This window comes from Microtus oregoni, unplaced genomic scaffold (genome assembly GCF_018167655.1).
Source record: "Microtus oregoni isolate MIOR12 unplaced genomic scaffold, Mior012 000013F_ref0000133, whole genome shotgun sequence".
Taxonomy (NCBI): domain Eukaryota; kingdom Metazoa; phylum Chordata; class Mammalia; order Rodentia; family Cricetidae; genus Microtus; species Microtus oregoni.
Genome location: NW_024543072.1, coordinates 42,435,173 through 42,507,261, shown reverse-complemented (window position 1 = coordinate 42,507,261; position 72,089 = coordinate 42,435,173). Strand labels below are relative to the sequence as shown.

Sequence of the window (72,089 nt, the reverse complement as noted above, 5' to 3'; positions counted from 1 at the left end):
TACCAAAGTTAAATCAAGATCAGATAGGCAATGTAAACAGACCTAGAACCACTAGTGAAATAGAAGCAGTCATTAAGTCTCCCAGCCAAGAAAAAAAAAGAGCCCAGATGGTTTTAGTGCAGAATTCTACCAGACTTCCAAAGAAGAGTTAAAAACCAATATTCCTCAATTACTTCACATTATGAGGCCATGGTTACCCTGATACCCATAACCACATAAAGACCCAACAAAGAAAGATAATTACAGACTAATTTCCCTTGTGAACATAGATGCAAAAATACTCAATAAAATACTTGCAAACCAAATCCAGGAACACATCAAAAAGATCATCCACTATGATCAAGTAGGCTTCATCCCAGAGATGCAGGGGTGCTTCAACATATGAAAATCTGTCAATGTAATCCATCATATAAACCAACTGAAAGAAAAAAAAAACGCATGCTTATCTCATTAGATGCAGAAAAAAAATCTTTGACAAAAATCTAAAAGCCCTTCGTGTTTTGGAGGTTTTAGTATACAAGAGACATATCTCAGTATAATAAAGGCAGTTGACAGTAAGCCAATAGCCACTATAAGCTTAAAGTGGAGAGAAACTCAAAATAATTCCACTAAACAGGAAAAAAGAAGACTGTCCACTCTCTCCATATCTATTTAATACAATACTTGAAGTTTTAGATAGAGGAATAAAACAACTGAAGGAGATCAAGAGGATACAGATTGGAAAGGAAGAAGTCAAAGTATCTTTATTTGCAGATGATTTGAGAGTATACATAAATGACCCTACAGATTCCACTGGGAACTCCTACAGCTGATACACACTTTCAGCAAAGTAGTTAGATACAAAATTAAGTCACAAAAATCAGTAGCCCTCCTATATATAAATTTCAAGTGGAATGAAGTGAAAAATTAAATTTGTGCCCTGGCAATGCCGAAGCATGCATGGGCAGCCCATGTATGGCAGATCTGTTGAACTGGTCCATATTGGGTTTCAAGGTCAAAGTTGATGAAGATGACTGACAAGGTCTCCTCCTCAAGAGGGCACCAGATCTCATTACAGATGGTTGTGAATCACCACGTGGTTGCTGGGAATTGAACTCAGGACCTTTGGAAGAGCAGGCAGTGCTCTTAACCACTGAGCCATCTCTCCAGCCCAATTCCAAATGAACTGAGGGTGGGGTGGGCGGGGGAAACAGGGAAACAACACCCTTCTCAATAGCCTTGAGACAGTTAAATTTAAGGTTCAATAATAATAACCAAGCAAGTGAAGGACTTGTATGTTTAAAAACTTCAAGTCATTGAGGAAAGAGCTAAAGATGGTACCAGAGGATGGAAAGAGAGCCTGTGCTCATGGATAAGTAGGATTAACGTAGTAAAATGACCATCCTATCAAAAGCAATCAATGCAATCCCCATCAAAATCCCAACATAATTCTTCACAGATCTTGAAAGAACAATTTTGGTTTCATATGGAAACACAAAAATCTCAGCATAACTAAAACAATGTTCCATAATAAAAGCGCTTCAGCGGGTATACTATCCCAGATTTAAGATTGTACTACAGAACTACAGTAATAAAAAAAAGCATGGTATTGGTACAAAAACAGATATGTTGCTCAATGGACTCTAACTGGGGTCCCAGACATATTTCCAAATACCTATGGACACCTGATTTTGATCCAGCTATATCACTTACTGGGCATATTCCTAAAGGATGCTTCATCCTGCGCCAGAGACACTTGCTCAACCATGCTCATTGCTGCTTTATTCATAATAGCCAGAAGTTGGAAACAACCTAGATGCCCCTCAACAGATGAATGGATAGAGAAAATGTGGTACATCTACCCAATGGAGTGCTACTCAGTCATTAAACAAGAAAATGAAATCCAAAGGTAGATAGAACTAGAAAATCATCCTGAGTGAGGTAACCCATAGAAATAGGGTACGTATTTGCTTATATGTGGATATCAGCCTTAAGTCAATGATAAGCTGCAAGCTCTAGAACCACAGAGGACAGATATAGAGTAAAGGACTAGGTGGGGTGGGGAAACTGATAGATCTCCCTAGGAAAGGGATAGAATAGTTACGGACGGATAAGAGGCTGGGACAGGAGGGTCTAGTATGAAGGAGGAGGAGGAAATGGAGATGAGGGAGGGAATATGGGGAAAGACAGCTAAAATTAAGGACCATTTGAGGGGCAGTATGTAACCCAAATATAGTAGATGCTTCCTAAAATATAGACATATATGAAGGTGACCTAAAAGGGGAAGACAGAGTCCCAGCTAGACATCTCTTGTCACCAAATGAAGCTTCCAGTCCCAGGATTGGGTTACATCTAATTGAGTTGTTAGCCAAGGAATTCCATGGGAATCCCCAAACGACCCAGGCTGTTGCCAAGGTTATACTCCACAAATTGATAATAGGGCCATATTGCTGAAAACAACTTCTACACAACTCACTGAACATGGAGAAAGGAGCTGGTACCTACGCGGAGTGTTCTAGAGTCTTTAGTATGGGAAGGTACTCTGCCTACTACCAAACAGAAACACCAACCTAGCTACAAACCCTTTGCTTAACAATGGTGTCCTAGCTGGGTGGTGGTGGCACAGGCCTTTAATCCCAGCACTGTTAGGGGAGCAGGGTGAGCAAGGGGGAGCTGTGGGGATGGTATCAGAGAAGCAACATGGAGAATTAAATGTAGGAGCTTGTGGTGAAGGTTGGCTGAGCGTCATGGTGGGGAGCGGCTGTGCGCAACTCTTTGAAGGTAGAGCCAGTAGTTAGCAGTGGAAATGAAGTCTCTGGGATGACACCCAGGGTTTGGTGCAGGAGAGAGCTATAGTCTACTGGGCTACAGAAGGCTGCACGGGGCATAGTTTGAGATGCAGATGGGGTGGATCATGAGCCCCGTTCTAGAAATGTAAAGTTTGAAATATTAGGAAATCTGAGTAAAGAGATCAAGAAGGCATTTAAGTAAGTTTGGGAGAGTGATCTTGGCTGGTTTTACAAAGGTGAGAGACCTCAGCTAGAGACCCTGATTAAAGCCACAGCCTGGATGATCTCACTAAGGGAGTGAGTTCTGGTACCCACAGGCATTCAGAACAAAGGGAAAGGAGAACTCTGAAAGATTCCAAGGCTTGGACAAGAGCAGAAGAAATCCTAGAGGTCCTGGAAGAGGGCAGGGGCATCAGGAGGAAGTGTCGTCAAGCAGGTCACATGCTGACAGGCAGGGCCCGGTGACTGGTGGTTTGGGTGATGTGGTAGTCCCCAGAGACCTTGGCAGGCACAGTTTTAGTAGTGTTGAGTGTGGAATTGGAAAGGTTTAAGGGGGCGGGGGGGGGGGGGACCAGAGAGTCATAGAGAAGGAACTTCCAGAAAGTCCACAGAAATCCTACCTCTTTGGGTCCTGCCACTTCTCAGTGTGAGTCCTGGGTAGAGATCTTACCTTTCTGATCTTCAAGTCCCCTATAAAAGTGGAATTGTAGGAGGGTTGGGAAGATCAAATATACAGAAAATATGTCATTGGGATGTTCATTCCTATTGCCAACTTGGCAGGATCTAGAGTCAGCTGAGGCGAGCCAATGGGCACACCTGCAGGGGAATATCTAGCTCAGATCAACACTGGGCATGCCTGCAGGGTTTTCTTGACTACGGTAACTGAAGTTTACCTGAAGTGGGCCTGCTCTGAATGTAGGGGTCACTTTTCAGTGGCAGCCCAGACGCAAGGTCTGATGGGGAAGCTTCCCCCCCCCCCCTTTGCTTCCTTGCCTTCCCTTGCTCCTCTATCCTATCATTTCTGCCAATACTGCTGCCACTGCCCTTCTTGGACACTAGAGTCTAGCTTCTTCAGCTCCTTCCACGTGTTCTGAAGACCAGTGGCTCCCTGGTAATCCAGCCTCCTAGACTGAGCAGTTTCCCCATTCCCAGCCTCTCCGGTGTGAAGACAGCCATTGCTGGACTACCCAGACCAGACAGGGTAAGTCAGCCTAACTTCCCTTTCAGGATATATTCCTTCTATCGGGTCTGTTCCTCTGGAGAGTCCTTACACGGTTATATAGTAAGTAAGTGCGTGGTAAAGAGATAGTAGCCTCACTATGACACAGTATTAACTTCTGCCATGTTCAGGCAACACAGGTAACTCTTCTGTGCCTTTACTGTAATGAACTGTTAACACCTAGTGATTGTCAGAACTGGGGTTTGACTTTCCCTTGCCGCTAGGTGGCGCTCGAGGACAAGCGCTCTGCTGCCAACTGCGTGGCAGCCACGAGCGCAGGCTACAAAGTGCCTGCAGGTGTTCTAGTGGTTCTGAGAAAAACCTTCCCGAGAGACCTGTACAGACACATACCATCGCCATCCCCAAAATAAGAACTCCCCTCCCCCCAATCCCTCGCCCACTCCATCTAGGCAATGTATGTATTCTAAACATAACGGCATCCCCAGCCTGAGAAAATTCTTTTGGAGATTCAAGGGTATGCCGAAATCGTAAGAATTTTATGTTCTTCCTGCACTAGAAGTCTATAACATACCAGCCTGAATCCTAAAGGAAGAAGACAGCAGACACACACACCCCCGCCCCGCCCCGCCCCGCCCCGTCCTGCAACTTTCCGAGGGAGAAATCTTGGATACTGTTTGTAGTTTCCAAATTTAATTAAGGCCTTGTTAGGATTTTCCCACCTCTTCCAAGGAATAAACTCACAATTTTAATGGCAGTTTCTGTAAAGGGGGAATTCTCTGGTCTGGCTATTTCTCGTAGTGTAAAATTAGAAAATAAAGTTGAAACCGTGGGAAGATCACCCTACGAGAATTACCCTAAGGCTCTGTTTCCAAAAGAAAAAACTTTCACCTGAAAGCTGCTTAACTATCTGTTGTTTTTGTTGTTGTTGTTGTTTTCCGAGACAAGGTTTCTCTGTATCTTTGGCTGTCCTGGAACTCACTCTGACCAGGCTGGCCTCAAACTAAGAGATCCACCTGTCTCTGCTAGTGCTGGGATTAAAGGCGTGCGGCACCACGCTCGGCTCGCTTAACTATTTTCCCAGGTTAAAAGCAAATAGCTGGGAAACACGAGCTCAAAGCTGTATGCCTAACTCTACAGTGAGCTGAAACACCAACGGAAGTTCACAACAGGGCTGCGCTGCGGGTTTGGCCACAGAGCGCTTGTCCTCGCGCGCCACCTAGCGGCAAGGGAAGGGTAAACCCCAGTCTCAAAACAGCTCCTAGTGACCCTCAGAGGGAAAAAAGCCATGACTTGGTTAGTCCACTCGCCAAGTCCATTCTCTGGAGTAATTCACTGCTGAAGTCCTGGGCTTACAATCCCCACACTGAAATCCAGTGAGCTCTTCATACTCGATTCCTTCCCCTCTCCCTCATTCGGCAACTGCTCCAGAAGGGGGCAGAGGGGAGAGCACAGGCCGGGCAGTTGCCACCAGGGCTCCCTGGACCTTTGTCAGTCCACCTGATGCTGTACTGACACCTCTCCAATACAACCGGAAGTGCAGTGTGCTGAAGTTCCAACCGACACCCATCTCTCTTGTCCAACCGCTGTCCTGTGAGCAAACATCGAGTGCAGCTCCTGGCTGCTGGGAATGTTGATGCCACACCGTCTCGGGCCGAACATTAGGTCCCTGTTGTGAGTAGGGCTAAAAGCCACTGGATTTCAGGCTCACATCAAATGGACAGCATGCAGTGGGGAAATGCTACCAGGGAAGATAAGAGAATATGAAATTCCAAACCCACGACCCTGTTTCAGCTATTTAAAAAACGAGACTGGCTTCATAGAAGTGTAGTTTTTAGTATATCCTCAGACGGCGGGTCTGAGGGCTAAGTCTTGATCTGTCACAGAAGCTCACTGTGTGTTGTACTTGAGAGGGAAGGGCTCCAGGCACAGGAAGGAGAAAGGATAGTGGCGGGGAGTGGCATGGGACGTTAGAGAAGTCTCTGGTTCAGTTGGTGTGCTTGCTTTTCCTCCCCTGAGATTCACCATTCTTATGCTTGAACGTTTCATGACGAGCTTGTATGTAACTGGGTTCAGCATTCTGCACAGTGGCTGTCAGCCTGCTGCTCTTTAGAACTATATGGAACCGATGAGATCAGGATCTTTGTGGTCCCAGTGGAGATACATAACATAGCGATTTACCCACACAATGTGGAAGTTTCTGAAAGCTTCCAAGTGGCACAAATACAAGGCAAGGCCTGTGAATTGCTGCTGTACCTGCCACTTTGATAAAGTTTTTAAAAACATTTTAATTGAGACATAAAAACATAAAATGCATACATATTAATAGGGTACCTTCCACGTAATGTTCAATATAAGTCTACTTGTGTAATGTTCACCTCAGGCCAAACCTAACTCCTCATACGCTTGCCTAGAAGGCCTTGTTCTGGCTTTAAGAAATGCGCCTCACTCTTATTTATCACTATCCCACAATGCAACAGCAAAGCAGGGTTTCCTGCTCCTGACTGACTCAGTATCCACTGGTCAACCTCCCTTCCTCCCTCCCTCCTTCCTCCCTCCCTCCTTTCCTCCCTCCCTCCCTCCTTCCTCCCTCCCTCCCTTGTCCGTCCATCTCTCCCTCCTTTCCTGGCACCTGGTAATGGTAGTCCACATTCACCTTCTGCAGGTGAGACCATGCAAGTACGTGTCTTCCTGTGCATGTCATTTTAACACCATGAGTTTCTGGTCCATCCATTGCCGAACAGAGACTCCCTTTCCCCCTCCCTCCCTCCCTCCCTCCCTCCCTCCCTCTCTCCTTCCCTCCTTCCCAGGGTGATCTCGAACTTGTGATTTTGGTCCTTGAGTACAGCCACACACCACCACACCCAGCCATCTTCATTCTTTATATATGAATGAATATATAGTCTACTGGATATATATTCCACTGAATATGTGCACACATTTTAAAATCCATCCATTTGCTGCTCGGTACTTTTTTTTTTTAACCATGTCTTGGTTAAGAACCTTCAATGAGCATTGAAGTGCCGAGGGCTCCATATCTGGTTTTATCTCCTTTGGATAAACACACCATATATTGCTAGCTTATAAGGCAGTTCTATTTTTAGCTTCTGAAGACTGTTAGTGCTAGCCCTATGACTATAGTGACTTACATCCCGACAGTGTGTGGTGGTTTGGTTTGTACTGCATCCTCACTGGCATTGATTTTTGGTCTTTTTGGAGTAAGATGGTAACTTTCAGTTTTATTTGAAACTGATGATTTCTCTGATGATTCTTGAAGCTTATGTTTATTCATAAAGAAAATATTATGCATTCTTTTAAGAAGTGTCTATTTAGACCTGCTGCCCAATTTTAAACTGGGTTCTTCTTGTTATTGAATTTTTAAAATTCCTTTGAGAGTTCTGGGTATCAGACGTATAGTTTGCAAACGTTTCCTCCCATCCTTCTAGGGCTCTGCTCTTCCTGCTGATTTTCCATGCAGAATTTCTCATCCATGTGTATTTGCCTTTGTTCCTCATGCTTTGGGAGTTTCACTGGCTGGAACGGCTTTTCCTAAGCATGCTTCTGGTAGTATAGTTCTAGAATTTACATTAAGTCTTTTGTCTGCTTTGAGGCTTTTGTAACCGATGTGCAGTAGGGGTCTGGTTACATTTTGCGGAGTGTGGATCCAGTTTTCCCAACACCATTTGTTGAGAAGGCGCTCCTTCTCCAGTGTGCTCTTCACTCCTTGCTGATGTTGACTGGCTGCGGGTGTGGTTTACCTCCGGACTCTGTCCTGTTGGGCTGTGTATTTTATGCCCAGTCATGCTGTCTTGCTTGCCAAGGATTTGCACTCTCAGATCAAGGGGGTGTGGTGACCCTGCTTTGCCCTTTGTTAGGAAAGTTTTGGCTGTCTAGGTCCCCCATCCTCATGCACACATCTATATAAAATGTAGAATTTTCTTTCTAGTCTGTGAAGGATACTATGGTGTTTTTGATAAGGATTGAACTGAGTCTATTAATCTCTCCATTATGTGGGTTCTGGGGCTAGGAGTCAGGCTGTCAAGTGTCTGTGGCAAAATACTGAGCTATCCCACCAGCTCTCAAGCGTCTGTGGCAGAATACTGAGCTAGCCCACCAGATCTGTTTTTTTGATGAATTTCTGGGGGTGTGAACTAAAGTCCCCCCAAGGCCATGCCTGTGTGAAGGTTTTGTCAGGATGAATAGCTGGTTAGAACTGTGTGATTGTGGAGAGTTAGAATGTTGCAGATCTTGGGCTAGCTTTAGTCCACTTGGCAGTGATTCATTGCTTGCCTCTGTCTGTGTCTCACTGAACACCCTTTATCAGATAACATTTGGAACATAGTCTTAGTGGGTAACTGAGTTACATCTACCTACTTGAGGCCTATAGGTGCATTTTTCACACCTTGGTATCTTAGGGTTTTTATTGCTGCGAAGAGACACCATGACCAAGGCAATTCTTATAAAGGAAAACATTTAATTGGGGCTGGCTTACAGTTTCAGAGGTGTAGTCCATATGGTTATGGGTGGGAACATGGCAGTGTGCAGGCGGACACAGTGCTGGAGAAGGAGCTGAGATCTTGATCTTCAGGCAGCAGAAGCAACTGTGTGTCACGCTGGGCATAGTTCGAGCACATAGGACCACAAAGCCCGCCCCCACAGTGACACACTTCCTCTAGAAGGCCACACCTCTAATAGTACCACTCCCTATGGGACAAGCAGTCAAGCACATGAGTCTATGGGGCCATACCTGTCAAGGCACCACGGTGTATAATGCATCTATGTGTGTTCTACTTCAGTGTATTTGGAAACACCTTGATTCACGCCTGTTTTGTTCTGTGACAAAGCACTTCCATGTTGGAACATGTTACTTGGGGTACACTGAATGTGGGGTCCGGGCCACCAACACACACATTTGGCTCAGAATGAACACTCTATTAGTCTCTCTGAAGTGACCGTGTGTTTCACGTTGATAGTTTTGGTGTCCAAATACAGGGCCCTAACAACGGCTGATTGTAACCAGAGGAATCGCTACCTGGGTTGGTGGCCATATATTAGCATGGGTACTTTGTGTCCGTGGTCTATGTTGCCTCCTTGCAAGAACTTTGGTGAGCGGTTCCAGGCCGGCCCTCTCCTGGTGTGGTCAGCTGTCCTCTGACTTATTCTGAGCCCATTATTGCATCCTCTGCTTTTTCTGGGCACTCAGCCACAACATTTGTTTAGTTGTTCTATTGGCTTCTGAACATTTGCTCGCTAGCATGTGCCCTTGGCCCCGGGCTGTGTCTCCAGCGCCTGTCTATGTTGTTTTGTGTGCCGCCTGTAGCATCTTTGTCCCTCCAGCGCCTGTCTATGTTGTTTTGTGTGCCGCCTGTAACATCCTCGTCCCTCATAGTTTAGAAACCACACGTCACAGGAATACAATGGATGTGAGTTCCCTCCAGTCCTGTAGGATGGAAGCGTCAGAGTGAGCTCCCATGGGTGCTCTGACCTCATACAGAAGACTCCAAACACACCCTATTCTTGGGTTGGAAAGAGCTGTGTCTCAGTCTGGAAGATACACATACGTGGTGACCACTCAGTGACAGCCCCCTCACAGGCGTAGTGGGAGGGACCAAGCTCTGAGGAGGCCTATGGGAGCTACCCCCGTTAGCAGTATATAAACCTCACCCCAAACGCAAAGCCTCCCACCCACAGAAAAGGCTGTAATTTTCCTGTGGTGGTGGGAAAGAGGAGACATTAAAATGGAAGAGAGAAACTCAATAAAGGCCGTTGGTGAGAACTCAGTACTCCAGCTGATTTTGCTTGATTATTGAGGTAATATAACTTACATTTTTTTAATGGGGATACATTTGATGTGTGCCCTAGTTCCATTCACGTTGCTGTGGTAAAATAGCACAACAACGAGCTACTCAGGAGAGAAAGCTTTATTCCAGCCCACATCAGGCCATAGACCATCAAAGGGAAGTCTGGATGGCGGTAGGGCTGGAGAGATGGCACAGTGGTTAAAAGCACAGACTGCTCGTGCAGAGGACCTGAGTTTGGCTCCTGGCACCCTCATAGGAAGTACCACTCGATGCCCCTGGTCTCTGAGCTCACAGGAGCACACACCCATACACAGACGTGCCCAATTAAATCTTCAAAAAGCCACAGGAAGGAGCTGGAGAGAGGGCCCCGGGATGAAAAGCACTGGCTGCTCTTCCAGAGGATTGGGGTTCGAGTCCTAGCAGACACACGGCAGTTCACAACTGCCCCTAACTCCAGTTACCGAATACCAGTGCCCTCTTCCGGCCTCTGCAGGTGTCAGACATGCACACGGTGCACAGACATATTTGGAAAAATACTCCTACACATTTGTTTTTAAAAAGTCACCATACTTGCTAGTTATTCAGCTGGCTTTCTCTATTCTCTATCCTGGTCCCGGTCTGTAGATTGTTGTCCCCTCCATCCAAGGCAGGACTTCCTATCTCAGTTAACAATCAAGGAAGTTCCCAGGCATGCTCACAGACAGCCTCATAGAAACAATTCCCCATTCTAACTCTCTCCCTAGGAAACCAACGCACAAACCAGAAGTCACAGGGATTAGAACCAAAGACGATCGCTGGACAGCTTACTTGATATTTTATTTTTACCTTGGGGGGTGTTTTTAATTTTTTATTAATCACTTTTGTACAATATATATTTTTAATTTTTTGAATTGAAAATAATTTTTAGACCATATTTCTGATCATGGTATTCCCCTCCATGATCTATCTCCTCCTAGACCCCTCTACCTCCCCCACCCACCCACCTCCATGCCTTCTTTTTCTCATTCTTTATTAGAAAACAAATGGGCAAATTAAAAAAAAAACTAAGATAGAAAAAGCAAAGAAAAAGCATAAGAAACATGCACACACAGGTGCACACACACACAACATAAAAACAAAAAAATCAAAAACCATAATATAAAAGTAAAAGACCAGTAACATAAAAAAAAAAGCACAAACAAAGCAACATAAGACAAAGACCCTACAAAATTACCCTCCAGCTCTTTTTGTGTTGGCCAGCTTTTGCAGAGTGTGGTTTGAATATAGTTTACATACCTAGTGAGCCTCATTGGAGAAAACTAACTTTCCCTTTGTAAGCGGTTGTCAGTTGGAGAGAGTGTCTTGGTCAGGGATGGGACCCTGTGTCCACTTCCCCCTCTCAGCACTGGACCTCACTGGCTCGGACCTGTGCAGGCTCTGCGTGCTGCCACTGTCTCTGAGTGTTCACGCGTGCATCATCCTGCTGTGTTTAAAAGGTTTCCCTGGCATCATCCATCCCCTGTGGCTCTCACACTCTTCTGTCCCCTCGTCCATGTGGCTGGTTTCATTAGAATCTGTTAGGACAACTCTCTATTCTAATCTTACCAGTTTTCCAAAGTTTGAGTTAGCTAGGGGCTAGAAAGTAGACTGTTAATTTTTTCATGGAACCAGCTCTTTGATTCTGTATATTGTTCCTTTAAACTTTAATTTGTTTTGATTTTTATCATGTTGGGTCCTGGAATTGCACAAAATATAGGGAGTAGACCACTGAAGTCTATAAACCAGAAGTAACTTTATTTTAAAAAAGAGAAAGGAAGGAAGGAAGGAAGGAAAAAAGAAAGAAAGAAAAGAAAAGAAAAAAGAGAAAAGAAAAACCATATGGGGACATAAGCTTCCAGCTAGCCAGGGCCACAGAAAATTATTTGGTTCTGTGACCCCCAAGAAGGGGCCTTGAACATCCCTTTATAGAGAAGGACCACATGCAGGGGGTACAGGGTTTTCAGCCTCTAGGAAGTATGGCGCCTGGAGCTGGGACTTATGACCTGGGGAAAGAGCAGCTCCCAGGAGAGCGCAGCTTTTTGGATTTATGCCTCCTTGGGGAGCACATTCCAAGAGCTGGAGGCTACAGTCTTTGACTACAGTGTTAATTCTAGATGTTTACATAGTCTTGGGTTCCTTTAAATCGTCTTTCCTTATCTGGGAGAATGCAGGGCAAAGGGACAAAATGACTATCAGTTCTAACACACTCAAATATGCACATAGGTTATAAGCATAAATTTTTCACATTTCTGGGTTCTTCAGTTATTTCTGGCCATCTGTTGCATTTGGGTTTGGTGGCTTCTTGTTTTTCTAGAGACTTGATGCACCATTAGGTTATTTATTTGAGTTTTTTTTTTTTAATATGGGTACTTGTAACTTTCTCTTAGGATGGCCTTGGGAATATCCTAGAATTTAATGTGGGTACTTGTAACTATAACCCTTTCTCTTAGGATGGCCTTGGTAGTGTCCTAGAATTTCTGCCCTCATTTCTACTTGATTCTCTTACCCTGTGGATTCTTAAGTTTGGTCTCTTGAATGTATTCCAGACTTCCTGGTGGCTTTGTGCATTAATGTTCATTGATAGATGCACATTCATAGATATTATTGTCATGGCTTTGTTCTTCACCCTCAATTTCTGGTCTTTTGTTGTTTTTTATTTGATTCTCTCATTTTGAGAATTTCTGATTCTTTCAGTTTTCTTGCTGAATTTCTCTTCCTGTTTACATTTTTTTCCTTCAACTTGTTATCTAGTTGATTTGGTAGCTTTCTTGTCTATGTCCTTGTTGTGAGGGATCTACCATAGAAAACTTCTTGGACCTGGGCTTAAACTGATGGAAGGTTTCTGTTAACTGGCCAGTGACTACATTGGGTGTTCAGGATTCCAGTATAACCCCCAACCTTTCTCAGGGTGAGCCTTTAAGAGCAGAAACCATGTTCTGGGCTGACACACTTCAGTTAATAAGAACAGTTAGCCAGAAGCAGAACTACAGAAGCCAAAAAGCAAGGTTAGTACATTTAGACTTTCCCAGAACCCTGGACTTTGTTTTTGATTTAGCAGGTGATGCTGTCAGTGTGCTGAGTTTTATGGCCGGAATATTATTTCCATCATGAGGTCAGTTGTGTTAAGGTCTGGGTGCCTGTCACTGTCCTGAGTTCACTTAGTAACTTTCAGATCTAGGTCTTGAGTTAATCTCTTGGTTTATATAAGTTTTCTATTTGGCTGCGGATCCTTTTAAAAAGTAGGACTCCAGAATCTCTTTCTGGTGTTCCTATGACTTCATCATCGTTGTTTTCTGGGGCTGAGGAGCTGTCAGTTTGAGGGAGAATCGCAGTGGAACTGTTTCATATTTAATGCTCCTTGGCTGGGGTTTGAATTTCTCCTGGAATGTGTCTTCCAGCTTGTAGTTTTTCACCTTCTCCTGCTGTTTCCGTTTATTTTAATGTAAGTCCTCCTGGTGGGTTGTCTTCATCTGGGTTCAGGTTCAGAGGGAAAGGCGACTGCAGCAACAACTATGCCGGCTGCCAGCGGTCCCAGTGTTGCTTCCAGAGTTGGGACTTGGATCTTCATTTAGTCAAACAATGGCTGTCTGCTGATGGAAAGTCCAAGAATCTGATGGTTGTTTGGTCCACGAGGCTGGCTGCCTCAGCCGGTCTTTGGTATACACTGGAGTTCCAAAGAAGCAGGTTGTAAGGCCAGTGAACCAATGCCCAGAAGTGGGGTGGACAAATGTGACAGTCAGAGTGAGCAGCAAAGAGCAGAAGCTTCCTCTCCCACGGCCTTTGTATCAGCTGCCAAGAGAAGGTGTGGCCCAGAGTTAGGATGGATCTTCCTATCCCAGTGGCCTGGGGTTTTAGTTAATTCCAGATGTAATCAGACTGACAACCAAGACTAGTTCACACACTCTCCCTCCCCAAACTCTTCCTGTATCCACCCCCCTTTCCTGTCCTCCAGCCCCCACCCATTAAGTATAGTTTGTGTTGCCTAGCTACTCTTGGGTCACAGTGCAGTCAACCTACCAAGGGTCATCCCATTAAAAAAGATTTTTCCCCTCCTAGCAGCTATTAAATGGCAAAAAGCTCCTAAACTAGTTATGAGGTTTTGTGCCCCCTGTTCCTCCCCCCCCACACCTACCCCTCACCACAGTGGCCTCGCCAGGACTTTGTCTGTTTTAAGCTTGTCCAGGTCTTGTGCCTGTTGTCACTGCCATGGGCTCATAGGTACAGCTGCTCTGCTGTACTGAGAAAGTGCTATTTCCTTGAAGCTGTGGTCCAGCTCTGTTCTTCCCGATGCTCCATGGTCGAGCTTGCCTTTCTTTGTGTATGGTACTCCTTCAAGCATCTCCTGTAGTACAGATCATGAGTTGCCTTAGCTTTTCCTTGTTTTGAAGCATACTTATTTATCATTTTTAAAAGATTAATTGGTTGGAGAGATGGCTCAATGGCCACAAGCTCATATCGTTCTTCCAGAGGACCGGAGTTCATTTCCCAGCACCTGCATCAGGTGACTGACAACCACCTACAATTCTGGATCCAAGGGGCTACCTCCATGGGTCCCGTCACTAACATGTGCAGACAGATACATTAGAAATATACGTTTTAAAAGATTTATTTATATTGTGTGGACAAGGACCTGCAGGTATGTATCGCATCACTTTCGCTCAGGTTGCCCGTGGAGGCTGGAGGAGAGTGCAGGATCCCTGGAACTGGGTTTATAGGCAGCTGGGAGCTGCCATGTGGGGTAAGAGCAGAAAACACTTACACACCCATCTATCTTCCCAGCCCCTCTCTGTCAGTTTTAAAAGACAGCCTTGCTGGGTCTCACGGGCTTGATAGTTATTGTCGTTATTTTCTTTGAGAGCTTGAACAGTATCATCCTATGTTTCCAAGGTTTTAGGGTTTGCTGATGAGACCTGATACAGTTCTGATGTGTCTTCATTTGTAGATGAGGTGATGTTTTCCCTTACAGCTTTGAACAGTTTTTCCCCCTTGCGCCACAGAGAGGTGTTCTCTGTTCATGTCTGTTTGCTGCTGTAAATGCCTCTGACTTTTGGATGTCCATTTCTTTCTCCGTATTTGATAAGTTCTCTGCTATAATTTTCCTGAGTAGATTCCTACACTTCTAATTTTTACCTCAGTCCCCTTTTCTGTCCCACATTTTTTAGGTGATTTCTTCATCACACCCCAGGGACGTGGATGGTTTGTCATTCTCAACCATATCTTAAACTGATTCTTGAGTGTATTTCCCGGGCCTTGTCCTCCCTGCTATCTTTGCTCTTCTTTTTAAACAGTTTCTGATATTCCATCTTCTGTTTGGTTGAGACTGTTTATGATGCTTTACACGGTATTTTTAATTTGACTCACTGAGGTTTTTCACTTCCAGTATTTTCTACCCCACCCCTAAACTTAACTTCCTTGCTGAGCTTTCATCCGTGCTCTTAGCTTTTGCATCTATATTGCTATTTTCTCATCCAATTTGCTCTCATTTTCATCTATGTTGCTGACTCCACCCTCCCCCAGATCCTGGGTTAAGTTCATCTGCTTGAATGAAGGTTACTAAAGGGATCATCCATCTCTTGATGAGATTGGGGGCATTGAAGTCACCAGTATTCTATCTTGATCTGATTGTACCTTTATGTCCAACAGTGTTTGTTTTATGAAATACATTTATACCTTGTGGGGGATCATTTCCTCTATTAATATGTAGTGATCTTTATTTCTTCTAATTTGGGCTTGTAGGATGCTGTTTTGGCTCCACTAGTTTGGCATACCGTTTTTCCGCCCTTTGCTTTCAGTCCACATGCAGTAAGGGTTTCAATTCACATCAGTTCTGTATTTATCATGGCTTTACCAGGCTGAAACTCACAGCTTGAAATCCTTCTTTTTAAAGTGTATGGTTGGCTGCATTTTTAAAATAAAATGTTTAGAGTTTGCAGCTATCAGAGCAACCCAGTTTTCCGTCATCCTCCAAAGCAACCCGTTGTCTTTCTCCAGTCTCTTCCCCTTCTGCCGTCAGCAACCACTAAACTGCTTATTCCTGTGGATTCCCCTGTTATGGGATAACTGGAAGCACGTGGTGCAGCCTGTGTGCCTGGCTTCTTTAACTTGGCATGTTTTCAAGATTGACGTGTATTGTAGAACACAGCAGTAAGCACTTCATTCTTTTGACTATGATTATGTCAGGGCATCTACAGACCGCACTCCACTTGTCCTATCATCAGCTGTCATTTCACAGAGTTTTTCTAAGTTTGACGGTGCTTATTTTATTGTTTATTGCTATCTGAATGTTAGATATCTTCAATATTGTCTCCAGTCTTGACTTTTCTCTCTCTCCCTTCCTTCCTTCCTTCCTTCCTTTCCTTCCCTTCCTTCCTTCCTTCCTTCCTTCCTTCCTTCCTTCCTCCCTTTCCCTTCCTTCCTCCCTCCCTCCCTCCCTCCCTCCCTCTCTCTCTCTCTCTCTTTCTTTCTTTCTCTTTCTTTCTCTTCTGCAACTGCGCACTGGCCCCCAGGCCTCCCATTCAGCCTTGGGCCACAGTGGCCTATGAGAGCGTTCCACACTACTCTCGACTTCATATATGTACTGGCCTGTTCTCAATACCACCTACCTGATCCGGAGCAACCTCTGATACCTCTTACCTCAGCCCCTTTCCTTCCCACAAGCCTAACATGTTAATGTTCAGTTACTGTTGGTCAATGCTCACCGGACAAGGTTAATACTAATAACCTCAGCTTAGTTATAGGATCTTGGGACATTTTTTCCCCTTCAAATTATTTTTTTTTCATGCCTCATGTTTTAAAAGAGTACCATCTTACACTTCTACATATGAATGGATAATAAAATTCTCTTTAAAAAACAAAAACAACCATGAAACAGGCGTTAGAAGAAGGTGGGGTCCAAAGGATTTGAAGGCACTGACTCCCACTCTGGCTGCTTCCTGCTGAAACTGGATCAAGCCATTCTTCTCCTCATTCCATGCCAGGCAGTCAGCTGAGCCAGCGGCTAGAATATGTGTATCAAGAGTATGTTATTCATGTGAGTCTGGGTGTCACATGGACCGCGGTCTGGATGTATTAACAGATGAACTAGAGATGGGTCTGGTCTCTTTTGAAAAGGAGTGCGAGATCCCCGAACGTCACAGGAGTAGGTGTGGCTCTCCTGGGGCTGCTCCTCCAGGATGGGCTCAGAGAGCAAACAGGTGAGTCTGTGAAACAGCACTGGGAAGAGGGTTGCTGAGAAGTGACAGGTTTATCAGCAATAAGAGAAAGAGAGGCAGAGTAAGGGCAGGACCCCAGGTGTATGGCAGGAGCCCATTCAAGAGTCTGGAGAGGAGACGCTGAATGGCTAGAAAGAGCTGCAGCTGCTACCCCTCAAGCACCGGGGTTTTACACCCTTATGTTTGAAATAATAAGGATTCTTTCTGGCTCAGTAGAGAGAGGATTAAGACAGATTCCAGCAAACATCTTTTAGTAATGCCAGACACTGGTGGGTGGGCGTGAGGGGATGCTGGTGACCCTGAGAGGAGATTCAACAGCAATCACTTTTGTCAGAAGTGATCTCGCTGAGCCCCATGCTTCTGTAACCAATGTACAGTTATAATTAACAGCTAGATAGTGATCACAGAACTCTCTGGAGACCTAGGGAAAACCCACATCGGTGGCTGAAAGGGTTTCTGCAGAGCATAGAATCTGGTCACAGATGCCCCGCTGTCTGATGTACAAAATATAAAGCGATCTTGCCTCTTAACCACAGTCTAACGTTCCACCCTTCTCCTCCAACTCAACCTCTCCACTCGATGTCAATAAACAACACATCTGCATCCCCTCTGCAATGTGAGGGACAGAAAGCAGGGCCCAGCACAGCAGGCACACGGTCCACACTCAGCTACCCGCAGCCCAGCTTCTGCTTTTGACTCTGGACTCTGGCCCATGTTGAATAAAAGCCAGTCTTGGGCTCTTCCTTATGGTCCATTGGGATGGCGGGTGAAGGAAAAGTTCTAGAATTTGAGAACCACCTGGAAACAATCTGCTCTTGGCAGAACTGGATTGCAGGCTCTGTGGAGCAAAGGAGGCCACTGAAGGGTGCTCAGAGATTAGCTTGCTTGTTGGGATGGCATCAAGAGGGAATTTTAAACCCTGGACAGCGACACATTGCCATAAACAAAAGACAGCAGTCAGGGTGCGCCAACAGCAGATGATTTCCAGTTTCATGGAAGAAGATGATGCAACAAAGGCTTGCAAAGGGCAAGTCAAAAATGCGGGCAAACATTTAGTCAATTCTACTTTTCTAACTCAAATTCTGTACTTTACTCAACTAAGTTATCTGGGTCACAGATTCAATATTTCATTTCTACAGAATCAACACAAAAACATAAGAAGCATCTAGACAAAAATCTGACATATTTAAAGAAAATGCTATTACATGCTCAAAAGTTTAAGATAATCTTCCTTTTCTAATTCCATCAACTTTCTTATGTAATCAACATTGAAAGTAGAGATCATTGCTATTCAAATAAACAATTTTACTTATTGTAGAGGCCCTATTTCCACCTTGACCAAAGGGCAGAGAGTTAAGAGGATCCTCAATTTTGATAACAATCAGAACTACATGTACTGAATTGGTTCTTTTGACATTAAGACAGTCCATACAGTTAGTCTTCTCCATCCTGACAGATGGTCAGGATACACAAGCATACTTCTGCTCCTTGTTTTGTAATAGGAGTTCACCTGGGGAGTGGCTACTTTCAGGATACTTGGTCTAGGGTGGCTTCACTGGCTAAACAGAATGCTAATGACTTGAAGTCTCAAAGTGTCAAAGCAATGAATGTTCAAGTTGTCCCTTGTATCATATTAAAGAAGTCTTTTGTTACCTTCCTCCCCCTTTTGTGTTGAGGTATAAACGTGTATGGAAAACCAAACACAGGGATTTCAGTATTCACTGGAACTCCCTCCCAGTACTATTCTGTGTTTTAATTGTTATTATTTTACTTTTTTTTCTAGACAGGGTTTCTTTGTAGCTTTGGAGCCTGTCCTGAAACTAGTTCTTGTAGACCAGGATGGCCTTGAACTCACAGAGATCCACCGGCCTCTGTCTCGTGAGTGCTGCGATTAAAGACATAGGCCACCACTGCCTGCCTGTTTTATTACTTTTAAACCCATCTTCATACTCTTGTATTTCTGATCCACACGCCCCTACCCTGGAAGAGGTGTTTTTGTCCAGCTGATCCCTGACAACTTATATCCATTTTCCATAAATTAAAGGCATTTATTTTAACCAAAAGCAAGATTTATGCCAAACAGAAAAACTTGGTTGCTATTGTAAAACAAAGTCTCCTTAATTAGCCCAGGCTGGCCTTGAACTGTGAACTTCCTGCTTTGGCCTCCCAAAGACAGGTTATAGGCCTGTGCTACCATGCTGGGCTTAGAAAGTTTCTAGGAAGAATTTGGTGTAAGTCCAAGAATCTGATTTCATATGGGAAGAGGAACATACAAAAAAAATTACGTTTTTAAAATTGTTTTTATTGAGTATATATTTTTCTCTGCTCCCTCCCTTCCTCCCTGCTCACCTTCTAACCTCTCCCATGATCCTCATGCTCTCAATTTACTTCTCTCTTAGGGTCCTCTTTGCTGTCTAGGTTCTCTAGGATTGTGGATTGTAGATTGTAGGCTGGTTTTTCTTTGCTTTATGTTTAAAACCCACGTATGAGTTTAAAACCCAAATATGTTGTCTTCTGGGTCTGGGTTATCTTACTCAATATGTTTTCTAGCTTCATCCATTTGCCTGCAAATTTCAAGATGTCATTATTTTTTTTCTGCTGTGTAGTACTCCATTGTGTAAATGTACCACATCTTCTTCATCCATTCTTCAGTCGAGGGGCATTTAGGTTGTTTCCAGGTCCTGGCTATGACAAACAATGCTGCTATGAACATAGTTGAGCACATGTCCTTGTGGTATGATTGAACATCCTTTGGGTATATAGCCAAAAGTGGTATTACTGGTTTTGAGGAAGGTCGTTTCCTAATTTTCTGAGAAATCGTCATACTGACATCCAAAGGGGCTGTACCAACTTGCATTCCCACCAGCAATGCAGAAGTGTTCCCTTTTCCCCACAACCTCTCCAGCATAAGTTGTCATCAGTGTTTTTGATCTTGGCCATTCTTCCAGGTGTAAGATGAAATCTCAGAGGTGTTTTGATTTGCATTTCCCTGATGACTAAGGATGTTGAACATTTTCTTGAGTGTCTTTCAGCCATTTAGATTCCTCTGTTGAGAGTTCTCTGTTTATGTCTATACCTCATTTTTTATTTGTTCTTTTGATGGCCAATTTCTTGAGTTCTTTGTATATTTTGGAGATCAGTCCTCTGTCTGATGTGGGGTTGGTGAAGATATTTTCCCATTCTGTGGGCTGTAATTTTGTTTTGTTGACCATGTCCTTTGCTTTATAGAAGCTTCTCAGTTTCAGGAGGTCCCATTTATTGCTTCTCTCAGTGTCTGTGCTACTGAGGTTATATTTAGAAAGTGGTCTCCTGTGCCAATGTATTCAAGTATACTCCCACTTTCTCTTCTGTGAGGTTCAGTGTGGCTGGCTTTATGTTGAGGTCTTTGATCCATTTGGACTTGAGTTTTATGCATGGTGATACATATGGGTCTATTTTCATTTTTCTACATGTTGATATCCAGTTATGCCAGCACCATTTGTTGAATATGCACACACTACTACTATTTATGACATACTACAGAGGTTCTTAATGGAACAGTTCATACTTTCTGTGTGCATGGTAAAAATGGCAGTGTTTTGAGAATTTCAGATAGGCTAACGGTATCAGGACCTTGTCAGGCAGATTGGTGCGTCAACGAGACAAATGCCACCTGCGAGGAACAGTCCTGAAGTCCAAGGACACGGACAGATTTTCTGAGACAGATATACATATCTGAGAAATGTAAGGGCCTGATGGAGACACAGGAAATGAACTATGCTCAGTGTGTTAGGGATGGTGCCCAATTATGAGTAAGACAGTCAATGCCATTCATGGCACTAGATTTGAGGTTAATTCTAAAATGACACAAAGTGTGAGAAAATACAAATGTATATAAATGCTAACAGACAGTTCTAGAACGATTTCTCTGTGAGAGGTTGGTTTCTCACTCTTTGATCTACTTTTCAGACAGCTTGGCTATTGTTAGATTGGCTCATTGTTAGATTATCCATGCTCAAGAATGCGAGGCCTTTGTAAACTGGTTCCTGTTGCCTATCAATTTCAAAGGTTTTCTTCAGCTATCAAAAGCACACTCCACTGGACTCATCTGTATCTGTACCTTCCAGCACAGATCACTTAGAGTACACAAAAGGGACTTGCAAGTTTTTTGCCACAGAAAGGCACTGAGCTGGAAGCTACATGATACAGGTATTTAAGCTATGATTTTAGAAAAGACAGGCTCCACATTTCCTCACCCAAGGTTCGTCCTGTACCAACATTTTATAATTCTACATCTCTAGGCTAGACGAAGTGAAATTTAGGTAGAAATCTCTACCACTGCCATGCCTTAGGGAGGGCAATGGACATCTCAGATGTGTGATGCTTAGAGAGAGGTGACTGGGGCTGACATAGCCCATCTTAGAACCCCGTGGAGCATCTTTACATGGCAGAAGGGAAGCACTAAAACCTCCTTATGTTCTTACTGGGTTCCTTTTCATACATCTCAGTGTCTACTTCCTAGTCAACTGCTCTTTAAGATCACAAATGTTCACCATATACATGCCCGCCCATTTGTTGACAATCAGATGAACTTTAATGTAAATCGTAGACCACCCCTTACTCTCTTCCCTTTCTCCCCTCTCCTTGTTCACAGAGACAGGGTCTTGCTATGGGTGGCCACCACATCAAACTTCTTTATATTTTCTTAGTTGTTCCTGGCCATATACAGAAACCTATTTGTTCTTTTTCAAATCATCTACCAAGTTTGCTTCTCTATTTAGCTACCTAAAGCCCATGTCTGGGGACAAGGTAGGAGAGTGACATGTGGCTGTTCTAGTCAAAGCTGAGTAGTCCAAAGGCACAAGCCTGTTAAAGCTCCGTTCTTCACTCTAAGTCATACAATGACTAATTTCTCCATGGGATTCTTTCAAAGTGTGTGTCTGTGTTGCTTTTATTGGTTGTGAATAAAGAAACTGCCTTGGCCTGTTGATAAGGCAGAACTTACGTAGGCGTGAAAACTGTACTGAATACTGGGAGAAGGAAAGAGTCAAGGAGAAGCCATGGATCCGCTGCCAGAGAAAGATGTGCTGAAACTTTGCTTCGGTAGGACACAATCTTGTGGTGGTAAAAAAAATTAATGATGGGTTAAATTAATATATAAGAGTTAGTCAAAAAAAAAAAAGAGTTAGTCAATAAGAAGCTAGAGCTAATGGGCCAAGCAGTGATTTAATTAATACAGTTTCTGTGTGATTACTTCAGGTCTAAGCCGGGTGGTTGGAACAAACAAGCAGCCCCTCTTTACAACAGGTGCCCAATGTGGGGCTAAATCCATGTAAAAACCTGAGAAAGTTTAAAAAGGAATCCTAGACACAAAAGAACAGAGTTGAGCATGGTTTGGTAACGGCATTTTCTTGGGTGGGCTGTTGGACAGAGATGGGCAGAGGCATGGCTCCTTTGGGAGAGGACTTCCTGGCTCTGTGCACAGGCCATGGCCGAGGAGGGCTGAGAGAGGATGTATGCCAAGGGGCGCTCCGAGCCCGGTGGCATGCACTCAGAGCAGGCAGTTCTAAAACCAAATGGTTGGGTGCCAGATGATGGCGGAAGTCACAAAAATAATCCCACACTACTAATTCAGAATTATGAATAATAATAAAGGGTTATTTATTTAGGGAAAACTTACAGATCACTGTCCTAGACAGCAGTCCTACTGCTTCCAGCTGCTAGACTCTGTTCCTGTTCCCATCTGCGCAGAGGACTATTGCCTGAGGCCAAAGTGAAGAGTTTTGATTATTGTCGGCAGAGATCTGAAGGCAGCCTAGTGTTGACTGTGTACTGTGATTTTATTAGTGATCATTCTTATGAAGATATATGGTGAAAAAGGAGCAAGAGGGTCAAAGAAGAAAATGTACACTTCAAGCAGAAAAAGCACCAGGAAATGTAATGCAGAAATTCCAGTGTACAAGGAGATAAAATGCTTCAAGAAAAGCCTGCTGCTAAACGGAATAAAGGGAGCCCCACCCAGCTACCCCTGCTACTTGTGATATGAGAAGGCTCTAGGGACTTCCTAAGCTTAACCAGCAACTGAGAGTTTATGCAAATGTAACAAGCAGGAGAAGGTGGTAGCTTCAGCCACGCTGGTCTGGATTTGGAGTCTGGATGTTGCTGCCAGGTTTATGGCAGGAGAATCCCTGCCTGGACAGCTGGCTATTGTGTGATAGGGATGTGAAGATACTGTTGTCTGGTTAAATATAGGCCACAAAAGATTAGTTTTTCAATTTTCATTTATCAGTCATGATATATACAAGAAAAACTCAGAAACATCTACACAAACTCCTGTAAATTACTTCATTAAAACAAAGGTGAACTAAACCATTCGAAATGAAGTAAAACCATGAACAAAAATAAAATTAACACAAAGTATCAATACGACCAATTAGCAAAAAAAAAAAAAGCTAGCCTATGGGTACACAGAAAGATCCAGGGAACCCTACCCAAATGCTACTTCACTTCATCTTTCTCCGCCTCTTGTCCCTCTGGCTTCCATCCTTTCACACTGGGGTACCAGTGCAGGAGGCTCCGGGAGGTGGCTAACCGCGCAGCAGCTCCCAAGACAGCCGTGGCTGTACTTCGAGGGAGGTAGAGCTTCTGAGAGATCTGGTGCTGGGGGGACAAAATGAAAGAGAGCTGGTCTATGGCTCCTTGACTCTTGTCCTTGGCCACCGTGTCAGCATGGCTACTAGAAATATCTTCATTCTTTAGGCTCCCTGGAGAGCTTTCCACTAAAAGAGAAAAAACAAAAGAATCCTTTCAAGAAGTTCTCCAACTCACTGCCTGCATCTCCCAGCGCAGTTCTCCACTAACGGTGTTACAGCCTTTCCTGACTGACAGCAGTCACCTGTCAGAAACAACCGAGGACAGGAAGGAAGGAAATCCTGCATTAGCATAAAATAAACACCAGGCTGAGGGCAAGAGAGGAAGGGATGTGAGTGAGGAAACAAAGATTTCCTCTCAGGAATGAATGGATGAAGCTCAAATCCCTGGGAGAAGCCCAGAGCTCCCTTATTTTTTTTTTCCCAGCACAAAAGAGAAAGATACTCTACAGGCATTCTCTGGGCCAAGCAGAGATTCCAAGTCTATGACAGAGTCAGCGCAAAGCTGTAAATGGCAACTTAGTAATAAGCACCTTTTGTCATTAGAATAACCACATGAGCAAAGTGAAACCGCTGGAGCTTTACCGCTCCACCCAGGGTGTTAATAACCCATGATGGAGATGCTACACATCTTAAAGGGACGTGCTAGACCGTGCTAGCACTTTCCACTGCAGACCTTTTGCCTGAGTGTTTTACAGGGCCCTACTACATAAAATAGGCATATAAATCAAACGTTTACTGATAATAAGTTGATTTGTAAAATATCTTTGGTATACACATAATTTTACTGATTATTAAAGACAAAATTAGATATGAATGTTAATATGATGGATGTACTTACCTTTTACACAAAGGGTTGAGTATTTGATACTACAAGGACATACAACATCTTCAATGTATTACAAAATATCAGGAATGTTTGAGACCATTTCAGAAATTGTTGGAAATCCCTACCCTTACCCTACCCTTACCCTAATCCTAAAGGCAAAATTCATTTGATTTTTTAAAAATAAAACTTGTCAGTTACTCAAACATTCTAATGCAATCCAATCCAAAGAACACACTCTAATTTTATACTTAATGAGGTAACAATGGGAACAGAGTAAATGAAAGCCTTTATTTTCTATAATTAAACCATTATGTTGTATTTGCTTTTTTGTTTGGATACAGGTTATCACATTGTACCTTCTAGCCTCCGGAATTCACTCTGGAGAACTCCTGATCCTCCTGCCCTTGTCTCCTGCGTGCTGAGATTATGGGTTGGTGCAGTTTTCTGGAGTGCCTGAGCTTGAACCCAGGGCTTTGTGCACGCTAGGCAAGCGTACTATTAACTGAGCTACAGCCAACTCCTAGCCCTCACTTTGTTTGGTAAACCATTATGTTTCTGTAAGAGCAGAAAACTCGGCGCAATAAAAACACTGCAATTCCTAACAACCTTATCTCAATTCTGTGTCAAGGTGTTTCAGTAAAGCTTGTTGGCCAGGTCCTATTGCACGATGCATTGGCGTGCACAGTGCCGTGCACAGGAATGAGGGCTGCAGTGAAGCGGTGTGCGGCAGCAGGTGGGAGTGCACCGCACGCCCCTGGATTCACTCAGCGTGTGGACAGAGAGGCTGGAGCACTGGCTGCTCTTCCAGAGGACCTAAGGTCAGTTATTAACTCCCACATGGCAGCTCATACAACCATGTCATACAACCATGGTCCCATGAGATCCTTTTACCCTTTTAGGGTATTGCTGTGGGAGCTGCGGGCCTCTTCTGCTTTTGTGGGGGCATGTTGGGCACGTACCTGTTAATCTCAGCACTAGGGAGAATAAGGAGGTTAGTAAATTCCAGACCAGTCTGAATTACGTGGCAATCAGTTCAGCATGGGCCACAGAGCAAGGAAGAGTGTCTTTAAAACCCTGCTTAAAAAATTCAGGAGTCTGTTCAGCAATGAAGTCAGTTTGACATCCTGCGCAAGCTGCTGTTATGCTTTCTGCAAACAATTGAAAGACTAGCACTGCTCTCTCCAAACACATTTCAGTAGCCTCAGAGAAAGGCAAGCACAATCCAGCCCTCCAATCACTGTGTGCTGAGCACAAACACAACACATCAGTGGTGTGTTTTGTCAATGCCCACTAGAAAGACAAATATGAAAGGAAGGATGTGTGATTCCAGAGAGCTGCAGTGTTGAGCGGGAAGCAGGAAACTAAAACACTGAACAGCGGCTTCTTCTGTGGGACCAAGGTTGAGAAGTCACCACCACCCCAGTCCCTAACAAAGACAGAAGGAAGTAGTCCAGACAAGATCCAAAGAAGCAAATTCTGACTTGGAATCAGGAGAAAATAACAGATACTACAGGACACAGGTGATAAGCTTCAGAAAGAATCACAAGTCAAATGCATTGAAACAGATTCTGGGACACTCAGTATAGTTAAGAAGAAAGAAAAATGTAAGCATGTTGGGAAATAACTGGAAAATAAAGACTCCAAACAAAAATGAGATGAAGAACAGTATCTGAGATCAAATTCACATTGGGACAGTTGGGGCACAGGACAGACGCTACCCACAGAGAGCAAAAGTGAGAATAACGAACCATCAACGAACTGAAAGGACTCCCGGGAAACTACCCTCGGCATTTAAACCTGCCAGCTCTACAACTGTTTTCATACTACAGCATGATCATAAGCCCGCAGCAATGAAATGTGTATATTCAGGGTACCAGGGACAAGAGCCTTGTGAAGGGCATACAAACTACTACTCAGCCACTGTAGAACCCTCATTTAACCCTTGAAATACGGGGCACCAGAAAAGACAAATATGTCAGTAAATAAAGTGCTTTCTTATTTTTTAATTAAAAAAACTTTATATAAAAATAAAGAATTGATTATGGGTACATAATATGAAAAGCAAAATATATAACAGGATAGGATGAGAAATGCATACTGAGATTTTATTAGTATAAATATATCCATTTAAAGATGTAATAACATAAGCACAGAAAAGATGGCTAGTATGGGAAGCAGAATGATCCGAATTGGTTACAACAGCCTTATGCAATTCACTAGCTTGGCAAACTTAAAAAAAAATTCAATAGCATCTGGGGCTAGGATGTGGAGCAATTGCGAATTCCATAGCTTGCTGGGAGGCATGTGAATGATACGTGCACTTTGGAACACATTTTGGTAGTTTAAAAAGCTATGCATGCAGTGAACAGATGCCCTAGAAAAATCACTTCCAAATAAATAGCCAACAGAAGCAAAACTCTGTAATAAAGGAAAGAAGCCAGTTATGCAAACTCCATACTGTGTAGGTCTAGAGATGGCATAGTGACGGACATTGCTGAGGTAGGGACTGGCTGCAAAGGCATAGGCTTTTAGGGACAGGCTAAAGGAAATAGGATTGAACATATTTGCCAAAACTCAAAGAACCATGTCCCTGAAACTTTACAATTATATAAAGTCCCTCCAAAAAGTGTAAGCAAGGAAGAAAGCGGCAAAGTTAAAGAGAACTGAGCTCCAAACTAAGATGAGAACTTGGAGTAACTGCTGGTACTAGTCATCTTTCAAGGTACGTTCTCAAAGAGATGGAGGTTTTAGCAGCACAGCAAACTTTCTACTTGACAGCTGAGCATGCGCAGGATATGCAAACCTACCAGAGCCAGAGTGGGTTCCTGGAGAGTCGAGCCCTGCAGGAGCTGAGCTGGGCACTGTGGAGGACAGCAGACTGTGCTTGGGTTGAGTCTGAATGCTGACAGGTTCAGACTGGCTCCCTTCTACCGACTGCTGTGACTTGATAAGAGAGATGTAGAACTCTTCCAGTTTGGTCAGTGTGGAAGAGTCCAAAGGGCCCTGTGAATCTGCTTGCTGCAAAATAGAAACAAGCAAATGCATGAAAAGTGATTGTCAGTACAAGAAGCAAACCCTTTTATTATTTAGATCACAGTTAGAAAGTAAAACTCTGGAACTTTTACTGATATTTCTATGAACAAATTGGTACTACCACACAGTGGAGTTAGGCCCTCCCTGTGTCCAGTATTGAAGTGCATACAGTGTATGATGAGTCAAGACCATAATCTTCCGTGATGCTGAAGACATCAACATGGCTAATGTGAACACAGGCAAACTAAAGCACTCAAATTGCTGGTAAAAATGCAGAAAGGTGCAGCCACTATGGAAAACAGCCTGCGGTTTCTCAGACGTCAAACAGACTTACTACATATTTATCAGATTATCCACCTAGGAGACATGAAAATGATGTCCAGCCTAGAAATTATGCTAGATTATCAGGAGGAAAAAGGATATCACAAATTTCAAAGAACAATCATGACTCAAAAAGGAATAGGCCATAATGATCAACTGTAGCTGAAACCAGGTAAAATAATGTGCACCAAATTCAGCAGCTAAGCCTATGAAAGGAACGTGGGCCTGTCTATCTGATAACAAGGAAGCACACCTGGATACTTTCTTGTGTACAGTTTGGACCTTTTTCCAGAACCTGCAACGTGCATGTCCCAGAGCAGGAAGTTGCAGGGTTCCGGGCAGGTGGACTTCCATGCTCCTGATTCAACCTGCACTGGCAGTTTTAGAAGAGAAAAGAACAACATGTTTCGACTTCACGCTGAGTTTACTGTTTTCTGAAACCCTGGGTCAACTGTGTATGCGCTGTGGTTCCTTCTATTAGAGTAGCTTTTCTTCCAGTGTACCCGAGTGTAAGACCTCCCTCCATTAACAAACTAGAGGACAACACACTAAAGCAGTAAGATAAAGTTGATCAAACTGTAGTGTAATATATAATGTATAAAATGTATATATTGTGTATATTTGTATTATATATATATATATATATATGTTACACCTACAATATGAGAGTAGTGTCCCCAGTGACCTAATTACACCATACTAAGCCCCAACATCTCAACACTGCCATACCAGGGACCACACCCTTGATGCTTACTTTGAAGGAAACCAACACATGCACCTCACAGCAGCAGAGCACTGCTCCTTCTCGTGCAAGCAGCCCTAAATTGATGCTGATGCAGGAGTCACTCCTGCACCTACTTTTCTCACAAGAGTGACTGCACATTCTTCTAACACATTACTGACATTTATTCTCAGTGAATACCCTCCAATGTTAGAGACTACAGTCCCGATTTTCCTTGTCGAGTTTTGTAAATGGCCTCTCTAGGTAGTCTAAGTTACAGGCCTGAGTTGTTATCTCCTACTTCAGAAACACTTCAGAGCTGCCTATCTTTAATGCACAAATTTTAATGCACAAATTTTTACAATTTCTTTAAAAACAAATTAAAATTAAGACCTTCCCCAGATATAGCTCACAGCCCATATTAGGCTTATTAATAACATTGCCATTGCTACTGTAATAGTTACTATTTTATAAAATTAATGTGTGCTTACTATATGCCAAACACAACCTTGTAGAATAGCTTCACTACTGTGGTGGCTCGAATAAGGCAGGCCCCAGAGGCTTATGCAGACAGACAGAAAGACAGACAGACAGACAGACAGACACACACACACACACACACACACACATACACACTTGGTCCCCAGCTGGTGAGCTGTCAGGGAAGAATTAGTAGGTATGGCATCGTTGGATGTAGGCTTGTTGGATGAGCTATGTCACTGGGATTGAACTCTGAAGTTTCAAAAGCCCATGCCAGACCTAGTATGTGTGTCTCTGCCTGCAAATGAGGATGTGACCCTCTCTGCCACTTTTCCAGTGCCTACTTGTGTGCTGCTCTGCTCCCTGCCGTGACAATAGTGTACCAATCTTCTGAAACTGTAAGCAAGCCCCCAGTTAAATGCTTTCTTATAAGAGCTACCTTAGCCGTGGTATTTCATGGACTAAGACAGCTACTTAGTATAAACCTTAGGCAACTTAATCTATGTCTCTATTTCCTCATTTAAAATGGTGCTAACAATACTTCTTAAGAAAAATTAAATGACCAGGGAGGTGCATAAAATGCTCACAACAGCGGCTGTACATAGTAAGCTCTTAAGCCCTGTGAGCAGAGTTATCTTTACTAGTGAGAAGGATCAGAGTTAAGAGCCAAACCCAGATATTAGACTCTAGGCCAGAACTCTGAATTACTATGAAGTTCACAACTCCTTATAGATGGGGAAATTGACTGTCATTAATTGAAACAGCCCAGAGTATGGTTACTCAAAGTCCCAGGAGATTCAGATATAGCTGGTTTACAAATCCTGGTTTCTTGGTGTGAAGGTATAAACTATAAACATGTTAGTGAGACTTCCAGCTCTAATCATGGTAGCTTCAACCTCACTGCATTGTAAACATTGGACAAATTGGATTTTATATTTCAAAGTCCTAGGGAACAAGCAGTCAGGGAACTGTCAGAAAATGAAATGGGAGGGAGAGATGGCTCAATGGTTAAGAGCAGTGGCTGTTCTTCCAGAGGTCCTGAGTTCAATTCCCAGCAACCACATGGTGGCTCACAACCATCTGTAATGAGATCTGGCGCCCTCCCCTGGCGTGCGGGCATACATGGAGGCAGAATGTTGTATACATAATAAATAAATCTTTAAAAAAAAAAAAGAAAGAAAATGAAGTGGGTTCCATAGACACCACAACCTTTTTAACTAACGCATTCTCCAGTCAGGGACAGGGTTGCGGTCCAAACAGAAGTTGCTGTCTTAAGAACAAGAGCCTGAGTCAAGGCATCTTGATGTGTCTACCAGACCTTGGTAGACACATCCCAGAGAAAAGGATAGGAGAACAATCGAACATTCTGCTCACAACTCTCAATCTGCCAAGCCCACAAAGTTGCAAATCATCAAGCGAGAGTTGATATAAACTCGCAGAGATGCGCAGCTGGCAGGCTAGAAGACAGAAAGGAGTCAGAGCCTCACCCAGGTGGACAGCAAACTGACCAGACTTTCAGCTGGCGTTGCTAAAGGTCTCAGGAGTCAAAGCCAAAGGGGAACGTGGAGCAAGAATAAATGTGAGCTCACACTGTCCCAGTCAGCTTTGTCAACTGACACAGCCTGGAGCAGTGGTTCTCAACCTGTGGGTCAAAAGACCCATTCACAGGGGTTGCCTAAGACCATCGGAAAACAGATATTCACATTATGATTCATAGCTGGAGCAAAATTACATTTATAAAATAGCAATGAAATAATTTCATGGTTGGGGCCACCACACCATGAGAACTGTATTAAAGGGCTGCAAGCGTTAGGGAGATGGAGAACCACTACTCTATCACCATCCAAGAGGAAAGCCTCGCCCAAAGACCTGTTTCACCAGATGAGCTATGGGATGTCTGTGGGTGCCCGTCTTTATTAACTGATGCAGAAGGCAGAAGGGCATGCATTAGCCACAGTTTCTAAGAATGAAAGTGATTGATTATGCACTGGTCACAATAATGCTAGTTAGACTTACCTTTTGAATTCTGGTTGTGCCAGTACTTTTGTCTTGAGCAATGGGGCCTTCTGGTGTTTGGGTTCCTCCTTTCATGTCATTTGCAAGGCCTCCGGACTGCCACGAGTCATTCCATTTATCTTTAGATGCAGAAAAATACCAGTCCTATAAAGAAGAAAATGCAACAATAAATCAAGATACAGTGGAACAAGACCTCAAGGTGACGGCAAGGAAGTGACATGTTTTAAATGACAGAAAGAGTGTACGGTTGAAATCTGTCAGTGTGACTTCTTCCCTTGACATCAGTACTAAATCTTCAACACGGGTTTCATGAATTACATACAACCCTGTGCCACTCTCCTCGCTAGGTTTCCTGAGCACCTACTGTTACCTACTTCAAAACAACCCACGTGTTCTTTTGAGCCAAATCCTTCGGAATCCCTGCATGTAAGACTTTCTAGAAGCCTGTCTACTGGATTTAAATTTCCTTTGTCAACAGTGATTTGCTGTCCTGCCCCCCCCCCCCAAATCTAACCTTTTGTGACATTTCTCCATGTGACTGATACTGTTTCTTCCCAAGACTTGAAGTGAAGAGATGGGAGGCCTGTAGAGGGAGCCAGTTCTCATCCCAAATGTCGTCACCTATGGTCACTGACTCCAGGCATGGCATTCCAGTAGGAATCTCATCCTGGAATTATCAGAAGACAAATACTATTTTTTGTATTTCCCCACATAAACACATTTTAACACTTAAGCGCATATTTTTTCCTGGCTCCCAGTTAAGACAGAAGTTTAAATACACAAGAACATGTGCATGGTAAAGAGGCACGAAGAGAAGACCCACCTACACTCCGGGTGTAGGAAAGCAGACTTCACAACTGATTACGGGATTCTAACTGATCACAGACTTCTGAGTGTATAGTGAGAAAAACAGACACAACCAAATATATAAACATAACAGTTCAGGAGTTTTAAAGTAAAGACTAAAACTTCAGGGTGAGAGGGAAAGGGGATAAAAACGTGTGCTGGAGACCAGAGCATCTTCTGAAAGGATTTTTGAAAAGTGAAACTCAACATGGATTAAAATGGAGAAATGAAGGCTTTTATATGTGACAGCTTTCCTTCATCCAGAGAAAACTGCCAAGAAAAACAATTCAAAAGAAAAGTTTATTCTGACCCATTGTTTCAGAGTTTCGGTCCATGGTCACCAGGTCATCTGCCTTTATAGATGTGGACCGAGTTTATTCTGATCCATGGTTTCAGAGTTTCAGTCCATGGTCACCATGGTCACCAGGTCATCTGCCTCTATAGATGTGGACCGAGTTTATTCTGATCCATGGTTTCAGAGTTTCAGTCCATGGTCACCATGGTCACCAGGTTATCTGCCTCTATAGATGTGGACCGAGGAAAGCAGATGCTCACGACAGCGAGTGCATGTGACAGAGGGGGCTGTTCACTCATGGTGGAAGGAAACAGAAGAGAAGGAAAGCAAAGAGCCCACCTCCTGAGGTTTCTACTACCACAGACACACCACACCACACCACACCACCATATGTGAGCTACCAAACCTTTAGCTCATAGCCTTTGGGGGACATTTCAGATCCAAATTCCCTAAGTTTTATTTCTATACTGTGCAAAAACACATCTTGTCTACATTCAATGGCCTTCAAAGCCTTAACCATTCTAGTGTTGCTCAAAAGTCTCCTCAAAAAAATCAAGGCAAACTCTTAGCTGTGAACCCTGTTAACTTTTTTTTAAGTTAGGGGATCAGAAGCAGGTGGATCTCAGTGAGTCTTAGGCCAGCCAGAGGGATACAGTGAGATCCTGTCTCAAAATCAAAAACCAAACAAAACAATTATACACTTTATAAAGAAGTAAGTACTACTCCAAATAAGGAATAGAAAAATACCAAGAAAGGCCTGTACCAAAACTCAGTGGGGAAAACGGTGACCTCGGTGGCTCCATGTCCAGTGTGCAGGGTACACGGTGATAGGAACAGGCTTTGATAACCAAATCCCACTCCCTGACTAGCTGCAACCCATGTGGTAGCTCGTTGGCACGTTGCTTTGGTGCCTATAGTTTTTCTCTGCTGATATTCCATGTTCCTGCCACCTCTAACTTCCTGAGGGTTCCGCAGTGACCTTGGCTACACTCAGATTAATGCACTGCATTTTGGGGAGCTTCCCACGGGGACTCTGCCACACTGCCCACTTCCCACGGGGACTCTGCCACGCTGCCCACTTCCCACGGGGACTCTGCCACGCTGCCCACTTCCCACGGGGACTCTGCCACGCTGCCCACTTCCCACGGGGACTCTGCCACGATGCCCACTTCCCACGGGGACTCTGCCACGCTGCCCACTTCCCACGGGGACTCTGCCACACTGCTCACTTTCCTCTGACATCAGTGAAAGTCCCCATGACTCTGACTCTTACATTTTGTATTCCATGTGAATGATGTTAGAATCTGATGTCCAAATCTGTCAACAGTGGAGCAGTGGCCAGAGCCATTGAATACCTGGATGGCTAAACACTGGGAACCCCAAACTCAGAGGTTGGGTCTTTTTTTCCAAAGTGAAGTCTTCCATATGCCCTCAAAGCATCTCCTGATGCAAAGTACTCAACTGCTTAAAAAGGTTATGCTTAGAAGTGTTTTGCCTGCATGTACATATGCGTGTCCAGAGGCCAGAAGAAGGCATCAAACACCCTGGAACTGGTGTCATGGCTGGTTGTGAGATACCATGTGGGTGCTGGGAAACAAGCTCAGCTCCTCTAAAAGAACAACCAGCACTCTTACCCACTGAGCATCTCCCCAGACCCAAACTACATTTTTTTAATATCCAAATTTTTATTTACTCCACCATACACAATATTTATTCCACTATGCACACACACAAAAAATGGTATCACAGCAAATATAAAGGAGAACATTAGAACACCACCCGGGGTCTAACTGGCATCCACAGTGATCAATACTGACTAATAAGACAACAGTGCTGCAGATGAGCTGACCAGAACCACCCGGGGTCTAACTGGCATCCACAGAACTTTCCACTACAAACAGGGAAATATACATTCTTTTCAAATTAGCCAGTAGAGACTCAACTTGTGCTGACAAAACGAATCTTAACAAATGTCAAGACCTGAAATTATACAAAGTATGCTCTCAGATCATGATACATTACACAGAAAATAACAAGAAAATCTCAAAATGCCTATATATTAAACAATTCTAAATAATCCCATAGATCAAGTATTATATTTCAAAAGAAATTTAAAAATATACTAACTGAAAATAACATTCAAATTTGTGTGGCATGGGTAAACTTCTCTTAGGGCAAAGGTCTCAAATCAACAGCTAAACCTCCACCTGAACAACCAGAAAACCAAATGGAGAAGGCAAAATAATTACAAAATAAACAAACTTGAACACAGAATGACAATAGACAAGATGAAGACGCAGATAAACTGATTCTAAAGTTTAAAAGAATATTAATACTTAAAAATGATCAAATATGAGGATTCATACTCCCCAATTCTCTCTCACCCTGCATGTGAGAGCAGCCTACATGCACTATGTTCACCACACTCATGCCTGTGAAGGTCAGGGAGGCTGTCAGATTCCTGGCACCAGAGGTCCCGAATGCTGTGCGCCACCAGATGCTGGGAATTGAACCTGGATCCTCTGCAAGAGCAAGTGCTCTTAATGGTTGAGCTACCGCCCAGGACCCACACTAGATTTAAAGAGGTTCTACAAACTCAAGCAATTAACCAAGAGAGTGTGATACTGAGAGAACAGACTACTGGGGCAGAACACAGAGGATTCACTGACTCATACAAACCGACTGACTTTTATTAGTAAAAGGCAATTCAGTAGAAATAGGATGGCTTTCTTAACATGATGCTCAAACAACTGTGTGCCCAGGTATAACAAAATGTTTCTCATCCTCACACCTGTGCTAATTAACTCAAAATTAATAGAAAAAGTTGCCATATTGGACTTCTAAAAATTAAAACTTTTGTCATAAGAAACACTGTTACAAGAATGAAAAAGACAAGCTACAAATGAGAGAATCTAGTGAAAAGTCGAGCACCTAGAAGATATAAAAAATAAAGTCTCCCAAAACGGTAAGAAAACAAACGATGGAGTAAAGAAATGGGCAAAAGATTAACAGACATGTTATCAAGCACACACATGACAACGTTGTTAGTCAGTAGGGAAATAAAAGCTAAAAGCATTCTGTGATATTACTATATTCTTATCAGAATAGCTAAAACAAAAATCACTGGCGAGGACTTGAAACAACCAGCACGCATACACTGCTGCTGGGAATACAAAATGGCATGGCCTCTCTGGAGAGCAGTTTGCCGAACGCTGCCACAAAACCCACCAGTCCTGCTTCTGGACATGTTCTTTGTTCTCACAAAACTTGTTTTGAATGTTTGTAGTAGTTCTTGGAACTGAAACAATTCAGATGAACCTTGGTCAGAGTGGATACTGAGTGGAGTATAGTCAATATAGGAGAATAGCACTCGGCACTCAAAGGCTCTCAGCTGTCAACAGCTTGGATGCATGTAGAGTGCTCACAGGTAGCACACTAAATGAAAAGTGTCACTGAGAAACTACTAAATGCTAGTTCTCAAAGGACCAATTAAGAGTAACAGAACAAATGGCAGTTGCTACAGTCAGGACCGTGAGAAGTCGGAGGAAACAGAAGCACAGGTGCTGGAACTATTCTGAATTCTGCATGTTGTGCTGAATACATCAAAATGGACCCGAAAGCATACCGGAATAAAGTCTGCATTACTGCAGGTAATTTAAAAAGAATGAAATATCAACATAAAATACAAAACAGCATGCATAAGACCCACACACATTCAAACCAGACAAAAACCCATCACAAGGGAGGGAAAGTGGGCACAAAGTCCCACCTGTACCCAAGAAGCTAGCCTCAGGTGACAGCTGATGGCAAGGGAAAGTCAGCTTTCTTCACTGAAATAGCAACACACCCCCAGGCAACACAAACTGAACTCTATTTTCTTTTAAGAGCAAAAAAGAGCATGAAGTTACCTGGGTAGGGAGGCGGGGGAGGATCTGGGAGGAGTTAGGGGAGAAGAAAGAATACACAATAGGCCATGTCCTAGCATACTCTTTGGCTCAGCAGAAATAGCATTTCCATTCAAAAACACTGGGAAGTCAACACCAGTTTGATATACTGGACTAAGACAGATGGTGGGGAAGGGAATGAAAACTAAGTGTATGCGTGGTGGGGTGAAGGGATGAAAAAGGACTCAACCCCTATTTTCATGTCAAGAAATCTAAAGACACTTAAAGCTGGAAAATCAGGAAATAAATATGACTATTTAATAAAATTAAAGGTAAATCTCAAAACAGCTCAAAGAAATGAAAATTAATACTTTAAAAATAGAAAAATGTAGGTGTCATGAAGGACTCCAGGCTATGTGCATATAAACACTTGGTTAAAAACTGTGTTCTCCCAAAACTGCAAACATTCCATGAAGAGCTTTCTTAATATTACTTCTCAAGGTTTCAAACACTGCCATGCTTGACTAGATCGTGGGCAGTAACCTACCGCCCAGCCCAGCCCGAGCTTTCCTCTGCCCTGACGGGGTTACATCCCATACTGTGGTCTTGGTGACTAAGGAGATCACATGTAATTCAGTGTCACAGAGTGGTCCTCACAGGAGGACTCATTTCCAGTTGTCGTCATTTATGAATTAATTAGTGAATTTAAAAGCCATCCCTCGTCTTACCTCATTTTCTTCCTTTGCATCCGTGGGCTGCAGCATGGACCACTGTGGGTCTTCTTCACAGCTCTTACGTGTTTTTAATGAACTGAGTTTAGAATCCTCAGATTTAAGGTGACTTAGAGACTTTTCATCATTAATATCTTGCTAGTAGATATAAAAGAGAAATCACTCTTTCATTAATGCTGTTTCTAAAAGTCTGCATTTCTATAAATTTTGGTGGAAATTTTACATTATAGTTCATAGATGCACATAATAGTTCATAGATGCACATAATAGTTCATAGATGCACATAAGTGTTCCTCTATTATTATTTTTTTTAATTTTACCCATTGCCCTGGGCCTTCCCATTCTGTTCAACTACCAGGAAACTACACTGGAAGGCATAGGTGGTCAAGTGTCTACGCGACAGGCTGTATTACAAAAAACCCAAAGTCCCAGACCTAAAGAACTAAAACTGCGGGGAAACACACAATCATGTAATCACCATGCGCTCCTCCTGTGCAGCCGCCATAGAGATGAGTCACACATTACAGGAGGATTCCCAGAAGACGCGATGGAGATGAACTGTTGGGACACCTAAAACCACTAGGGATAAGCAAGAGTCTGAGTGTACAGTGGGTGTGCATGTGTAGTGATATTTTGTTTGTGATCAGAGTGCATAGCTAGCCACTAGCTAGCCATACAAGCCAGGCATTGCTGGCATACACCTTTAATTCCAGCACTCTGGATCTCTGTGAGCTCAAGGCCACCCTGGGCTACAATGAGATTGAGGATCTGTCTAAAAGAGAAACAGACCTCACACAAAGGTGATCCAGCACTAGGGAGGTGGAGACAGGAGTGATATGGCTGGGTAGAGAGAGGAATATAAGGCGGGAGGAGACAGTAACTCAGATGCAGCCTGAGGATTCAGTCTGAGGTCTTGAAGAAACAGCAGCAGCCTGAGGCAGCATAGAGACAGGGTCATCCCTTTGGTCTGAGGTTAAGAACTCTCTAGTGGCTGGTTGCTCTGATTCTCTGATATTTCAGCATTAATCCCTGTATCTGACTCCGGGTTTTTATTATTAAGACCAATTAGAATTCGTGCTACATGAGTGTGCAGTGGGTCTGCAGTGAATGTGCATGCAGGTGTGCAGTGGGTGTGTATGTAGGTGTGATGTAGGTGTGCTGTGGGTGTGCAGTGTGCATGCAGGTGTGCAGTGGATGTGTATGTAGGTGTGATGTAGGTGTGCAGTGGGTGTGCAGTATGCATGCAGGTGTGCAGTGGGTGTGTATGTAGGTGTGATGTAGGTGTGCAGTGGGTGTGCAGTGTGCATGCAGGTGTGCAGTGGGTGTGTATGTAGGTGTGATGTAGGTGTGCTGTGGGTGTGCAATGTGCATGCAGGTGTGCAGTGGGTGTGTATGTAGGTGTGCTGTGGGTGTGGAGTGGGTGTGCAGTGTGCATGCAGGTGTGCAGTGGGTGTGTATGTAGGTGTGATGTAGGTGTGCTGTGGGTGTGCAGTGTGCATGCAGGTGTGCAGTGGGTGTGTATGTAGGTGTGATGTAGGTGTGCAGTGGGTGTGCAGTGTGCATGCAGGTGTGCAGTGGGTGTGTATGTAGGTGTGATGTAGGTGTGCTGTGGGTGTGCAATGTGCATGCAGGTGTGCAGTGGGTGTGTATGTAGGTGTGATGTAGGTGTGCTGTGGGTGTGCATGTAGGTGGGCAGTGGGTATGCATGTGGTGTGCAGTGTGCATGTAGGTGGGCAGTGGGTTACAGTGGGTGTGCTGTAGGTGTGCAGTGGGTGTGAAGTAGGTAGCCCACAGAAGCTTTGCTGCATCAAAACATAAACTAAATCAGCAGAGTTTACATTTTCTCTTTTGCACAAAAGATGGTGTTTCATTTATAGAACCAAACTATAATTATTTGAAGATACCAACAGATACATATTCTAAAAAATGTTAAGCAATTAATTAAATTCATTATTCAAGAATAACAAACTATAATTCTTCCAATGCAGTAATAACAATTAAATATTCAGGGTTGTTATAGGCCAAACAAAGCAAATTAATTAAAAACAATTTTCCAGGAGCTGGAGAGATGGATCAGTGGTTAGAAGCACTTGCTATTCTTGCAGAGGACCCAAGTTTGGTTCCCAACATCTACATGGTGGCTCCAGATCCAGGGACTCCAATGCTCTCTTTTTGATCTCCATGGGCACTGCATGCACTACTTACATGTAGGCAAAACATTCATTAGGTAAGTGTGTCATTTTAAAAAATGTAATGATTTTTATTTTATGTGTATGAATGTTTGACTGTGCATCACCAAATTGGTGCCACACCTTTCACTGCGGAGCCAGAAGAGGGACTGGCTCCCTGGACCTCAAGTCACAGGCAGTTCTGAGCTCTCCTGTGGGAGCTGGAAACCAAACCCAGGGGACTAGCTCTCTGGACCTAAAGTCACAGGCAGTTCTGAGCTCTCATGTGGGAACTGGAAACCAAACCCAGGTCCTCTGCAAGAACCACAGTAGTCTTAACCAGTGAGCTGTCTCTCCAGCCCCAGGCCAGACAACCCTAACATTAACCAGAAAGCTATTTTTTTTCTACTTCTTTTGAAATGCAGCAGGAGAGTCACTTTTTTTTTCTTGGATTTTCGAGACAGGGTTTCTCTGTAGCTTTGGTTCCTGTCCTGGAACTAGCTCTGTAGACCAGGCTGGTCTCGAACTCAGAGATCCGCCTGCCTCTGCCTCCCGAGTGCTGGGATCAAAGCGCCACCACCAGCTAGAGTGACATTTTTGTTGCTTGTTTCAGACAAATTCTTGTTATGTTGCCTAGGCAGTCTCAAAACTGTGGTCTCCTTGTTCAGGCTCCTGAGTGTGGCATTATAGTTCTTATGTATTTTTCGTGACAAGCTAAAATCACAGTCATCAAAGTGGCCTTGCCTTTGAACCTTTTCAATAATCAATAAATACTTTAAAAAAAAGACTTTGCCATCTCTAAAATACATAAATATACCCATTAAAGAAGGATATTTTTTTATTTAATTTCACACAAAGACCTTGTGAGAGCAAGGTGTGAGACCCTTAAAAATATCAAATATTCTTAGCCCAGTATCCACTGTCACAGAATGTCAGACTCAGGGGACATGTCTGTGACTTTGTTCAAGCATTAAATTCTTCCTACGGGCTTCAGCCCACTCCACCCTCAATGGATCACAGCACCAACTGAGACTGTTCTGGTGATTAAGCCACCTGCAGGGTCCGTACAATGGTGTCTGTGATACACTGCTACTTCAAGAACTGGTTCCATTCTTATTTGGGCTGGAGTAACATACTAATGGAAAAGATATTATAATGTTGTCTTCACTGTGGTGTGGAGTGCTGGTGGTTTTTATAGAGTATGAAATAAGAAGACTCAGAATACCCTGAGTAATGCAGGAGCAGTAAGACAGGCACTGGTGTCTTCAAGATGCGCAGGGGTAAAAGTACTTGTTACTAAGCCTGGGTTGTGAACCACATGGTAGAAAGAACGAACCAACTTCCACAAGTTTTCTTCTGACTTCCAATGTGCATTGAGGCACAGATGGGCCTACACACATACACACAATAAATAAATGCAATAAAAATATTTTTAAGAGCTGGAAAGTGGTGGTGCTCGACTTTAATCCCAGCACTCAGGAGGCAGAGGTGGGCAGATATCTGAGTTCAAGGCCAGCCTGGTCTACAGAGTGAGTTCCAGGACAGACACAGCTGTTATACAGAGAAACCCTGTCTCAAAAAAACAATTATTCATATATATAATATATAGAATATATTATATGTAAGAATATATAAGAAATATATAAGAATAGCTTTGGCATCAGTGTAGGAGAACCACAGCCACACAAAGGGAGCAAGAGAATTTGGTGTGTAAGAGGAACTGTTGAAGAGGAACCAGAACTAATGCAGAGTGTTAAACTGGGAAAGAGACAAGGTCAGTCACTACCATTGTGCAAGATTCCCAGTCTTCTGTCTGGGAAGCATCATCGCATTCATCTACAAAATGAGGACACAACTATAGTTCCTCAGAATCACATTTGCAAAAGTTTTTATGTGGCCGGCTGGGCAGTGCACTCACCTTGGATTGCTCCCTGTCTTCATGAGAAGGACACCCCAGCTCTGCTGGGACCGTGTCACCGGCCACTCCGCTGGAGTTAGTGTAGAGTGCTAACGGGTTTAAGTCTCGGAAGCCCTAGGACAAAGCATTTAGTTGTATAGTAAGCTACACACAGGGAACAGGCCAGCACGCCACGGCACGGAAGCACATTTTCTAACATAGGTGACAACTTCCAAGGCCGCTCCTCTAGTTACAAAAGCAGCAGATAAGAAATTACGTGACAGAACTGCAGGTAATTTCAAAATAAGAGAACGTTGTTCTTCTCGGAAAAACATTAACTACTTCAGACTGGGGGGATTAAATAGTTTATTCTAAATAAAAATAGTTTTCACTGGGGAATTAAAGAACAATTAGAAAAATATGAGTTATTTCTTGATGGTGACAGCCTGGAACAGTCACCTGAAAACGAGGAGGGTGCCCTGCAGTAAGAAGTCAGGAATCTAAAGGACATCTCTAAGACTGAAGAGTAAATCAGTAACCTGCCCATAATACACTGTTTTATATCCTAAAGTGTGGCATTTAAACAATATGTGCTCTACCTTGGATGGGGCATTTTCTCGGCACACAATAGCATAGCCTTCTGTCCTCAAGACATGATGAAAGTAGATATCTTCATTTGAGGATGTATCACAAAGAAAAATGTGAAGGATTCCATCTATATATTCATCTACCACCCCTACTAATGGCTTCAAACCACACAGCTTCTGGAAGTGCAAAACAGCTCTGGATGTCCAGTGTTCCTAAAATACAGCGGAGATATATTTATGTGGTAGATTTACATGAGTTACAGCAATCACAAACAAATGAATTGCTAATGAACTAGAGTTTTAAGTGAAAAAAAATCCTAAAAAAATTAGAACACATAAAATAGGTATAATTTTAGGGTGAGAGAAATTAAAAGGAAAAAATGGTTAAATAAACATAACTAAAAAAATCATCTGGTGAAGAACTCTCATTTTCAGAACTATTTATCACAAATAAAAAGACCAACCATCAAGGAAATGCAAATCAAAACCACACAGAGATTCCACCTAACCTCAGTCAACACAGCTACCACCAGAAAACCACAGTAAATGCTGGAGAAGGCACAGAAAAAAGGGGGCCCTTGTAACAGCTGCTAGGGGTGTTGCTAGTCCAGTCACCATGGAAACCAGTACAGAGACTCCTCAGAAGGTAAAAAGAAGAATTCTGTATGACCCAACCTCACTGCTCCTAGGTGCACACCCAGAATCCATGTCTGTTCACTGCACACTCGTGCGCACCGTGGGCCGTTACAGCAGGGCCTGCTGATGAAGGAAGGTGAAGGGGTAAAGCAACATGCTGTGCGCACGCAATAGTTTTATTCAGAATCAAGAGGGATTGAATTATTTAGTTTGCAGGGAAATGGGTGGACGCAGAAGTCATCATACTAAGTGAATTAGGACAACCTCACCAAACATTCCATGTTTCTCTAGCGTATGGAATTCAGGAGTGGGTGTAGGAGTAAAAGGGATTATAGAGCTACAGAAGATAACATGGAGAAGAACATAAATAAATTATATAAATACAAGAAAATCTCATAATAGAAACAAAGTAATGGGCAAATATGATCAAAATACATTATATGTGTCCATTAGAATGTCATAATTAAAAACCTTATTTTATATACCACATGCTAATTTAAAAAGAAAATAGTGAAAAGGTTTGGAAAAATTTAAATAATTATCCACTGAGCATCTCTCATTTTTTTTTTAAAAAAAAGTCAGTTAAAGATTATTAGGCTAACCCTCCCAGAGGAAAAAAATTTTACACTCTGGGTAAAATATTATTTTAGTAATCACAAAAGACCAAAGATCTTATAAGATAGCAACAAATTATCATGCCAAAATGGAAGGGAAAGTGAGATCTACTTCTGCCATCAGAGCACCTGCTCATCTGAGCAAACCTGAACTACAGTTTTGACGGTCAAGGAGACAGGGATCAAAGCCAGGGTCTAGAGAACTTCCCTCCTTAAGCTAATGTCTGTGGGATACACTCCCTGGCACGGGAAACAAAGCAGATACTAAGCTTCCCGTGGTTTTGTGACTCCATTTTCACACCCCCAGCGTAGTCTAGCAGTCTTCAAGTTGTTAATTTCCGTCAGCACAGCACAGAGTAGCAGGCATTCTGGGCACTTGGAGGATGCAAATATAAACCTCTCTGGAGATAGGCACCACCCAACCCTCCTCACACACAATTTCCAAGACAACAGCGGTACACAGGCAAAGTACAAACACAGTGACAATGTCTGCGATGGAGCCACAGGTGAAACCACTGCCCACAAGCCTGACGACCCGGAGGTTGATTCCCTGCTACTGAGTTAACCCACGAAGGTTTTAGGTTTTGTTAATTTTTACTTTCTGAAATCAGTTCAATCGTATCGAGTTTTCAAAAAGTGTGTGTCTATATGTGTGTCTGTGTGTTTGTATGTAGATGTTTGTGTGTAGAAGCAGGGGTGAGGGCAAGACAGTTCCCCAGTCACCTGGGGTGGTCAGGTCCATGCACATGCCTCTACCCATGGAGACAACTTGCTGGCTTACCTGTACCAGTCTTTGTGGTTTGCTGATTTCTACAAAAAGCATCAAACTAATTTTGTTGTTAATACTGCTTTAAGCATAAGGTTAGTTTTATTTTAGGAATAAAAATGTTTTAAGGTTTTGGGAGCTTCTTTTGTGTGGTTTCTACTTGTTTGCATATATAGTTTATTATTTGTTTAGGCTTTATTTTAGAGAGCATTTTTACATTTTCATTTGAGTGTGTGTTGGTGTGTCTGTGTATATGCCTGCCATACACTGATGTCAGAGGACGGCCTGTGTGTCGTGGGCTAACTCAGGAGTAGATGAGACGGGGTTAAGAAAGAGGAAATAGTGCAGCAGAAGATAACTTAGAAACAAACGTCTACTGCAGAAAGACATGGACATAAAAACAGAGAAGACAGCTAAAAGGTCTGGAAGACTTACCTTTAACACTTTTAATTTTTGTTCCAGAAAGAGAGAGAGACAGAGAATAAAATTATGAATATGGGTCACAGGCAATAATCAAAGAACAACTTCAAATTCACAAGGTCTAATGAAAACTACTAAGCCATAGACTTGTAAAGCGTAAGTCAAAGCAGCATAAATAACAAACTCACACACAAGAGTAAATGTATCGCTCTCTATACAAACCTACCCTGAAGCTGGAGTAAGGGCAAATGGAAAATCTTTAAAACAGCTAAAGACAAAGAGGACAAAACAATGGTTAAGGATTTCCACAGGAAAAGCCACCAGATCGACAAGGGACTTCTCCAAAGCTAAGAAGACAGAAGCTAGCGACGCCTCTTCAGTGACGCCAACCTGGAGCAGAGCGGGGTGGAGGTGGGGAGGAGACAGGCGGTACAGCCTGTGCTTAGCAAGCATGAGGCCCGCATTCCATCTCCAGAATCTGCACCTAAAGCAGGACAAAATAATGATGGGTTCTGTTGACATTACTAAATCTGCCACTACATGACCCTCAGCAGAGAAAATCCAAGCAGTGCAGCTCAAGTGGAAGAGAGTCGTTCTCAGGCAGATTGGGACTAGGTGAGTTAAACACGTAACAGATTCAAACAGACACTGTTAGAATCTTTTAACCAATTTTTAAATTATTTTTTAAATAAAAACAATTTTTCTGAAAACAAAAACTCTGACAAACATCTTTGAGTTAATTTCAGTGTTTAATTTTTCTTGCATTCCTTCAAGAAAACTATTTATTGTAACTGCATATCATACATCAGACAATTTACAGAGTCTGGATTCTGAGTATCCCTTTTATCACTGCTAATTTCCATTAAACTATATAGCACAAAAATGCATTTTTGTGTAAGAGAACATGTTGGAACAATACGATTTATCATGTTACACACATTAAATAAATTACTTGAAAGTTTTTGTATTTTTAAAGCAGTATATAAGGCACTTACACAAAATACTTTAACATATACTATGAATGTTAGATTTTATAAAGTTACTATATTCATAAAATTGTTAATAAAAGCTTGATATACGAGGGCATGTTAAAAATATTTACAGATACTACAATGGTGGAGTGTCATATTCTTTATGCTGTGTTCCATTAAATATAAAGGTCATTTGAGGTAATGTCAGAGAAACGAGTATCTTAAACAGCTCCCAAATGTAATTCTTCACTATGTACATTTTAGTCAGTTTGGAGAGAGCTAACAAAATACCAGGAAAAAAATGTGAAAATTAGTTTGTCATTAATCTACAGGCTAAGATTCTAAACTTAGTTTTGAAAAGGTATTTCCTAGCTAGTAGACAGCCTCCTTGCTATGGTTCCCACATGGAGTGAAAGAAAGGAGAGGGAGACAGGAAGAGAGGAGGAGAGGAAAAGGAGAGGAGGGGAGAAAGGAAGAGGGCATGTAAATGGTGTGACTTTATCAAGGAGAGGAAGCAAGGATCTACAAGATAAGGGGCACAGGCACAGAATTGGGGCTCCATCCCAAAGATGCTCATTTTTATTTACTTGTTTATTTTTTTTATTTCAAAAATATAATAATTCAAGAGTTTGTATGTATTTTGAGTAATACAATAAATACATTAATGCTCAATGCCTTGCCAGGGCACACGGACATAAATAGGCACACACAGATGAAGCTGTCAGTCATGAACTATGCGGCAAACTAAGCTAGCCCAATGAGGACAAAGATGAATTGATTTCTGGCTTTAAAAAGTTCTAGTAGTTTATCGCAGTGAAAATTAATTTTCTAAGCAATAACTTTAGCATAGTAATACAGGCTCACACTATTATCAAAACGTAATATCACAAGAACAAACTACTTCATCTATACTAAGATACTAATCCAGGGGCTAGAGAGATGGCTCAGTGGTTGACAGCATTTGCTACTCCTGCAGAGGACCCTGGTTCATTTCCCAGTACCCACGTGGAGGTTAAAACCATCTGGAACTCCCGTTCTGGGGATTCTGTCGCCTCCTTCTGGTCTCTGTGTGAACTGTATGTATTTATTGTGCATATATACATTCAAGCAAAACATCCATAAGCATGGAATTTAAAAAGAAAGATTATAATTCATAGTGTCTATGACAAAGTTAACACTATCAATGGTAATAGAATTCTAAGGTTGTTCCATCAGCCAGGAAAGTGAACTCCAAGAGGAAGCACACCTTATGCCTGTCTTAAAAGTTTATTCTAATTAGCATATAGTACATTAGAAAGTTAATTTTAAATTCTTATTTATGGCAATTTATTCCCACTTTGAATTTCCTCTAATAATACCCTTTAGAGTCATTATCTTTTATCACAGATACTTCATTTTTCTTATAAGATCCATCCAACATGGGAAGTAAAACTATCATGTCTAGTATAAAGGTCAAGTTTCACGTAACTACGCCCAACATATGACTATTAACTAAACAAGAAAAAAGAAAGCCACTTGAATTATCATTAATTCCCATGGTGTTCAGTTCCACCACAATGAGGTATCCATACTGTAAAAACACCTGAGGGATGGTCATATGTGAGACATGTTCCCCACTCCCACTCCAGGACTTTCTTCATGTACTCATGTTGGATTGTGTCAAAGGCCTTGTCTCTATCTATTGAGACGATCATGTGATTTTTGTCTTTAAGTTCATTTATAGGATTGATTATAAACATTTTTAAATGTTATAGTGATTTTTTTAAAGTAATAAAGTAAAAATACTTTTTAATCTTCAAAATCGGTAATGCTAAATTAAAAAAGAAAGAACAGGCAAGCTATAAAGTAAACACAATAATGAAGTTTGAACTTAGATATTGTCATAATAAATATAATTAGCCAGGCGGTGGTGGCGCACACCTTTTATCCCAGCACTCAGGAGGCAGAGGCAGGCGGATCTCTGTGAGTTCGAGGCCAGCCTGGTCTACAAGAGCTAGTTCCAGGACAGGCTCCAAAGCTACAGAGAAACCCTGTCTCGAAAAAAACAAAACAAATAAATAAATTTGATACTTATTATATTATTAAATTAATTAAAGGTCCAGCTAAAAAGGTGAACACATTATCCTGGATTTAAAAAACATAACTATATGTAATTCATGAAAAACATACCTAAAATAGAATGCTCAGAAGAAAAATAATGGCTACATCAGAAAAAAATACTAAGTAATGGAAAGTCACAGAGCTACAGGAATATTGCACAAAAAGGACTTGTCGTGAAAGTGCGTTCATAGAAGAGGTTAATTTCATAATAATATTCGATTCCCAGGAATATAACACACTAATGTGGACTTAGCAGTGACTAAATGACAGAACAAAGCAAGCGCATCAGTGCTAAAGCCAGGCTTCCTTTCCATGACAGTTTCCAAAAGCACAAGAAAACTGAAACGAAAGAGAGCATCATACAACCAAGGCGACTAAAGCACAACTATGGACTATTCCACAGCTACAGTCTACACACACAACTATGGACTATTCCACAGCTACAGTCTACACACACAACTATGGACTATTCCACAGCTACAGTCTACACACGCAACTATGGACTATTCCACAGCTACTGTCTACACATGCAAGGGCGCATCTGACCCTGCTCTGGCTCATAAAGAAACCTACTCATTTTTCAAAGGGTTGGCATTGCCACATGATCATATCTGATCAGCTGTTTAGACTGGAAATTAGTAACGAGTAATCAGATAAACAGTATTTATAAACAAATCTCTAAATAATCCATGACTCAAACATAGAAGCAAAATATAAGTTATAAAATACTTTAATGAGCAATAAAACCAATGCCTCAAAACTTACAATTTTTTTTTTTTTTTTGGTTTTTAGAGGCAGGGTTTCTATGTGGTTTTGGAGCCTGTCCTGGAACTAGCTCTTGTAGACCAGGCTGGTCTCGAACTCACAGAGATCCGCCTGCCTCTGCCTCCCAAGTGCTGGGATTAAAGGCGTGCACCACCACCGCCTGGCAATTATCTAAAGAAAGGCTAGATATTGATAACTTAAGGTCCTATACCAAAAGAATAACTCAAAGTTGAGAAAACAATGAAGATAAGACAAAAATAAACAAAATAGAAACATGTTCTTAACAGAGAATCAAAAAGGCAAAAGTTGGTTCTTTGAAACAAACTAAGCACAGTGGACACTACCTTATCATTTAGAAGATAACAGAATGAGAAAATATACAATAAATAACATTCATAATTTAACATTCACACCACTACAAATGTTGACCTAGAGAAGACAAGAGGGACCAAGAATGGTGGCATAGCCCCGCCCTCAGGAAAAAACTGGGACCGCAACTCCTTACACAGAGGAAAAGCAAACAGAACACCAAGAGCTATTACGAACTGTTCACACCAATAAAATCAACATTTTAAATGAACACATTCCAAATTGGGGAGGGGGGACAGAACAAAAGAGGGGGGAGAGGGGTAAGTAACACTGAGGATGTTTGAAATAATAACAGGGAATCATTCTATACTTACCTGAAACTATATATAATACACACACACACACACACACCTCTAGATAGTTTAAATGAACTTATGCCACTTGGGATGATACTGTCTTCTGTAAGAGCCATAGACTACCTAATAAAAACGCCAGTATGAGGCATGAGAAACCTCTTTTGAGTTGCTGGTCAGGGAGTCCAAGAGATTCCAAGAAATATAGACTTTGCTGTTGCCCTTGACTGTTTCTGAAGCTGAAGGCACCACACATCTTGGTCAGGACTCAGAAGGTTACAGCTGGATCTGACCCGAAAGTCTCCTCCCTGGCTGAGGACACTTTCATCTACACCTCAAGGTGCTATGTGAGCTGCCAATGGAGGAAGGCAGTCAATAACTCTACCCAGCTGTGACGTTGATGGACCACAGTGACCAGCACAGGAAGAGACCCTAAAACAGTTACCCACAGATAAGCACAGCTCTCACCCCTGATGAAAAAAAGCTTCTTTTTGTAGCAGATCAAAAATTCCTACTGCTCAGTAAACACTGTTGTGTGATGGCACCACAGCACAACACAGTGCTCACTTGTGGGGCACTGGTGTAAATAAACCTGTGCTGCAGGTCAGATCAAAGAGCACCAAGTGCACAGTGCACAGCATCTGGTAGTTAACGACTGCTCTTTGTTCACAAATAACTCAGGCACCCGGCAAGAGTTCCAGAGTTGGGGATAATGCTTGCACTACTCTCCCTCCGCCTGCAACGTCTCCTCTTTTCACCCTTTGACTAGTTGGAACAAAATGGGCTCACTTCCGTTTGCTCTCTTCCACCACAGCAAATGACAGGTCCAACATGGCAAAGCTGCTGCCCACACGTCTATCGCTCATACAACACACAATCACTTCACATGCTATTTTTGTGTCCTGAGAACTCAGAATTGTTACTGGTACAAAGTAAGAACTTAGATCCTTGCTGATCAATGAGAAACAAGTGAACGTACCTCTGCAGGTCTCACCCAAGCCAAAGAGCAAGGGATTGCCTGAGCAGGCAGCTTCGTGTAGCAGCATCTGCAGAAAGTTAAACGTACGACTATCATATATGTATCATGTAATCATGTATGTACAAAGCTTTTGAGTCTCTGATACACTTGTCTTGTTATTCATATCATTCCAATTAACTCACAACACTTTAAATTAATGCCTCATACTTTAGAAGTTATTTTTGAAACAAATCACAAAACAGTACTTTTTAAGAGAACCATGTAAATGAAAGCACCCAGTAGGACTGCCCAATCCCTTGGCATGTAAGCATGCCTCTTAGCATGACCCTAAATTACTGTCTTACTACGAGACCAAAATTTATTCTCACAGTTTATTAAAATTCATAATCAAGTGAAAGAAGAGAGAGTATAGTTCATCCATACAATAAGTAATCAGCGGCTCAGTGATTAACAATGTGTGCTCCTTCTGCGGAGGATGCCAGCTCCCACGCCAGGCAGCTCTCAACTACCTGTTACTCCAGCACCACAGAATCCTACAGCTTTGGCCCCTGGGGTACATGATCATACATATACACACACTTAAAAATAATAAAGATAAATCTTTTAAAAATATATTAAATGATCATTTGCCAAGTATGTTCTGCAATAAGATGTAAAGAATGGACGGAAGATGGCAAGAGAAAGAAAAAATCCCAGCTTCAAAGTTCCATGATTTATAATTTCATTTTTCCAGCATTCTTTCTGAATTCAACTCACTTGAGGAACCGCAGAGCGGACTTCTGAACAGTTCCAATATTTCCAAAGTCTGGGTAGAACACTTCAACATCCTTTTTTCCGATGATTCGGTGGATAATAACCCGGTACCACCACTTGTCCTCAGAAATCCTTACACAACAGAGATGTCCCGGTTGGATAAAATATTCTGGCATGATGTACCGATCGGAAACCAGCTGATTAGAGTAACAGCGCCTGGGGAATTCATAATACAGAAAAACTATGGAGTGAAAGAAAATTTTTTTACTGGTGTATGAAGAACAAGAAAGTCTTAGCAAAAACCAAAGCAAAAAATTTATTTTCTCTGATTCGTTAATGCCTATTAATATCAATTCCTTTATCAAAATCCTTTCTTTCAACAAACTCAATTAAGTATGAAAATTACACACTTATCTTGTTACCTTACATTCCCTAAATAGAATGTAACCCAACTTCCTGAAATGGATACTTTCCTGCATTTATGGTTCCTTTCGGGAAGACCTCAGAAGGGGTGACAGAAAGTCTGTTAAGAACCAGAAAACCGGGAACTGCGCTGTGAAACAGTCTCACCTAGAAATGGCCGCACAAAGAAGACCAGAGCAATGACAGAATCAATGGACATATTCACGTGGAAGGGGGGAAAGTCCGTGGGGGTCTCAGCACTAAACAAAGATACAGGCAACCAATGACTGCAGGGAGAATTGGTCTCTCCTAGGAAATGAGCCAGTGTTGGTTATCGAATACAGAGTGGTCAGCCCTATAACAACATACATATAGACAAGTTGTGTTTGCATGTATTTGTGTTACACATGTATACACACGTACACATGCATGTTACAACACTAATCCAAGAAGAGGAGGCTATCAACTTGAAGGTGGAGAGAGTAGGTGGGTGGGAGGGGTTCTAGGGAGAGACTGGAGGGAAAAAAGGGAGGGAAAGAGATGTAATTCTATTTCAATTAGAAATATCCTTTTTAAAAAGCATTGATGGAACAGGTGGTGGTGGTGTACACCTTTAATTCCAGCGTTGGAAGGTAGAGACAGAATCCCTAAATTCGAAGCCAGCCTAGTCTACAGAACAAGTTCTAGGACATCCAGGGCTACATGGAGAAACCCTGTCTTGAAGAACAAAAATCAATGACTTTTCCCCAAATGTAAGAGTCTCTCTCTGTAGCTTATCTTCTTTCATGCCTTTGGGTACTCCTCTCCACAATTCTCTCCTATTCTCTCCTTGTCAGTATCTTTAATAGGCCTTTTTTCACCTTAAAATTTCCGGTCCTTTGGAGTGTTTAAACAGAAACCTAGGTTGAAATCTTGACTCCCTTGCTTACAAGATCATTTCAATTTCCTTACTGGAGATGGAGACAGTAGTGCTGTCCCAGCATCACTAGTGCTAGCTCCACCTCCCTTATTTCTTCCCAAAGCATATCACTTAATCCTTCATTAATGTTGACTTAGTGCCAGGACGCATCCGTGCCCATCTCTGCTGGACAGTCAGGAGAATGACGTACAGTGAACAAGGCCTTGGGGGAACTGAAAGACACTCCAGGAAAAGGCAGAGGGCCTTCGCCTCAGGTGTATTTGTTTCCTGGAATGTTCTTATGATTTCATGCCTCCTGTGTTAAACATTTACACTCCATTTACAAGACATGCTTATTCTTGCTGGGTATCAGATCACAGCCACAGAACCCAATCTGGGAAGAACATGCTGAGTGCCGTCCTTGGTGTACCTGACTGGATACGGCCTCTGCCTCACGTGTGTGCTTTCCCAGACATCATCTATGGTACGTGCCAGGCACTGTTTAAACTGCTCTGTCCTGAGAACGTTCTAGGAATAGGCTGCTATGTTGATAGCATGTGCTTACTGGCATTTATTTACATGTTTTCTGAACACAAACACCCTTCCTTAGACCATTGCTTTGTTACTTAGTGTATAAAGCACACTGAAACTGAAGTAAGGTTGTTTACAGCATTAGACTGTTGTTTACCCATTCTTTAAGGTCCTAAAACCCCAGGTCTCACAGACACATCTGCAGAGGTTGTCGAAAGCTGACAATCTCAACTGGCAAAACCTTGCTTTTGAGGCCTTGTTGAAATATCAACTATGAAGCTTTCCCAGACAGAACTGCGGCTTTCCAGGCAGTACAAGGGCCTCCATAACCAGACACTCAACAGTTACAATGTAACAGCAGCAGCCAGGCTAGGCTGGTAAACTGCTCCAGAACCCATATCAAAAAACAAACAAACATTACCTGGGCATTAGTATTGTATTCGTTAATCCCAGCACTTGGGAGGCAGAGGCAGGCAGATCTGTGAATTCGAGGCCAGCCTGGTCTACAGAGTGTTCCTGGACAGATGCAATGTGGAGGCCCGAAAGGCAACCTTAGGGGTAATTGTCAGGAATGGGGCCACCTCCTCTGAGACCAGGTCTCTTATTGGCCTAGAACTCACCAACACTGGTAGACTAGCTAAACAGAGAGGCCCAGGGATTCTCTTGTCTCTGCTTTCCCCATGCTAGGATTACAGGTCTTTGCCACCATGCTTGGCATTTTCACATGTGTTGAAGATAAAATCCCGGTCTCTGTGTTCACAAAGCAAGTGCTTTACCAAACTATCATTCGAGCCAGGATAAAATTTCTAGGGGATTTTATTGGACTTACGTCAGGTAACTTAGGTATCATATAAACATATAATAAGGTTAAAAAAGAAAAGAAAAACATGGAATGCTTCTGTAAATACAAACTGTGTACCTTGTTTAACAAGAGGCTGTCGTGTTGTCCTGCAGGCTTGATTGAGTATCTGGCACCAGCATCCGAATAAAGCCTCTTTTGTTACAAGTGTTCATGGTCAGACTGGTGACTCTCTTAGTGACCCCACACCCATATCACCAACACTACAATTCAGAGGTGAGTATTTGAAATGCATCTTCCCAAACTTCTCTCCAAGGAAAACAACTAAGACTGTATACTGTCAGTGGGAAAGCCTTCCAGCAAGAGTCAGGATGTCTAAGTGCTGCATGCCCCACCACAGGCAACAGACTGACAGCCAATGCTGCTCTGATCGCATCGGCACTAGTAGTAAAGAAAATAAAGTAGTAAAATCTGTTTCACAAATTCATTTCAACTCCCACAACTCCCTTGCCAATAGGTAGATCTCAGCTTAGTACTATTTTATATGATAAGTGTGATTTTCTCTCTTTCCCATATTGTGGAATGACACATCTACACTTGGATGAGCTGCATAAATCAGTAAAGAGCCAAAACATAATGTTTTAAAATTATACATAGGTACAATTCATCCAGGGTTACTTCCATGTTTAGAGGAGTCCTACTTTCATGTTTGTTTAAAGGCTCCACAATTACTATCTTGAAATTCTTAATGATTTCTAAAGGGCCCTGTATTTTAGTTTGGTACTGGGACCCGCAATTAAACAGTTTGTCCTGGATCTTTCGGAGAGCTAAAGCAGACCAATTCTAAAATAAGAAACATCTGAAAGACAGGAAAACTTCAAATTCTAAATTGCAACTAATTTTATGAAATATTTGTAAAATTTAGGCATTATCAAAACACAACTTTCCAAAGGGGCTGTTAAGACATTTATTAGTTATGTATTATAAGGGCGGAGGACTTCAAGTTCCTCCATCCTTCATACTTTCCACATGCCATGGTTTTGGTTACCTAAGATCAACCACAGTCCAAAACTATTAAATGGAAAATTCAAGAAATCAGTAATTCATAAACTCAAAGCTGTGTGCTGTACTGAGTTGAGCAGCACAGTGCAATCTTCACCATCTTCCCTCTGCAGCCCAGGGTCCGAGCCACCCCTTCAGGAGTGCCCTTGAGCCACATGCCAGTTCAGTCCAGCTGCTACCACAAGAGATGGTCCTAACTGTTGTATTTTACTGTTAGTTTTGTGACTCTTACTGTATCTAATTTATAAGTTAATTTTAGCAAAGATAAGTGTGCATATGAAAAAACAGTGTACACATACAGTATGAAGAGAGTTTGGTATAATCAGTTTTAGCATTCACAGAGGGATTTGGAATATACACTGTATATAGATATGAAGGGCTATTGTACATGCTTAGATTGGAAAAGTTATTTTTCATAAAAATGATATTTTAGTACCACACATGGATTTTTCTTAAACTAATGTTTTAATTTTCTCAGTTTAAGTATCTGTATGATAAAAGCATCAGAAAGCGGAAGGTTTTTGTTACTTTAGGAGTCCTGAGAGCAAAATGCCTGACCATTACTGTTAACGAGATGGAAAGGAGGCTCCCTACCGCATTTCGATCATCATGTCCTCAAGGAGCTCCGACGAGTCCCTGCTGTAGATGCGGATGTAGAACTGACTTGGAGAGATTATGTACTCCACAAAGACCCCCACCAGGGTGCTGGTGTCCAGTGGCGGAAGTCTGCAGAGTTTCTTTGCACGCACGGCATCTGGTGGGATGTCATGGTTTGCGATTGACAAGCTGAATTGGGATTTGTTTGTTTCTACTTGCTAAATGGGAGGCAGGGAGAGAAAAAAGTTATAGAAAGCCTGTAAGGGGCATTTCAAATCTTATGATAGTGTCTCTCAAACTATTTAGTAAGGGACATTTCCAATCTCATGACAGTGTCTCTCAAACTATTTCAGGAGTCACTTTTTATCACAATCATCTTGAAGTTATAAAATTCCAGATTCTTGGGTCGAGCCAGGACTATGATCCAGGATGCTTTAGATGGAGCTAACAGCCACACACTACAGCACAACAAGGTCAGAGTGTTAAGCAAATGTCCTCAACAAAATGGGCAACGTGACATCTCAAATATTCAGGCTGGGGTAAGGTGAGTTCTCAACCTTTGATTACTGGTAGGCTTAGGCAGGCTATCTTTAAGGGATGGGTCAGACTCAGACTAGCTCTCCTATCAGAAGCTCTGCAATCACGTTCATCCTAAAACATGCTATCTCCTCTAGGCCTTCCTATCGTCCTGAAGACAACGCAGCAGGCTCTAGAACTGCTCGTTCCCCTGAAGAGCCATCTACAGTGAGGAACAAAGAATTCATTCCTTCATAACATCAGATCTGAAACAGGAGATAAAATACAAACAGAAGTGTGTGAGGATGTAACAGAGGAGAAAATTAAATGAATCAAGGAAGTGAGAATGGGCATAAAGGCATTTGTGGCCACAGCTGAGGCAGGCTCCCACACTCTATAAAGCCCTGAGGACTACAAGCCTCCAGCCTGAGGCTCAGCAGTAGAGAAACCAACAAAGCCATCAAAAGAGAACTTGATACCAACCATCTGAAAATCTTAAAATCAGCTGTGTGGGAAATGAAAGACTGAAAACCAGAGGAAACACTTCATAAGGTGGTGCTGGACTGAAGAACTGGCCTCTTCCAAGGAACACGATTCTTAGGGCTATTTTCCCCTAAAGAGCGTTCTGATTTAAACATTCACTCAGTTATTCTGACTACTATATTAAGTCCTTGAACCCCACTCACCAGCTGTAAAGGCTTTACCACAAGGTTAGGCTTCTTGTAAAGTTTCTGTTCTGGTTCCTTGTGGTTCTTCAAGGGGCAGTCCCACGTAGTCTTCCTAACTGCTGCAGTCGACAGAGGGTTTCTAGAGGGGCTGGAGAGCCACGCGTTGCCTTCTGTTTTCTTGTCTGGTTGAACTAAACACGAATTTCTGACTGACGAAAGGGCTCCGCCTGAAAGAGCCAGGGGACCACAGACCTGTCACTCCTGAGTCACTGCCACTAAGCAGCCCCCATGTGCCAGGCGCTGGGGAATCACTGACCTCTCAGATGAAGACACAAGGGAAGCTGTTGTAGAGCAAAAACAAACCCTAACATTCTCACACTGGGAAAGCAGGAGCTGGTACAATTTCTTAAACCTTGGCGAGCGACTTTCTCAATATTCTGGTTTCCAATTTCTCCTAACTAAGCAGTGAGCAGTTGACATACAATATACATACTTTTTTTTTTTTTTCTTGAGACAGGGTTTCTCTGTATAGTCCTTGCTGTCCTGGAACTCACTCTGTAGACCAGCTGGCCTTGAACTCAACAGATCCGCCTGCCTCTGCACAACACACACCCGTGACTGTGCATACGCGGGTACCTGGGCTGGCACATTACAGGACTCCTTAGAGCTATGACTACAGTGGCTCCTAAAGAAAAACTCACAAGCACATTAAAATGTAGGCACAAAAAGATTAATCACAGGGCTGAGGATGTCAGCCAGCGGTGAGATGCTTGCCTGGAATGAAGGAGGGCCTAGTTTCATACCTGAACAGCAAAATAAATAATAAAAAGCTAAAAATACTAGTCCTAATGCCTTTATAATGGTAAAAATGGAAACAATCTAAACGGCCAATTGTGCAAAGGTAAAAATGAAAAAATATTAATATGGAAAACAATATATTAAACACAAAAAGCAAAGACAATATTTATATAATAATGAATTACATACAAAAATTGTCATAATTAAATATAGAAATACACTCACTGAAGCTACAAGCACTAACTATCTCTGTTATTTGGTTTAAAAGCGCTTTCGTGGTTAAAAAAAAAATTCTATGACTTCAGATCAGCTCTCGCTTAGTTCTTCCAAGTCCTGTATTCAGAGTGTGCGGCTTCCGCAACAAGGACTTCTCTCTAACCTCTGCGAGGCAACCAAAGGCAGCAGCCTGTATGGTTTTGGTTCATCCTCTGGCTGCCCTGACCCAGCACTGGGGTTTTAAGATGCCAAGGGAGACAAGCATTCAGGAAGCCTACCCAGCTGCGACCCTGTGAGCACAATGACCAGAACAAGATCTCCTTAAAGGTGCAAGACTGGCGCTCTTATCTTGACAGTAAGTCAGTGACAGAAAATATGGAAAGGTAGTCCACTAATAAAAACTTATTATAAAATAGGCCGGAAAAAGATTTTAAAAAACTGTCGGTGAAGCCTTGCCAACACAAGGATATCAGTTGACCCCCTAGAATCCACATAAAAAAAAAAAAAAGTCAGACATAGGATATGCCTGCCTGTAATCCCAGTGCTGGAGAACAGGGTCAGGCGGATACCTGGGTCTTCCTGGCCAACTAGTAATCCTATTTCAAAAGTAAATAAACAAATAAAATGTGGGCGGCACCTGAGGCTGTACTCCAGCTTCCTAGGCACTCACACATGCACCTCCCCACATATATTTTATAAAAGGACCATATTGTCACCAATGCAGATGTCACCACTGAGGGAACTGAGGAAGGACCCATGGGTTCTATCCACATGACCACATAAAAGACAATGCCCTAGGTCCATGTGGGTTCCTATAGTAAATACAGAAATAGAAAATAGGACATTTTTGGAAAAATTGGTTTGGAGTTTATTTATTGTAAAAATATACATGTATGGTTTCTCACACATATTTCCTAGATTCTGACTGTCTTTGTGTAAGAAGTGTAGCAAAAATTCTAAGGAGCCTTAATAAATAAAACCCGGAGTCAGATATTAGGCAGTGAAAGTTGAAGGATCAGAGAAGCAGTGCGGCCAGTCACTACAGAGACCTTTTACCTCTACTGATGCTCAGATCGAAGGGGTGATCCTGTCCTCCGCCTGCCTCCTCAGACTGCAACGAGCTCCTGTCTCCTCCCGCCTTATGTTCCTCTCTCCACCCAGCCATATCACTCCTGTCTCCACTTCCCTACTGCTGGGATTAAAGGCATGGGACCCCAAGTGCTGGGATCACCATTGTGTGAGCTCTGTTTCTTTTAAAACTGGGTCAATTTTGTGTAGCCAGGGTGGCTTTGAACTAACAGAGATCTGTCTGCCTCTGTCTCCTGAGTCCTGGGATTGAAGATGTGCGCCACCACTCCCTGGCCTCTAGTGGCTTAGCTCTGCACTCTGATCTTCAGGTAAGCTTTATTTGTTAAAACACAAAACATCCATGCACATAAAATAAAAATAATTTTTTAAAAAAGAAAAGAAATTGCTGGACATGGTGGCTCATGCTTGTAATCTCAGCACTCAGGAGCCTGAGACAGAGATTTCCATGTGTTTAAGACCAGTAGGGGTTACACAGTGAGCTCCAGGCCAGCCTGGGCTACATAGTAAAAAACCTACCTCAAAACACTCAAAAATTAATAAGTTAAATTGTAAAAATTTGATTTTTTTAAACAATACAGGTTAACTTGACTATAATATCACTAAGAAGGTCCCTAGTCAAACTAGCATGAGGTGTTTGGGTCACGTGATTCTAATGATGACTCTTAATGCTTTACTCTTCCTTGTCTTCAAAAGCACAGTTAAAAAGGAGGTTTGTATTATACCAGTTTTAACTCACCAGGAGGGACGGGCTTCAGGTCAGCATCAAACACCAGCAAGTCTTGCTTTTCTTCACTGAACTCAACGCGGAGAATGTCACTCAGAGCGCCAACAAGTTCCGTCACGTTTAAGAACCCTAACTGTTTCGGTGAAAGCTGCTCTTTAAAAATTAGCTGTCGGAAAACAAACAGAAAAGCATGAGGACTCTGGACCTCGATACTCAGTGAACTCACGCATACAAGCCTGTTTCATGGGCAGCCAATCTAACCTGCACTCCAGGTCCCAGAGACAGATCCCTCCCCAAATACCAAGCAGACAACTCCTGAAGAAACTCAAGGCACTCTAGGTACCACAGGCATGGGCATGCATGTGAGAACACAACACACGTTTCCATCTCCTGAACCAACATAAAGCTATCAGCAAACCAAAGGACAAATGGGTGGGCCAGGGTGGCGTGGGCCAGGGTGGCGGCAAATTAGAATTAGTATCTATTTCTTCAGGTTACATATTGAAACTTCTTTACCTTTTATGTTTACCGGTCTCTAATGGTTTCTCAAAGAATTGTGTGCATTACTGTGAAAACACAGCGTAAGACTAGGGTGGGAGGATTAAAAATATCAACAAGTAGCTGCTTTTTTAGACTTAATTTTTTAAAATCATGTCTGCATGTGGATACAAGCACCAGCGCCCTGAGAAGCCAGAGGTGTTATAGACAGTTATGAGTCACCTGACATGGGTGCTGGAAACTGAACTCAGGTCCTCTGGGCTATCTCTTCAGCCCCCAAATTAGTAATTGTTCATAGTATATTCAAAAGATCCAAGCAAATTTTCAGCAAAAATAAGTTTCAGGAGGGGGTAAGAGGATAAAACAAATGATGTGGGTGATCAAAGTTTTATATATACATATGTACACATGAAATTGTGAAAGAATAAACAATTTTAAAGAAGAAATTTATGGTGAAAATCCTCACAAATGAAAAATTCATTAAAATGAGCAGCAAACGAGTCTCTGCTCACCCCCAAATGCTTCAGTCACCTACAAATAACTACTATTACCTTTGTCTAACTTTCCAGAAATTGTCAAAACTTAATTGCGCTTTGATTTAAGATTATATAAGTTATGCATCTTGCTTTTTCAGTTACTATAAAGGTAATTTCATATTGTTATTATATTAAACACAGCTTAGGTGCACTTTATAGTTAGTTGAGTCAATTCATTGATACGTCAGATGTATTTTATTCTAGTGCTTTTGGTATTGCTCCCAATGATCAGCAATAAAGAAGCTGATATAGTTCTACTTCCACACCCCTTCTTTTCCAGAACCCCGGCCCACTGATGTAAGCTACAGTTTTCATATGTATTACATCATCTTCATGTTTTAAACTTTAAATAGCAGTATGTTCTAATTGATAGAAGAGCGCAGCCTTTGAGGTGCACTTACATGTTCACTTTATTTATTTATTTATTATTTATTTTATCCTCTGTTCCTCAGTTCTAATCTGGCATCATTTCATTTAGTCTTACGTATTACATTCACCTTTTCTTACAATACAGGTCTATTCACAGTTCTCTATTGCTTGATTATCAGAAATGTCTTTATAGTGCCTTCATTCTTGATATTATTACTGAGTATAAAATCAAGACTGTATATGGAGTGTTCTGCTTTTACACATCTCTTCTTGGTTCTGTCACACTTTTAAAAATATGTTATTAAGTTGCACGGTGGTGGTACTCGTCTTTAATCCCAGCACTTAGAAGGCAAAGACAGGAAGAGCTCTGTGAGTTCGAGCCCAGCCTGGTCTACAGAGCAAGCTCCAGACAGGCTCCAAAGCTACAGAGAAACCCTGTCTCAAAAAAACCAAAAATATTTGCTAATCATTATATTTCAATGATGTTATAACAGTAAGTAGTAAAATATTTAGTATTCATAACTAAATATTTGTTACTGGCCATATCTTAACTATCATAATGATTTAAAAAGCAACTAAGACACAAAACAAGATATGAGTGTTAAAAGCACAGATTTAGAGGATCCAGGAGCAACAGCAAATTAGTCTATCGTAAGAAAATTAAGCAATACAGAGAGTAGGCTAGTAAGAAGAAAACAGTTACCTCAAATTCTCCAAGCAGTTTAGAAATAAACAAACCTTGTGGAAACTTAGATACAACCTAATCAACAGAAAAAAAAACACAGATAAAATTGAAATATTAGGACAAAATACTAAGATTGGTTTTAATTAAAAAAACATACTATCATAAATATTTCATTTTGCACATTTGCATAATTTTAGGACAAGTCCCCAGAAATGCACTTGCTTCAATCTCAATAAAGTATAAAGAACATTGTGCCTTCTTAAACCTTCTAGATGTATTTTATATAAAATTTTAATTCACAAATCAAAGAAGATATAAAGTAAATACCTCTTTAAAATCTTGTGACGAAGAGACAATTTCTGCAGTATTTCAGGAAACATCCTTTCAGACGGGCACACATATGTGCCCCATTACCCATCATTTCACACGAAAGGACACAGCAACCGTGGCAGAAGCACGGCAGCACGTACAGGGCACGCTGCCTTGGGAACCAATGGCGGCAGGCATTAACTCTTAGGAGCCACATCATGATCCTTAGTTTAAATGAATCCTTAATCAACAAATACTTCTCTGATGGAGGAAGGTTATTGGTTAAAAAATAGAGAAACTGCTTGGCTGGCCCTCATAGGTTAAAACATAGGTGGGAGGAGTAAACAGAACAGAATGCTGGGAGGAAGAGGAAGTGAGCTCAGAGACGCCATGCTCCCTTCTCCCGGGCAGATGCGATAGCTCTGCTCTCTGAGTGCGTCGATGAAGCAAGCCGCCAGGTCAGACATGCTGAATCTTTCCCTGTAAGACCGGTGCTACACAGTTTATTAGAGATGGGTTGATCGGGATATCAGAATTAGCCAGTAAGGGCTAGAGCTAATGGGTCAAGCAGTGTTTAAAAGAATACAATTTGTGTGTTGTCATTTCGGGTAAAGCTAGCCAGTGGCGGGAGCTGGGTGGCAGAATGCAACCCACAGCTCCCTACAACACTTTTCCTCTAATTTTTTTGGTGCTGTATTAATCATGAACATCCTTGAACAAACAATTGTTAGACACTTGTCCAAGTTTCAAAAGCAATGAGAAGGTGCCTGAGCTTATTGGATTGACCTATGTCCCACCAAAGTCACAGTAAGTGAAGGGAGATCATGTAAGGCAGTAGGAGCTATAAAGACATTTTGCTTACACAGTCCAGGACCAAAATCCTCAAGAAAGACTACACCCTCTGTCTCAATCCCTAACAACAAATCAGTTTCCAAAAAATAATAATGCAAGAGTATGAAACAGGCCACTCATATGGAAGTGTACATCAGTATAAGAACATAAAAAGGTAGCTAATGTAAATTTATAATTTATATTAAATGTGGCTAAAAGTAAAGCTATCGTCCCAGGAGTCTACCAATTCAAATTTTAATAGTAGTGCAGCAACTTTTATCTTCAACAAATCAAATGCCTGGTGTCTTTGATGGCAGCCTATACACTACACTACTGTTCAAGGGACTTCAACTGCAGAAACTTTTAAATAGCCAAGGTCCAAAGCAACTCAGACTTTAATCCCTCACAGGTCTTCCTAAGTGAAACATACAACAAAAACATAGAGATATTTAATAATATTTGTAATAATGCTACATATGCAGGAAAGGACATTGGATTAGACAGATCTGGAACTGTTTGTTGGGCAATGGATGAAAAGGGAGAAGAATAGAAGGACCATTTTCTAAACAATTTCACATTAAAATTTTAAGTCCAATTTTATTGCTTTTTCTTATTTAAAAATTATTTTGGTTTCCCAGAAATGGAAAATACTTACAAATTTTATCTTATGTTTTAAGTCTGGATCAATAGTCCCCCCAGGTCCAACTTGGGCAATAACTGATTTGAATGTGTTCTCCAACTATGAATAAAAGAAAAAGTCAAATCACTAAAAAGTCAAAGACAAATGTAAGCAATCTATAAAAGGAAATGTTTTTCAATCAAATGAGTCCAATCCTGTTCTTATAAAGTGGCACTGACGGCCACAGAGATGGCTCAATGTTTAAGACCACTTACTCTCTTGTTGAGAGCCTGAGTTTGGTTCCCAGACTTTGACCTCCGTGGGCACCTGCATTCACATAAACATACTCATATACAGACAGCACATACACATAGTTAAAATTTTAAGTATCATTGAGACATTTTATATTATATAAATATACAAATGGGATTTGTGTGAAACTAGGCACTGAGGAATATTCCAAGATAAACAGCATTATCTACAAAAATTCTATAGTCAGCAGTTAACCTGGTACAAGGATACTTGCCATTCATTTTCTGAAGTTACTTAATATTTATTACATACTTAGTGACCGCCTAATGACTGGAAGGCATGGGCTGTTAGAAAGGTCCTGAAAGGTAGGAAGGAGTGTTGAGTCAGGGCACAAGTGGAATTAATGCCTTGTCTAGAGAACAGTGGGGGAAGCTCCTTTATGTAATATAAGCAAAGGAAGAAAGAAATGGTAGGACAGAAGGGTTATGCATGTGGGCAGTGGTTAAGAATTGCTACCTAACAGTTTTAGTGCTCTGGGAATTTGGAAGCACAGGCCTGGCCTCTCATCAAGATGTAGGTGAAGAGGAGGGTGGGCAAATATTTGAGAAATAGACAGTGATTGAGAAAGATGTCCACCAACATGCGCGCAAACACACACGCACACGCATGCACACAAGTCAGGAACAGGGCAAGCATCTCCACTCCCACCATTTCTTTTCATATTAGAGAGCCCAGCCTAAGGGTGATGAGAAAGAAGGCAGATCTACTGAAGCAAAACTGGGGCAGGAGAGACGGCTTCAGTGGTTACACGCACTGGCAGTGCTGGTGCACACCTTTATTCCCAGCACTTGGGAAACAGAGGCAGATGGATCTCTTGAGTTCAAGGCCAGCCTGGTCTACACAGAAAGTTCCAGTACAACCAGGGCTACACAAAGAAACTGTCTCAAAAAAAAAATGGCACTAGCTTCTTTCCCAGCACCCACATGGCACATGACCTCTCACAACTGTCTGTGACTCCAGTTTCAGGTGACGTGACACCCTCCTCTTCTGGGGTCTGAAGGCACGAGCTGTATACACTGTGCTCAGGCATATGCCACAGGCAAAAATACCCATTCTCATAAAAATATATAAGCAATAATTAGCATGAAAATATCATCTTTAACACAATAAAAATATGAAAGGCATAAGAAGTAAGCTTAATAAAATGTATACAAGCCATATATACTGAAAGTTATTAGAAACAGAGAATTTAAAGATAAAAATAATGAGGAGTGCTATTTTCTTGAATTCTGAGATTTAACATTATTTTTCCTCAAACTCACCTATAATATCCAATGCAATTCTAATCAAAATCTTAAGACTTACTTTTGACAAAAATTAATCAGATTTCTATACAATATACATGAAAATGTAAAATGTAGAATAACCAAACAATTGTAAACAAGAAATTTGTAGGACTCAATTTTATAATTTTAAGCTACTATAAAATGATAGTGATCAAGGAGCACCGGGTAACGAGGTATTCAGTGTGGGGAGCATGCAGGTCCAACAAACCGCACTACCATAACTGGCGAGCCTTTTTTAACACTTCTTATTTAAAAGTTTTTTTTTTCATTCTATATACCAACCACAGTTCCCCCTCCCTCCCCTCCTCCTACCCCACCCCACACCCAACCTCCTATCCATTCCTCAGAAAGGGTAAGGCCTCCCATGGGGAGTCTACAAAGTCTGGCGTATCAAGTTGAGGCAGGACCAAGCCCCTCCCCCCATATCACGACTGAGCAAGGAAGGTATCCCTCCATAGGGAATGGGCTCCAAACAGCCAGTTCATGCACCAGGGATAAATCCTGGTCCCACTGATAACTGGCAATCCTTATTCAGGAAACTTCAGAACTGGCATATTATACAAAGATTAATTTGAAATTGGTAATAGACTGAAATATATAATCTAAATCTCAAAAATTCGAGAAAAAAATTAGAATTTGTCATTTTATATCCAGTAAAGATTAGTAAACAAGAACCACATGAAACAAAAAAATTAGATTGCCGGCCGGGCGATGGTGGCGCACGCCTTTAATCCCAGCACTCGGGAGGCAGAGGGAGGCAGATCTCTGTGAGTTCGAGACCAGCCTGGTCTATAGAGCTAGTTCCAGGACAGGCTCCAAAGCCACGGAGAAACCCTGTCTCGAAAAATCAAAAAAAAAAAAAAATAGATTGCCAAGAATCAAAGGCTTCCATCTACAGAAGGCAAGATTAAGAGAAGCGAGAGTGGAGCTGGAGAGACGGTCCAGTGGCTAAGACACCAGCCTTGCAGAAGACCCAGGTTCAATTCCCAGCATCTACCTGCTGGCTCACAACCATCTGTAACTCTAGTTCCAGGGAACCTGATAGCCTCTCCCGGACTTCCTGGCCACCAGGCATGCACATGGTACACATACATACAGGCATATAGGCAAAACATTCATATACACAGAATAAAATAAATAAACCTATAACCTCTTGGAACATCTTTAAGAGACTGTCTTGACTGTGTTAATATAAATTAGAAGATAAACCTTAACTATGTATGAGTGGAGCCGTTCCCCAGGCAGAACAGCCTAGACAGTATAAAACAGAGCTGGCAAACTGGGCACCAATGTTAATTATTAATCCATTGCTCTCTGGTCTTGACTGTGGTTGTAAGAGGACCAGTTCACTCTAGCCCCTGTTTCTGGGGCCTGCCATGATGAACTGGAACTGTGAGACAAATCCTGGAGTCACTGGAACAAGACCTTCAGCCTCTCTACATCTCAAGCTCCTGGCGGGGAGGAGGTGGCCTGAGAGGACTCTAAGCTGGTGATAACCCAGCCCACAGCCACATCACCTTCATGGAAACAGACACAGGCGCTCTCCCCTTTATGGTGCTAGAAGCAGACGGTTTTTATAGAAGCCTCGGCTCTTGGCATTGTCTGCAGGGTCTGCGGTGTGCTGAGGAAGGGCCCCACATGTGAACATGGAAGGCTTCATCTGAGCTAAGAAGACAAAAGTGTTGGCTTCCATCAGCTTAGGTTACAGCAAATCCATGCAGGCCAGTTCAACAGGCAAAATACTGCTGCATGGAAGACTGGAACATTAATTTCAACCATGCAGAGAAATACAGTACTAGTTTAAGTTGTATCCCTTGAAAACTGGTAATGAGGAAACCTGCTGTGACTGTAACAGTTAATAAATCTCTCAATTACCTCGATTATGCTGCAAATATTTTATACAAAAGAAAACCAGTGCTTTCTTCTACTTATGAAATTCAACACACCCTTTGATGCCCAAAAATTAAATAAATAAAATCTAAAAATTTAACAAGTTAAACCATAAACCAGGAGAAAGTACATATAAATTCTTCTATCCATTTCACCAGGCTATAGTGGTGAATACACTTTTCATCCCAGCACTTGGGAGATAGAGGCGGGTGGATCTCTCTGAGTTCAAGGCTAGCCTGGTCTACAGAGTGAGGTCCAGGACAGTCAGAGCTACACAGAGAAAGCCTGTCTTGAAAAAAAAAATTCTTCCATTTTAATAAAATGACAACTCAATCTTGTAAAATGAGCAAGTGACCCTGACACTTCAAAGATAATGTACAAAAGGCAACTATGTGCATAAGACAAATAACATGATTATTAGATATATTCTTCAGGATAAAATCAAATGACATAATACTAAACAGAAGTGCAGACATGGAGGTGTCTGCCCAAACCTCCCAGAAACAATGTAGGGAATAAAACAGGAGAGATAAATGGGAGGGGTTAGTGACAACTACAATCAATGAATGGCTAGCGTCAACCTTCTGTCTTTATTATGTGTATAGGTAAATGCTTGCATGTACATATGTGGCCTGGTGTCTGCAGAGGCCAGGAGGGGACGTCAGGTCCCCTGCAGCTGGAGTTACAGACGTTATGAGCCGCCACGTGCTGGGACTGAACCTGGGTCCTCCACAGGAGCTGTCGATGACGGCGCGACTTCTCCAGCTCCAGGTTAAGTCAACTTTCCCGTCAGGTCTAAGTGAATACACTGAGCTCAAAAGCATATTTTTGGCATAATTCTATCCCTGACCTCCAGCACCTTACCTGGTTTAATTTTTCAGTGTGGTTTAGCCTTGAAGTCTCCACTGTGTTGAGTGTGGGCATCTTCTCCATGCTCAGTACTGGCTTTAGTGATTCCATATTTGAAGTGCGTTGGGAAAAGCGGGTCTTCATTACTGGGAATCCAGTAGAATAATATGACCCCTGTTGCTTCATTCTAAATGGCTGAGTAAAAATTTTACCTTTTATGAAGAAAAGAAAAAACAGTGACTAGCAATTTCCCAGAGATTTTTAGAGAAAAAGACTGTGAGCTAACAGCCTCAACTTAGAAGAAAAATTAAGGAAAAAAAATGTATACAGCCAATAAAACTTACTATATAAGTGATTGATTTAAAAAAAAATACTAAGAAACTATGTTCCTGAAAAGATTGCTACTCTCTAAAACTACATGTTAGCTCTCCTGAATATGACTGAGAAGTGGCATTTTATAGGAAAAAAAAAAAACCTTTAAAACTGTATTTCGGGCTGGAGAGATGGCTCAGAGGTTAAGAGCACTGGCTGCTCTTCAAGAGATCCTGAGTTCAATTCCCAACAACCACATGGTGGCTCACAACCATCCATAATGAGACCTGGTGCCCTCTTCTGGCCTGCAGACATACGTGCAGGCAGAACACTATACATAATAAAATCTTTTAAAAATAAACAAACAAACTGTACTTCATTTCAAAGAGCTAACAGTATCCAACTAAGAAGTTTGCATAGAACTATGCTTCTCATGGTGGTTGACTACCTTTTAAAGAAAGGGAGGAGAGAACGCTGTAAGGTTACGGGATGGTCCTACAATTTAAATTCTCATAAATATCGGGGAGTGTATTCTGTAGCACAGCATGTATCCCTGAAAAGCATCACAGCTTAGTCCATTCTTTACCCCAATATCAAGTTTACTAAATACACCAGTTACTCCTGAGATATCTGATATCATGGAGATGAGCCATGGATGGAAAACATGAACAAGCCAGTCACCAGGAAGGAACATCTACTTCTACTGTTCAGGAAATGTGTGCAAACTGCTTTACATACTTTTTTGTCTGTTTCCTTCCAGTGCTGAAGAACAAACCCAGGGTCTTGTACATGCTAGGTAAGTGCTCTACCACCAAGTTACACATCCAACCCTTGTTAAGTTTAATGGCACAGCTGAGTTTTCCTAAATCTGAGGCCCTGAATTACACTGGTAAGGTTGACATGCATATCCCCAACACAGTTCCAGGACAGGCAGAGCGAGCTAGCACATACCCCCAACAGTTCCAGGACAGGCAGAGCTAGCACATACCCTCAACACAGTTCCAGGACAGGCAGAGCTAGCACATACCCCCAACACAGTTCCAGGACAGGCAGAGTGAGCTAGCACACCCCTGCCCAAGAGTTCCAGGACAGGCAGAGTGAGCTAGCACATACACCCAAGAGTTCCAGGACAGGCAGAGCGGGCTAGCACACACCCCCAACAGTTCTAGGACAGGCGGAGCAGGCTAGCACATACCCCAACAGTTCCAGGACAGGCAGAGCGGGCTAGCACACACCCCCAACACAGTTCCAAGACAGTCCATCACCCACCAGTTTAAACACTGCTTTGTAAATTCATGAGTCTCATGACTCACTTACTTTGATCTAAATGCAGACATTGGGGAAAGGGTCAGTGAAACAGGCATGCATGAAATTCTCTGCACTAGGCTCCCTTCCCTGAGCAGTATATGTTCTAAGGTCTAGAGTGATCACATCACTACATCTACCGCGTAGTACAAACTTATTAAACAGCAGGCTCTCTACAGACCTTGTCTCATGGAAGGTCCTCAGTACAAAACTCTGAATCCCATGTATTACATGTACTTTGGAGATCTGGAGATCAAGGCTTATGCAGATGAGCTAATCTGCCAATCATTATTCAACTTGCAAGTGAAACACCGATTTTAACTTTAACTCATGAAGTTTAACCCTTCAATTCCTTTTCTATACATGTCAGCATTGCTCTAACATGTACTCATCCACAGAAAAATCGTTTCTAAAAAACATTTCATGTGTATGGGTATTTGGCCTGCAAGTATGTCTATGTGACACACGCATGGCTGGTGCCCACAGAGGCCAGAAAGGGGGTGAGATGGTCTGTGCCCCAAGTTAAGTTAGACAACTGTAAGTGCACAGTGCTGAATGTTGGACCTCTGGAAGAGCAGCCAGCACTCTTATCTGCTGAGCCATCTCTCTAGCCCCACAATTTTTTCTAATTTCATTTTTTTATAATTTTATAGATGAATAAATACTATATATCATTTCCACTTCACCCTCTCCCCTCTAATCTCCCCGCCTCGCCCCACACACATATGTATATGAACACAGCCTGCTGAGTTCACTTGGTATTGCTCACATATAGATATATTTAGGACTGACTGCTTGGGATTTGAAAATCCATCATAAACTGGGCAGTGGTGGCACACATCTCTAATCCCAGCACTCAGGAGGCAGAGGCGTGTGGGTCTCTGTGAGGCAGAAGCCAGCCTGGTCTGCAGAGCAAGTTCCAGGTCAGACAGAGCTGCTACAGAGAAACCCTGTCTCAAAAAAAAAAAAAAAAAAAAAAGCAAAAAGGGAACCCATCATATGGCTTGTCTCTGGATAAGACTGATTCTCTCTCTGCAGCTGTTAACTGCCTGTAGCTCTTCATCCTGGGGTGGAACCTTCTGAGGTGTTCCCCATCACACTGAGGTGTCAACTGCTGCTGACTTGTGCGGGTCTTTCTCAAGTGACCATATTTTTGAAAGTGCATGGGCATGACCCAATGTTAACGCCACCCCGCCGAGCTTACCTGCTGGCCAGCCTCTCTGCTTTTCCCCTAGTGCATTCTTTTTCAGTGTCAGCAAGGAGCCAGCTCTGGTCTGCTCTACAGAAATGACATCCGAAGCGGCACTGAGCACTTCAAACATGGAGAGGAATCCGTACTGCATATACTGAAACGATCGTCCAAAGCGCCTGGCAAACGCCTTCTCAAAGTCAGAAAGGAGCACAGGAGAAAACGCCAGAAGGTCTTTCAACTCACTCTTCACAAAGGCTGGGAGTATAGGCGGCACCCTTCCCCGGTAAGGCACCCGGCCAGAGCAAACGCTGGTTCTTCCCTTCTGTATGGAGTTTCGGACCTTATGGCTTCTCCTCTGCTTTGCAACTAAACTTGCTATTCCTTTGGTGGATTCATCTGGAATGGCTAAGGAGACACGGGGGGAAAAGTCACTTTCAGGTAAAAGCCACACTCCACTTCTTTGTAACTGCAATTGTGCAGGCAGTTTTCTCTCTCCAAGGAGCCGTCTATGTAGGCAGCATAACACCAGGCTCCTGGCTCCACCATTTTCTCATTCTGACCAAGTTTCCTAACTCCTCTACCAGAAGATGCTGTTGACACCTGGAAGTTGAGACTATTAATGAAGACCAAACTTGCCTACAATGACATTTTTGTGCTTCATAAAATTTAAACTGAGTTTTAGGAATTTCAAAACCAGTAATCTGGTTCAAATATAGTTTTGTGACTATCCATTTTTCTGGAGCATGGAAACTTGGGGGGTGGGGTGGCGTTTTGCTCTTCTCTTTGCCCATAACCTCAAACATGCTAAAGACCACCATCCTTTGACATCCGCCACCCTGAAATATAGGATTAACTGTACAGTTAGAACAACTCTATACTGAATATTATCTTTTAATTACAAAGCTTATAGACCTTCCAAAATCTTAAACGTACCTTTCAGTATCACGGTACCATCCCCACAGGGGCAGACACAAACCACATCAGGCATATCCAAAACCAGCTCCATAGTGGACCGATATCCAAGGATTCGGAGTGGTAGATGGTTCCCAACCATCAAAAGGTACTCCTTCTCCAACTGTTGTGGGGTCAGACCATCTTTAGTAGAAATAAGAAGTGACCTTATCTCTTTCCTCAGACAGTCCTGAATACGCTCTTGTTCAGACATTGTGCTAGAGCATTTAAGGAGGAAAAATAAAAGCTTTTGAGAGAAAGTGGTCAAACCCATGGCAGAAAAACAAACAAAAAGGCCCTTTAACAACCAGCCTGAAAATATATTTTTTAAAAAATCAGTTGTAAAATTTATAGATCATAAGACTGAGGCAATACCGTAAGAGTTTTCATGAACCCTTCTGCCACACTCCCTACAAACCCCAAAGCCCAGCTTTTATGGAGGAAGGCGCCTTCCCAATCATTTGATTGCCAATGGCTGGCGTGAAGTGGCAGCTGGGCCAGGTTGATTACAGTGCTTGCTCAAGGACGTCTCAAGCTAGCTAAGGAGTGTCATTTCCCACTGCAACTCAGTATGGGCTGGAATCTCTCGCCACTCTTTGCGAACCAAGAGTATTAGGCCGCGATGCAGGAGCGAGCGGAAGATGCGGGAACCGGCCGCAGGCCATCCCATTTCACGTGGCTCTACTCGAGCGGCCGCCGTCCCGCACCTCCCCAGCTGGTCCCCCTGCCTGCCCCCTCGGCCTTCCCGTGACCCGAGACGGGAAGGCGTGCGGAGGGCGGCGGTAGCGCATCCCTCATCCCTCTGCGGCTCGCCACTACCTGTCTGCTGCTCGCCCGCACCCGCGCTGCCGTTGCGCGCCGCCCAAGTCCGGGCTGCTCCGGGAGGGCCGCGGAGGAGCAGAGCCGGCCTGGGTGTCGCGCGCCTGCGCACCACAGGTCGTCGGACCCCCGAGCGCCGCGTTCCACGCGAGAGGGCGCGGCCGGTGTGACGGTTAGCGCAGACTGGCGTGCGTGTATGGCCGTGACCTCTCTCACCCTGCGGGGTGGTGCTGCCCGCCCACCTCCTGTGAAGCCGTGGGAAGACGCAGGTGTGGCCGCTGCACCGCCCCAGCCCCGTGCGCGGCGGGGTCGTCCTGCCTGCGGGCACCTGCCGGAGGCAGGAACCGCTGCAGTGGTTGATTTGGCTAAGCCGAGACAGGTGGCCCAACATCCCGCCTCATCAAACCTGAAGATGTGCTTGGTCCTTAGGTCTGCGAGTGTTTGACGGAAAATTAAGTAAGAGATTAAGTAAGAGCGAGTCTGGTTCTGGCTTGAAAATTGCTGCTGAGCTGGATGCGACCTTGACTCCTAGAAGAGTGAAAAGGATGAGTGGGCGGGCCTTTGGAATGAAGAACGTTCCCGGTGCAATGGAAATAAGAGAACTGGGAGGCGAAAGAAGATAGATTTGTTGGATTTGTAGAATAAGCCAAATTGACGGACTCAAAAAAAAAAAAAATAAAAACCCTAGCAAGTAGCCCGGCGTAGTGGTTGGTGGTGCTTACCTTTAATCCCAGCACAGGCAGACACAGGTGAATCTCTGTGAGTTCGAGGCCAGCCTGGTCTACAGAGCTAGTAGTTCCAGGACAGCCAGGACTGTTAATTAGAGAAACCCTGTCTGGAAAAACCAGAAACCAAAGCAACAAAAAACAAACCCAAAAAGCTAGCAACGTAGGGTATGAATACCTTTCCCATAACAATATGCAACCGTAAATGGACAAACTAAAAGAG

General features: G+C 42.6%; 1 protein-coding gene across 2 annotated transcripts; it reads right to left on the bottom strand.

Annotated features, from left to right (window-relative positions):
- Positions 1 to 23,416: 23,416 nt before the first annotated feature.
- Positions 23,417 to 71,274, bottom strand: Tdrd5 (tudor domain containing 5). 2 transcript variants are annotated; one of them, XM_041662718.1, is made up of 18 exons: positions 71,142 to 71,274; positions 70,305 to 70,540; positions 69,384 to 69,776; positions 66,578 to 66,774; positions 62,262 to 62,345; positions 60,485 to 60,541; positions 58,391 to 58,544; positions 55,570 to 55,778; positions 54,365 to 54,585; positions 50,082 to 50,294; positions 49,326 to 49,392; positions 41,425 to 41,625; positions 40,847 to 40,960; positions 36,758 to 36,898; positions 31,519 to 31,671; positions 31,005 to 31,148; positions 27,241 to 27,451; positions 23,417 to 23,733 (listed from the first exon to the last, which is right to left on the bottom strand). In XM_041662718.1, exons 2-18 carry the CDS (start codon positions 70,534 to 70,536, stop codon positions 23,453 to 23,455), a joined length of 3,072 nt encoding a protein of 1,023 aa, XP_041518652.1. In that variant the 5' UTR covers positions 70,537 to 70,540; positions 71,142 to 71,274; the 3' UTR covers positions 23,417 to 23,452. The 2 variants fall into 2 exon arrangements, with proteins under 2 accessions (XP_041518652.1, XP_041518653.1); XM_041662719.1 differs by having other exon boundaries at positions 23,417 to 23,614.
- Between the last annotated feature and the right edge of the window lie 815 nt (positions 71,275 to 72,089).

Coding starts and splice junctions, on each gene's coding strand:
- Tdrd5 (XM_041662718.1), bottom strand. CDS start 70,536: ATGTCTGAACAAGAGCGTATTCAGGACTGTCTGAGGAAAGAGATAAGG. Junction 40,961..41,424: donor GAGAAAATGCCCCATCCAAG/GTAGAGCACATA, acceptor GCTTTGTCCTAG/GGCTTCCGAGACTTAAACCC. Junction 31,672..36,757: donor ATGCAAAGGAAGAAAATGAG/GTAAGACGAGGG, acceptor TGATAATTCCAG/GATGAGATTCCTACTGGAAT.